Genomic DNA, 62,907 nt, shown 5'->3' with positions numbered 1-62,907 from the left:
TTTATCAAAGGCAATATGCCCTAGCCTAGCATGTAACAACATAGCACTAGCATTACTACAAGAATGAGATTCAACATTATTCAAAGATCTAGCTATATTATTTCTACTGATCAAACTATTCCTTACAGCAAGTAGGGTTCTGACTTATGATGTTGTTGTGAAATGATGAAGATGAACTGCGGAAACTCTTTTTTTTTTTACTGTTTTCTTGATTCTATGATCAAGAAAATTAACAATTTACCAGGATTCGAAAACCCCTGATACCATATGAACTTATGAATGTGTAATGAATAAGAGGAATGAATTAGAAATATTATTTCATCAAAAAGTGATTTACAATGGTATGATCATAGAGTATATATGGGCTTTCTATAACCGACTTAGTTAGGTATTAGGTGTACAACTACCTCAACTATATTGTAACAAACTTTATAACTAACTCTACCAAGGTTAGTTATTTAACTGACTTTGTACTATAGCCTACTGTCCATACTTCCCATTTTCCGAAGATAGACATAAGTACATAACTCACCTCCACTTTTCCCAATAATACATTGTTTTGTATTCTATTTACATTTAGTTCACCACAACGTCCACAAGCATTATCATGGTTATTTATTTTTTCTTGCTTAGGGTGATCAGTTGATAATGCAAGTATCCGTTTTATAATTAAAACGAGTTAAAATAGATAAGGTCCGTAAGGATGAAGTCTAGTGGTTAAAACTTGGTGAAATTTCTAGGAGACCTAGGTTCAAGCCTTCTCAAGAGCAAATTCTTGTGGAACATTCTTGGCCCGAGTTCATGCTTAATAGACTTCGAGCATGTCACCCTCGGGTGGCTTACCTGATATACATGGTTTGCAGGCTATCAGGTACACCAGAGACTGCGGGTTCCATCGTCACAAAAAATACGCTAATACTAAACCCGCTTTAACAATAAAATGACACAATTGTCTTAAACAAGAATTTGTATAGGATAATTCTAGTATAGAAGCATTGATGCCTCTTGTTAGGACTCAGCTGCGCTGGTGGCCACGATCCATAATAAGATTAGTATGATATTGTCCGCTTCAGCCAAGCTCTCACGAATTTACTTTTGTAATTTTTCACCAAAAGGTCTCATACTATTAGAGTTGGCGGACTCTTCCATCTTTACTCCATTAATGGGAACATGAGTTTGTACCTTAACAATCGCCCCCTCAACCAAGGATCATATCCTAACTCGGACCTTAACTTTTATGGAGAACTTCGAACTCCCCACATCATGCAACCCTAACCAATTCCTAGGCACCCCAGCATCATCAAGTCTTGATAACCTCTCCTTAAGCAACACATCATGTTACCGAATTATGTCACCTTCTCGTTAAGTGAGTGCTCAAACATTCGCCAACTCCTGCATCTCCATGTGTCCCACTTGGGACTGTGATACACATACATATCAAACTCTTATGTCTCCTATGCGCCACTTAATTAGAAGTCCTAAAACACAATGGTCGGTCCATGGCATCCAAATTAGAAATGACAGGCCAGATCTCTGGTATCCAACTTGATAAACCTATTTTATTCTTGGTAATATATGGTTTTGTTTGAGTTAACAATCGAAGTTTTTGTCATAACTTTGAGCCCACGAGTAGGTCGCCTATTTTATTAGATGGGTAAAGACAATCAAACTAGACCTACTATAATAAACACGAGTTATACCTCTAAGCGCGCCGAACAATTTTTTCAAGTGTAAACAGTAGGCTTGTTCATTTCGGCCCAAGCTTGCTAACAACTATTATTTGCGGCTATCTTATGATACGAAGGGCAAAAAGTGACCATTTTATGTAAAAAGAGTGACCGCGCCCTTTATTACAACATTTTAAAAGTACTTACTTGTCAACATAGAGTGGTCACTTTTTACCATTTTTTGTAATCACTTTTTATGTAGTCACTTCATAGGATCATCTACCTAATGCTATACTATAATTTGCGATGTGACAAAATGTAAAGGATCCTCTCACGTTATAAAAGCAGTAAGTGGATTATACATCTGATGTATTACCACCAATTCATAGTTTCTGAGCATTATAATAATTTATTTGAGCTTTGTTTTAAAAATTTTGAGTTTTAATATAATTTTTTTGAGTTTATTTAATTAAACATTAAACTCTAAAAAATTGCAATAATACTCAAAAACATTACATATAAGTTTAGTAAAATTTGAGTTTTGACGGAACATGTCGGTAGGATACTCCTGGTAAAACAAAAAAATAAATAAAAAAGAGGAGTGTACTAGTACTTGCGTTTTGCGGACTCTTTTGGGATTCTATTTTAAAACCAAGGAAAATTGCAAGAAAATTGTAGCGAGGAGAAATGGGAAGAAGACCTTGTTGTGATGAAGAAAGTGTGAAAAAAGGGTTATGGAGTCCTGAAGAAGATGAACTACTTATTAATTATATTAATCAACATGGTCATGCTAATTGGCGTTCTCTTCCCAAAAGTGCTGGTACATAATTCTCTTTTTTACCCTTGATTTCCCATTTTCCCATTGTTTCTCTTGTGTGTTTTCGGGGTGTAAACGAGTCGGTCTGAGAGCTCGACTTTGAAATGGGTTCGAGATTGCTTTTGAAATTTGATTTCAGCTCGACTCGAAACTTGTCAAGCCTTAAAAATTGAAACTTGGGTTTTTTATTACAAAAATAAAAAGCCCACCTTGAATTTTTCACTGAATATAGGATTGTCACAGAAACTGGTTTGAGACGGTATTACATATGAGACAGCGTAAATTATAAGGGCTATATAGCGGAGTATATGTGTGACCGACTCATTCAAGACTCATAATCCGGGTATTGTAAATCAATTACAGTATCTTTAGACATTTAGTTGCCAGATTTGTGTGTAAAATAGTGAATTATCTTGTGTTTTGCTAACATTTTGCATAAGTGCCATTTTTAGGCAGTTTCGGCAACAACCACTTTGTGTTGCTAGCATACAATAAGGCTGCTTACATCCAACCCCTTCGTATCCCACAATTTTTAGGAGCCCTTGAAGCAATGGAGTAACGTTGTTGTTGTTGTTGCCGCTTTAGGCGGCCGTATCTTAGTGGCTGGTGTCTTGGGTGTTAATTTTGTTACTTTGAGAATATCCTGAAATTGAGTCAGTTAACAAATCAAGGAAAACTATATTCTGTGTATGAACTCGTCCGAAGGTATGTGCCGAGGTATGTTGAAATTTTCATGATGCAGGCTAAATTAAACGGGTATGTTACGTTGGATGGACTATTGTGTCGAAATGGCACGGTCAATGCACTGATACTGAGTGGTGACTGGTGTGTGTGGTAAAAAATCAGTTACTCCTAACATATTGATCAAAACGAGTAAACAAAGTTATTTCTTACGCGAATTTGTTAGATGAGTAAACATTTTGATGAGCGCGTGTGAGAGTTTGGAGTTGTGTTTCCCCTCCTTTTCACTCCGAAATTCTCCATCCAAACAAAGAGCTAATCATTTTGGTGTTATTTTGTTATGACTTTGTGACTACAACTTTAGCCTACTGACATCTACTTCTTGCAGGTCTTCAGCGGTGTGGAAAGAGTTGTAGGCTTCGATGGAAAAACTATCTGAGTCCAGACATCAAACGCGGCCCTTTCACTCCTGAAGAAGAAAATCTTGTGATTCAGTTGCATACAACTCTAGGTAACAGGTTTGTATTCCTTGTTGATTCTTTTACGATTATTGACGAACCTCCCCCCTCCGATCCTCAGTTGCATACACTTCGTTACGAGTAATTCTGTCTTGGATAACGAATTTAAAATAATCTGTTTAGAAGTTTTATAAAAGGGGACTGGACTATATTATACAACTGTGAACAAAATTTTGTGTTAGATTGTCTTACCGGAAGACACGGGAGTGTTTGTCAAGCCTTTTGGGTGAGCTTTCAATGTGAAATGCTTGAAGCTCACCATGAGTAGTGAATCTACAACAAATAAGGTTCTCAGTTATGGCGAGATTGGAGTACGCAGTCTTACCTGTGTCGAACACAGAGAGGCTCAGGCTCTTTATGGGTGACAGATACTGAATACTAGGGTCATATTGTATCGAGTGACAATGCCAGAAACACACGATAAAGCTCTAAGTGTGAATACGGAAGCATAATGATTCTAAGCAATGCTAAAATGAAAACCAATTTGATATTGAAATCTCTAGGTCTGTATTGTTGTTAAGTTAGTTTCATTTTTTTTTTTGGACCATTTATAAATTATCATGTTACATGAGCTAATGTGTATTCAATGATTCAGGTGGTCAGCGATTGCTATTCAACTTCCCGGAAGAACAGACAACGAAATCAAGAATTTATGGCACGCCCGCTTGAAGAGACGGCTAGTAACCAAGGGTCTCGATACTCAAACCCATGAAGCAGCTTCCAAAGCACATGGACCGCCTTCTACGCAACATATGGCTCAGTGGGAGAGTGCCAGGCTCGAAGCAGAAGCTCGACTATCAAGGGAGTCCCTAATATATAACCCACGTGGTTCATCATCTTCTTATTCAGATGTGTTCCTCCCGCTTTGGAAATCTGAAAAGAGTAGATGCCAAAGCCCGGTTTCTGAAACATCATCTTCTACAAAATGTGCTTCTAGTTCTGTTCTAACTCAAAGAGATGAAGACATTGAGGTCAAAGCCGACTCAAAATCCCACATTCAGCTTCTAAATGCAAGATCAAACTCCTTTTCAGATCTGGTAGCCGATTCTTCAGTTTCCGAATTGCAGCTACTCTTGGATTTCTCCGAAAACAATGACATGAGCTTCTTGGAAAATGACATCTGTGATTTCTTCAACTAGCCTTCTGTTTTGAGCAATGACTAAACAACAACAACTGCTTTTTGCTACATCGCTTTTGGCTCAGCTTTTGTTTGGCGTCTTTGTCCGTGAATTAACCTTAGCTTTTCAGGTAACTAATATCCTTATTTTTGACCTCCTAATCGTCCAATGCAGTCATGTGTATAAATATTGGTCGATTCGCATTAATACTCTAATAGGATGCCTCATACCTCTGATGATCAAGCCAATCTGTGGTGGTTTTGTAGACTCAGTGATCTAGATTGAAAATTTGGAATATCTGTATATCTGGTTGAATCTTTACGTTCTACGGAACTCCTTAATTACGAAGTAGTAGTGAAAAACATGAATGTTTCTACCAAATTATTGCAGGAAAATTGGAAATCTTTGTTTCTGTACATGTCAGAAAACTGCCCTCTTGGAAATCTTTGTGTCGCTGTGTCGGCCTGTTGGGTCAGTTCGAGCTCAGTCTAGTAGTCTACAGCGTTGGGCTATTATTTGGTCATTTTGGGTATCGGTTATTCTGGAACAGTGGTTGTAGGTCGGATGATTAGCTTTTTAAGTCGGGTCATTTTTATTAAGAGCATTTCTGTTGACAAACTTGGTTGTAGAATTAGTCTTTTCGGATCAATGCTGAGTCCTTTAGGATTAGATCATTTTCGGGTTGGGGAATTTTGGATTAGATCAATATTGGTTCCTTAAAAGTCTCGGATCAGGCTATCCAGGCGGAATAAGTCGTGTCAATTCTACCGTCCTCTAAAACCGGAAATAAGTGATCTCTGTCTGAATAAATCAGAAAACAGGAACAGAAAAGGTGATCTCATTGACAAACTACAGACCTGCAGCTAATTCACTGATACCTGCTTAGATAACTGATCGACTCGATTAACCAACCTAAGTATAACTAATGTTACACTTACAAACTGCAGTATTAAATCCTGTTTTTCTGTGAATCTATATCTTCCCTGGATGAATTAGAACGACATGCAACCACAAAACTTCTTAGGAGTGTAACCCCTAGCGCGGTATTTTGTAGTCTTCTCTTCAATGATGAGCGGTTTTTTTTTGTGAAACACAACCTTTAAAAGAAACTCTTTGCGAAACACTACATTTAAAAAAAAAAAGTTCGTAAAACACAACCTTTAAAAACAAAAAAGTTGCAAAACACTACTTTTAGGCCGGAGTTGACCAAATTAATAAAAATTCGGTGATGATTCGCCATTAATTACGCTATCAATACACCAAAAAAAACAATTACTCTGTCACACATTGAAGAATCGGTGTTGACGATGACACATTCACACGTGATAAACCTTCTTCCTTGATTTTTGGCAGGGATGCCACAACGACATTTGAGAATCGGTGTTGACAATGATTCTAAACTGTCACTAAACATTGAGAAAAAAAAAGAGGGGGCTATTTAGAAAAAATGAGGTAGGGAAGTGGTGAAGTGTATGACAGGCGAGATAAAGAGGGAAAAGGCTTTTGCCGGGTGGGAATTAAGAAAGAGGGGGAAACCAAAAAGACATAAAAAGTCAAACAAACATGGTATGTGCGAGCTATTATGACACCGGAAATGAATTAAACTGACGGAATCCGGTCAAAAAGTAGTGTTTCGCAACTTTTTGGTTTTTAAAGGTCGTGTTTTACAAAAAATCTATGATGAGCATGTTCTCACCTAGACCTGTCAAACGGGTCGGGCGGGTCGACTCCCGGGTCGGGTCAGATACGTGTTGGGTTATACGGGTCACGAGTCGGGTTATGGTCAGAATACGAGTTAAAAAATAATTTGCAACGTCTTTTTTAAAGGATTTTTTTAATTAAAAAAATATTTTTTTAATTAAAAAAATATTTTTTTAAAACGTAAAACATATTTAAAATTCAAATTTTAATCATATTCAACGTTTACATTAATTATATTGACATCATTATTAAAATAATTTTTTAAATAATGATTTTATTATTAAATATTATAAAAGTTATATAAAATTGATTTTTTAGTTATGTTTGTAATTTTATGGTAATAAAAAAATAACTTTTTAACTATTTTTTCAAATATAATACTCCCTCCTATTCATTTTAACTCTCACCCTTTCCTTTTTCATCTATTCATATAACTCTCCCCTTTCCTTATTTAGTAAAGTTTTATACTTATTTTAATCACCTTACCCCACAACAATACCTCACAATACTTATACTTTATCTTATTTTAATAACTTTACCCCACAATAATACTTATTTTAATCATCTTACCCCACAATAATACCTTCCCTCTCTCCAATTACCTTACACCACCACAATACTTTACAATAAAATAATTCTCCCCTTAATTTGCGTGCCCTTTTGAAAGGGGAGAGTTAAAATGAATAGGAGGGAGTATATTAATATTAATATTTTAATAAAAAATTTTATTTACCTTTGATCCAACGGGTCGACCCGTTCGGGCCGGGTCTCGACCCTAATATAATTGGTCATTTTGGATTCGGGTCAAACGGATCGCGGGTCGAAAAAACCTGGTTTGTAACCCTAAAAAACGGGGCGGGGGAGGGGGGGGGGGGTCGGGTTTTTGGATCGGGTCGAGTTTTGACAGGTCTAGTCCATGGGTTGTAAAAATTTCAGATTTACGCAAAAAATCCGCAATATTTACTACAATTAAGTAAATACGTGACGTAAATCAAATACCGAATAGATTTAACGCTGTACAAAAAAATGAAAATTAACCAAAATAATGAAGCGATTAAGTTGTTTACGTACCGGTGATTCGTTTTCCGTCATGTTAATTAATCTTGTTGATTGTTGTTGATTTTTTTTTTTTTTTAGTTTAGTTGGTTTTTACTAGAATTTGAGAGAAAACTTGTTAGAGAGCGAAATGAGTGTAAATGTGCAAAGGACATTATCGTCTTTTGGAATGAAAACGTCGTCGATAGTTACTAAAACGTCGTCGATGAATATCAGCCCTCATATAAAATTGGGCCGGATTGTACTAGATCGAGTCAATTTAAGTTTAGGTCTTAAGTTAGGGTGTTGGGTTTGGATCGGGGTCACTTGGGTCGGGTCGGGTCAATTTTATCCGGTGTATTTATAAATGTAATGTTGTACTCCGTCTTTCTATAGAAGTCACTGGATGAAACTCTTTTATCTCTTTTACCAAGGAAAATTTTAAGAAAATTACAGTGAGGAGAAATGGGAAGAAAACCTTGTTGTGGTAAACAAGGTTTGAAGAGAGGGACATGGAGTTCTGAAGAAGATCAACTTCTTATCAATTATATTAATCAACATGGTCATGCTAATTGGCCCTCTCTTCCCAAAAAAGCTGGTATTTAATTTTTCTTTACACTTAATTTCCCCTGTTTTCTTCTTGCTTCACTTGTGTGTTTAAAATGGGTTTGAGATTGTTTTGGGAATTTGTTAAAAAATTCAGCTCGACTCGAAACTTGTCAAGCCTTAAAAATTAAAACTTTGGGTAGTTGGGTTCACTAAATAAATAAAAAAGTGCAACTTGAATTTGGCTTTATGCAATACGTCACATCGACTATGGAGTATGGGTATAGCACTATAGCTATATGGGATTGTCACAAAAACTGGGTTTGAGACGGTTTTACATATGAGACCACATAAATTTAATAATCAACACTATTGTTAAATAAGGGATTTGTAGATTTGTGTTGTTCTCATATGTGAGACCGACTCATACAAGACTCATACTGCGGGTTTTGTAAATCAATTGTCTTTGGATGGCTGTGTTGCATGTGTGACCTGCAAACTCTTTTAAGTTTAACTGATTTGTTTGTAAATCAATGTGTATTATTTTAGGTCACAATTTGAGTATTATTTATAGAAGTATGTGTCTATTATACTTCTATGTACATATTCCTAACCACAATTGACCCAATGTCAATGTGTTGCAAATAGAGTGAGATTACAAGGCCAATCAAGCAACATTTTGCATAAGTGCGTTTTTAGGCACTTATGCAAAATGTAAGGATGCTTACATCCAACCCCTCATTTTCTCGCAATTTGTGGGAGCCCTTGAAGCGTTGGAATAATGTTGTTGTTGTTGTTGTTGTTGCCATTTTTAGGCAGTATGCTAGTGGCTGGTGACTTGGGTGTTAGTTTTTGTTACTTGGAGTAATGTTATTATGTCGATATATGGCACAGTCAATGTAACCTACATGTCGTTTGTTCTTGTCAAATTAATATAGGTCATATGTGATGCTGATTAGTGAGTGTCGTAAAAAAAACCAGTTACTCCTAACATATTGATCAAAACGAGTAAACAAAGTTATTTCTTAATTCGATGAGTTAACATTTTGATGAAATTTTAACCATTTAATGAATATGGTAATTCATTTCGATGAATGCATGTGAAAGTTTGGAGTAGTTGTGTTATTTGTTATGACTTAGTGACTACAATTTAGCTTAGTGACATCTACTTCTTGCAGGTCTTCAACGGGATGGATGGAGTTGTAGGCTTCGATGGACAAACCATCTTGCTGGAGGAATGGAAAGAACACCTTGTTGTGATAAACAAGGTTTGAAGAAAGGGACATGGAGTTCTGAAGAAGATGAACTTCTTATAAATTATATTAATGAGCATGGTCATGGCAATTGGGATTCTCTTGCCAAAAATGCTGGTACTTAATTCTCTTTTCGCACTTAATTTTCTCTGTTTTCCTCTTGCGTCACTTGTGTGTTTTCGGGGTGTAAACGAGTCCATCTGAAAGCTCAAGTATGAAATGGGTTCAGAAACTTGAGCTCAGCTCGACTCGAAACTTGTCAAGCCTGAAAAATTGGAACTTGGGTTTGCTACAGAAATACAAAGCCCAACTTGAAATAGGTTTTATGCAATAAGGTCACATAGACTATGCAGTAGTCACAACTCACAAAAACTTGTTTGAGACGGTGTCACATTTCAGACCAGTTTAATTAAATATTCATTACTACTATAGTTAAATACTCGTAAGAAATTATAGATTTGTGTTCTCATATATGAAACCGACTCATACAAGATTCATTGTACGATATATAAGCATTTCGGTTTTGTAAATCTTAATATCCTTGCTTGATGTATAAATCATGTGATAAGCAAACATTTTAAGTAACAAAACATATTCAGTGATATGTTAAATCATGTGATAGAGGGAAAGGAATGGGAGAGAAGGGCGGGGGAGGGATGATGGAGTTGGTGTGTTGGATACAGTTTCCGTCCATATATTTCCTAAGTTGCAGATCATTTGATTTGCCTTGGAGGAATGAAATTGACTCCATTTCCCTCCTACCGAGTTACTAACCAACCACTAAGCTTAGAATCGTATATCCCTCCTTCTCCTTCTCCTTCTCCCTCTCCCCTCCCTCCAATGAGTCCAATCCAAACAAGACCTTCATCTTGGCCTCTTGGGATAGCTTATTGCGTTGTGGTGTTACCTTTTCTTATAATTAACAAGTGAATTTCATTTTATGATGGGGATTATATGAATTTAGGATGTGCCCACATAGTTTGGCATTTGTTCTAATTCTGTTGTGCTGAGATTAATGATTTCCCTTTGAATTGATTATTCTTTTCATTGTCAAAGCTGTATAGCTAAATTAAGGTTAAGATAATAAAGGTTGAATCTTTGATGTGCTTCTACTAAGAACATTATGTTAAATTCTGAAAGTTCGGAGCTTTTTTTGCAATTTGCATTAATCATTCTCGGATGGAGTCGCCCTTTTTGTTGTCAACATGTTATTTAGAGTTTTTGATTGCGAAAAGTTTGATTCTTCGATACACCCGCATATTTAAGCGAGCTCTGAATTCAGAAACTGATGAGCCATTAGCTTTTATGTCCGGATCATTCATCTTCTTATATTATCACTCTTTTCATACTGTTTTTGAGCTGTGAATATAATGATTGTAGACATTATTCAGTGATATGTTAATTAGACTTGGTTGTAAGTGTACTCATCCGAAGGCATGTGCCGGGGTACGTTGAAATTTCCATTATGTGGGCTAAAATAAGCGGATATGTTACGTTGAACAGAGTATTGTGTCGATATATGGAACAGTCAATGTAACATACATGTCGTTCGTTCTTGTCAAATTAACATAGGTCATATGTGAATTCTGATGAGGAGTGGTGACTGGTGAGTGTGGTAAAAACCATTTTTTGTGTTATTTTGTTATGACTTTGTGACTACAACTTAGCTTACTGACATCTACTTCTTGCAGGTCTTCAACGGTGTGGAGAGAGTTGTAGAAATCGATGGACAAACTATCTTGCAGGAGAAATAGGAAGAACACCTTGTGGTAAACAAGGTTTAAAGAAAGGGGCATGGAGTTCTGAAGAAGATGAACTTCTTATAAATTATATTAATGAACATGGTCATCGTAATTGGCGTTCTCTTCCCAAAAATGCTGGTACTTAATTCTCTTTTTTACACTTAATTTCTCCTGTTCTCCCTTGCTTCACTTGTGTGTTTTCGGGGTGTAAACGAGTCCATAGGAGAGGTCGAGTTTGAAGTGGATTCGAGATTGCTTTGGAAATTTAAGCTTAGCTCGGCTCAAGCCTGAAAAATTAAAACTTGGGTTCCAACTACAAAAATAAAAAGCGCAATGCTTTAAGCAATATGTCACGTCGACTATGGAGTATGAGTATAGCACTATAGCTATATGGGATTGTCACAAAAACTGGTTTGAGACGGTATTATATATGAGACCATGTAAATTTAATAATTCATTAAATACTATTGTTAAATAAGGGATTTATAGATTTGTGTTGTTCTCATATGGGAGACTGACTCATACAAGACTCATAGTACGATTATTGGCACTCCTGGTTTGGTTAATCAAATTTCTTTATTGTTTAGGTGTTGAAAAGCTTGGGATAAAGCCCGTTGAACAATCTCTTTATATTTTACCAAGTATTCTTGCTAGATGTGTAAATCATGTGAGACCGATTCATACAAGGCTCGTAGTATCCAAACTAATTTAAGTAACACAACATATAAACATATAGTTAACAGATTTGTGTGTAAAATAGTGAAATGTCTGGTGTTTTGCTAATTTTAGGTCACAATTTGTTATTTCTTTAACTTTTATTTCTAGAAGTATATGATGATTATACCTGTGTTGCAAATAGAGTGAGAGTACAAGGCTCCTTATCCCGCAATTTGTGGGAGCCCTTGAATCATTGAAGTAATGTTGTTGTTGTGATTGACTTGTTGTTGTTGTTGGTGTTGCCATTTTTAGGCAGTATCCTAGTGGTGGTGTTTTGGGTGTTTATTTTTGTTACTTGGTCGGGACTTGGGTGAATATCATGAATTTGAGTCAATTAGCAATTCCTGGAAAACTATATTCAGTGTATGACCTCATCGGAAGATATGTGCCACGGTATGTTTGAAATTAAATGGATATGTTACATTAGGTGGAGTATTGTGTCGATATATGGCGCAGTCAATGTAACATACATGTCTTTCGTTCTTGTCAAATTAACATAGGTCATATGTGATGAGGGGTGGTGAGTGTGGTAAAAAAAAAAACCAGTTACTCCGAACATATTGATCAAAAGCGAGTAAACAAAGTTATTTCCTACATGAATTTGTTGAATTTTTTGGTTATTTGGTGTTTATTAGCAAAGTAATTAGGGAATTAGCGTCCGTTTGAAACTATTCGGGTTTATGGTGTCCACGTCATCACTTGTATTTTTTTTCGTGTTTTTCGGTAAAGTCGCTAAGAAACTTAGCGGCTTCCCCTCTTCCCTATTTTATAAGCCATGAGAAGCCATGAAAGGGCAAAGCCGCTGAGGACCTCAGCGGTTTTGGTCTTTATTTTTTGCACTTTTAGAAAATAGGAAAGTGGACAAGCCATGAGAAGCCATGAAAGCCGCTGAGAATCTCAGCGGTTTTGGTCTTTGTTTTTTGCATTTTTAGAAAATAGGGAAGAGGAGAAGCCGCTAAGTTTCTTAGCGGCTTTACCTAAAAACACGAAAAAAATATACAAGTGATGACGTGGACACCATAAACCCAAATAGTTTCAAACGGACGCTAAATCCCCAATTATTTTGCTAATTAACACCAATTAACCAAAAAATTCGAATTTGTTCGCTGAGTTAACATTTTTCATAAATATTTTAATCATTTAATAAATTTGGTAACTCATTTTGATGAATGCTTGTGAGAGTTTGCATTAGTTGTGTTTCCCCTCCGTTTCACTCCAAAATTCTCCATCCAAACAAAGACCAAGCCGTTTTATGTTTTATGCTCTCTCTATTAGAAACAACCTCTTTGGATTAGTTGGTGTTATTTTGTTACGACTTTGTGACTACAACTTAGCTTACTGACATCTACGTCTTGCAGGTCTTCAACGGTGTGGATGGAGTTGTAGACGTCGATGGAAAAACAATCTTGCAGGAGAAATGGGAAGAAGACCTTGTTATGATAAACAAGGTTTGAAGAAAGGGGCATGGAGTTCTGAGGAAGATGAACTTCTTATAAATTATACGGAGTATTAATCAACATGGTCATGATAATTGGCGTTCTCTTCCCAAAAATGCCGGTACTTTTTCTCTTTTTACACTTTTTCCCTGTCTTTCTCTTCCTTCACTTCCCTGATATTCCTAACTACGATTGACTGTGTCTTGGGTATTCTACATTGTTCACTGATATGTTAATTAGACTTGGTCGTAACTTCGTAAGTGTACTCATCCGAAGGCATGTGGCGGGGACGTTGAAATTTCGTGATGTGGGCTAAAATAAGAGGATATGTTACGTTGGATGGAGTATTGTGTCAATATGTGGAACAGTCAATGTAGCGTACGACAGTTCTTGTCAAATTAACATAGGTTATGCTTGATAGATGAACCATCTCAACCAAAACCTTAAGGTGATGGTTGAGGCCCAACTATTATAAATATTCCTATTACGCTCCCTCACTCAAATGCCCGTTGGGCTTGAAGAGTGGTTAGTAGTGCACCGGCTCCCCCGTACCGTGTGCTGTGTTTCCACTTCGAGTTTTTGAGGAGTTTTTGAAGTTGCCAGGATTTGAACCCGTGACCTTCGGTCACACTGGCTCTGATACCATGATAGATGACTCTGATACCATGATAGATGAATCATCTCAACCAAAACCTTAAGGTGATAGTTGATGCCCAACTATTATAAATATTCCTATTAATGCTGAGTGGTAAATGCGGTAAAAAATCAATTACTCCTAATACATTCATCAAATGACTAACAAAGTTATTTCTTACATGAATTTGTTGGATGAGTAAACATTTTGATGAATATTTTGATCATTTAATGAATATGGCAACTCATTTTGATGAATGTGAATGCGCGTGAGAGTTTGGAGTTGTGTTTCCCCTCGGTTTCACTCCGAAATTCTCCATCCAAATGGAGACCTAACCATTTTCGTGTTATAAACTTTCTCTATTAGAAACAAGCTCTGTGGGGTTTGGAGTTGGTGATGATTTGTTATGACTTGAGACCACAATTCAGCTTAATGACGTCTACTTCTTGCAGGCCTTCAACGCAATGGAAACAATTGTAGGCTTCGATGGACAAATTATCTGAGGCCAGGCATCAAACGCGTCCCTTTCACTCCTGAAGAAGAAAATCTTGTGATTCAGTCTCATAAAATTCTAGGCAACAGGTTTTGTATTCCTTGTTGATTCTTTCAGAAATATTGTGATTCCTTGATTATAAAGCCAGGTGTGAATGCGGAAGGAAAATGATTCTAAGCAATGCTAAAACGAAAACTAATTTGATATAAAAATGAAGTTAGTTTTCAATTTTTTTTATTTTTTTTTTGTGATTCAGTTGGGCAGCGATTGCTATTCAACTACTCGGAAGAACAGACAACGACATCAAGAATTTATGGAACAACCACTTGAGGAAACGGCTAATAACCATGGGTCTTGATCCTCAAACCCATGAACCAACTTCCAAGCCTCATGGACCAAAACCCCCAACATCCTCTTCTACGGAGAAGCAGAAGCAGAAGCAGAAAGCAGAAGCAAAACCCCTAAGATCCTCTTCTACGAACCCAAACCCCCAAGAATTTATGGAGAGTGCCAGGCTCGAACCAGAAGCTCGGCTCTCAAGAGAGTCCCTTATATATAACCCATATGGTTCATCATACTACCCGCTTTGGGAATCTGAAAAGAGTAGATGCCAAAGCCCGGTTTCTGAAACATCATCTTCTACTAAATGTGCTTCTAGTTCTGTTCTAACTCGAAGAAATGAAGACGTTGAGGTCAAAGAGGAGTCAGAATCCCACACTCAGCTTCTAAACACAAGATCAAACTCCTCTGGTTCCGATGTGGTAGGTGATTCTTCAGTGTCTGCATTACAACTACCTTTGAATTTCCCTGAAAACAATGACACGAGCTTCCTGGAAAATGACATCTATGATTACTTGGTCTTCTGATAAAAAAAAAAACCTGTTTTTTGCGACATGACTTTTGGCTCAGCTTTTCGAGATCTGTCTACTGCAGTGGGCTATTATTCCGTCATTTTGGCTATCAGTTATTCCGATCACTGGTTTTAGGTCGCGTGATTAGGTACCGAGTCCTGTCATGTTTATTAAGAGCATTGTCGTGTTTATGTTGACAAATTTAGATGCAGAATTAGTCATTGACTCATTTCGGATCAATGCGAGTCAAGTAGGATTAGATCATTTTCGGGTTGTGGAGTTTCGGATTGGATCAATATTGGTTCCATAAAAGTCTCCAATCAGGCTTTTCCAGCCGGGTAACTCCCGTCAATGCTACCACCCCCAAATCTTAATACTTAATAGCATCCCCTTAACCGATACATCGTGCTACCGAGCCATGTCTGCACCACATGTCATCGTCTGGTCAAGTGAGCGTTCTTGTACGGTGTAAAATCTGAGTTTTGTGATAAAGTATCCGAGATTTATGTTAAAAAAAATATGAGTTTTATTAGAAAATATTGCTCTCATCCATTTACACATTAAAAACATGAACTTTGAATAAGCTCGGAGAAAATTCATATAAGTTCCGATTCTTATACTTTAATTGTACAATGCTTATGATACAATTGGATGTATAATCCTATTTATGATTCATCATACGTGGACAAAAAAATAATCACTTTACGATAAACATTGACCACCTTTTAAAATAAAGTGGCCACCTAATACCTTAGACTATGTTTATCCGAGTATCCAATTTGAGTCTTAACAACCGTAAAAAATATTACTATTTTATTTATAAGACTCGGTTCAAACTCAACTAATTTTCTAATTTATCTTTTAAGACTCAAAGACTTATTTTATCTACATGTGGGATCCACATTTTCTACTCACAATTACTATTCACGGGTTTTAAGTTGAGTTTTGAAAATCTAAGACTCAACTCAAGATAAGTCTCAAGCTCATACCACTTTATCCCAAAATTTGGCTTGAGACCATGGATAATCTTAGCCTTGTATCATAAAATGTAATTAGGAAAAATGTTTTCATCTCACGGCGATCTAAGGGTCAATGTTTTCAGTGGATAAATAAAGGAAAATGTAATAGAAAGAGATGTGTAATATAATATTGTAATAATGTGAGAGAAAATAGACAAAAAATGGAAAGAGGGAAATGGAGAGGATCTTTGCTCCATAAAATGATTACACTCATTTTTTATGTGATTGCGATGTGACAATGTATAAAAGACCGTGTCACATTGTAAAACGGTCACACACAATAATTACTCCAAAGTGAGATTTTCCTAGTAGAATTACTTCGTACTTCGTAGTAATTATTTTCCTAGTTCTGGTGAATCTATATCTTTCCCCGGTGAACTGGAATGACATACAACCACAAAACTTGGTTGGAGCGTAACCTGTAGCGCAGTATTTTGCATCCTTTTCCTCAATGATGAGCATGTTGTTGGAATTATTTGCCTCGCATCTATGTACAAGTCGATCGTTTCAAGTCATTGTAATGAGACGAGACAACTCGCAAGCAACTCAAAATCGGCTCGGTCAAAGTTCGGTCAAAGCTCGGCTCGTGTGAGCTTGGCTTGGGCTCGGTCTCGGCTTGAGAGTTTAACGAATCAAGCCGAGCGAAGTCTGGCTCGACTCGAAAAGCTCGCGAGCGACTCAAACTTGTGTGATTACATAAGATTTTGCTCATATTTTATAAAAATATTTTATCATGATTATATATTTGTATTATACATGTCAAAAGTCTCGCTGATTTGCCAAATATTTTTACATATAAACTTCGAGCCTTGTTATTGAAAATATCGAAAGCAAAAAATAAAATAATAAACAATTTTATATAGGCTCGAGCTCGCGTTAAAGCTCGCAAGCTTTATAGCGAGCACATTTTTTTCAAGCTCGAGATTGGCTCGAGTTCAATATTCTAAGTGTGCAATGTTAATTACTTTACCAAGTAATTAATATTCTAAGTGGGCTTTGTGTAGAGCCTTTTACAAAATCTCATTGAAAACGGGCACTATCCATCACAAGCTTGTAACGGATACCGTTTCCTCTTACAAAATGCTCATTGAGAGGTGAGTGGAAGTACATGGAGGGTGCCCCACCTTGTCCCCTCTCTCTTTTTGTAAGAGGTCACAAGCTTGTATCGGGAGTCCGTGACAAGCAAGACTAGCTGACAGTCTTTTTCCTAGCACGTTTCTTATTGGAGCTTTCACTTAATTTGCTTATTGCGCAAGATACACAAGTACAGGACTCCTACTCCTATTACCTTCTGCCGTTCAACATAGCAAACACTGCACAAAACTTACGGCTTGATGACTTCCTGGATAACGAATAAAGTCATTGTATAGACTAATGTATAAAGTTTAAATGTACTTCGTATATCATAAAATTTAAAAAATTTAAGGGTAACGAAAAATTTGGGGGATACACAGTAGAATATATTAAGGAAACTAATATTTAGTAATATTCTTTCCTATTGTTTTTAGTAAATACTTGTTCTCCAAGTTTATAATCTTGTAATAGTTGTACTTTCCTATTTCTCGTTAACCTAGCTAGACTCGTGTACTATAAATACATTGTATGATATTGTTAATAATATTAAGCTTTCGCACAATATTGAACGTCTCTCTTACATGGTATCGAGCCTCCGATCAAACAAATCTCTCTAAATTTTTTTTTCTTCTCTAATGGCTGGCCAAAGTTCCACGATTCCAAACTCTCACGAACCAAAAGTTCCGTTCCTCGTTCTCAATCTCTCTCAATGTGTCAAATTAACATCTCAAAACTATCGTTCTTGGTCCACCCAAATTGATGATTTTCTCATTGGGTTTGATCTCTTCAAATACGTCAATGGAACGTATCCTTGTCCTCCGGCAACCGTCACTACTGCCGAGGCAAAGGAAGCCTCGAATCCCGTACACTACACTTGGATTCGTCAAGACCGTCTTATCAAATGTGCTCTCCTTGGCACGATTGATCCTTCGATCACTCCTCTCCTTCTTCAAGCAAAGACGACATCCAATGATGTCTGGCAGACTCTCGCACAAACGTATGGCAACCCGTCTCGTGGTCATATTCTTCAAGTTAAAGATCGTCTCAAGACAATCTCAAAGGGTGACAAATCCGTCACTGATTATATGCAAGCTCTCAAGACTTGCACTGATGAACTTGCTCATCTAGGTAAGCCCATGGATGCAGAGGATATCATCGCTCAGGTAATTGAAGGTCTTCATTATGAGACTTATAAACCGGTAATTGACGCGGTACGTGCTCGTGACACTCTTATTTCTTTTGATGCTTTACATGAGAAACTGTTAAACCATGACTTAACCTATAAGCCTAGCCCACCCCCACCCGACTTACCCACCTCTGTCCATTATGCCCAAGCTTCGTACCCTCGCAAATACAATAAACCCAACACCTCAAATGGCTCCCCTGGTATCCTACCACGACCCCCCACTCCTGCATATCCCTCGTCCCCTACCTACCCTGCCCAGTCCCACAACGAATCCTCAACCCCTACCACTCCCTTCAAAGGTCGATGCCAATGGTGCAAAAACATTGGTCACTATGTCGATGTTTGCAGGGATTTCAAAAGACTCTTTCCCAATGTCCAAATTCCCCCATTCCCTCGCCGCTCTAACTCTCACCCACAAGCTCACACCGTCACTACTAATAACCCACCCAACCCGCACTCGTATCTGCTTGACAGTGGTGCCACCCACCATATTACCAGTGATCTCAACACCCTTGCTCTTCACAATCCGTATGATGGGGTCGATGATCTAATAATTGGAGACGGCTCATCTCTCGCTATTCAGAATATAGGTTCTTTCTCCTACTCTAACTCTTCTATTTCCTTACACTTTAATGATGTACTTCATGTTCCAAATATTTCTCGCAATATCATCTCCATTCCCAAGCTATGTCACGATAATAATGCCGTAGCTATCTTCTTACCATCTTCTTGTCTTGTGAAGGATCTCAAGACCGAAACCATCCTCCTACAGGGCACTAAACGAGATGGTCTCTTTGAGTGGTGTCCGCTTCCTCCTTCTCCTCAAGCCTGTCCAAGTCTTCTCCTGCCGAATTCCGTCTGGCATCACCGATTAGGCCATCCCAACTCCAAAGTTCTTAGTCTTATTAGTTCTATTGCAAATTTTTCCTTTAAGCCCTCTATGTCACATTGTCAAGCTTGCGATATCAATAAAAGTCATAAACTCCCTTTTTTTACTTCGTCTTTTACTACTACTGCACCATTACAATTAATTTTCTCGGATGTATGGACATCTCCCGTTCTCTCATATGATAAATTCAAATATTATGTTATCTTTGTGGATCATTTTACAAAATATATTTGGTTGTACCCCTTGCAAAAGAAGTCTCACACACATGCTACCTTTGTTCGTTTTCGTGCCTTAGTCGAAAAATACTTCAATACTCCAATTATTCAAGTTTTTTCTGATAATGGTGGCGAATATCTCAAACTTACTCCAACTCTAAGTTCGGATGGTATTTCACATCTCACCTCGCCTCCTCATACTCCGGAGCACAATGGCTATGCCGAACGACGACATCGCCACATCGTCGAAACTAGCCTTGCTCTTCTTACTCACGGTAATCTCCCTACTACCTTCTGGCCTCATGCTTTCACCACCGCTACCTATCTCATAAATCGTATGCCTACTCCTACTCTCAATAATGACTCTCCCTACTTCAAACTCTTTAAAATCCAACCCAATTACTCAAAACTTCGGAGCTTTGGGTGCTTATGCTACCCATGGCTTCGACCATACACCCCACATAAACTTGCCCCACGGTCCATCCCTTGCGTTTTTGTAGGCTACTCTCCGTCTCAAAGTGCTTATCATTGCTATGACCCCGTCTCTAAACGTCTCTATACATCTCGTCATGTCAAGTTTATTGAAACTACCTTCCCTTACACCTCTTTAGTCTCATCCGTTTCTCCTGACTTCTCCACACCTGATACTTGGTGTGATGTTTCCCTTCCCCTGCTGCTTTCCTCTGCTCCCTCTTCTATTGTCGAGCCTGCCATCCCTACCTCCCCTTCCTCTCCTCAGTCTCCTAACCAGCCCATCCCCTCCCCCGTCACTGATCAAACTCCCTCTGCCACACCTCAGTCTTCCCCCTCTCCTTCTCCTCCTCCTCCTCCTCCTCCTCCTCCACCCCCCCCCCCCCTCCCCCTCCCCCGCGCAATGTTGTTACCCGTCTATCTAACAACATAGTCAAACCAAATCCGAAGTATGCTAAAACCGCCTCTCTTAGTGCCTCAAATTCTCTTCCCACAACTGTTAAACAAGCTCTTCTTGATCCTCGATGACATGCTGCCATGGAAGCCGAGTTTCAAGCTCTTAAAAATAACCATACTTGGTCTCTTGTTCCCTCTCAACCACACTTCAATACAATTGGTTGCAAGTGGGTTTTTCGTGTCAAATACAAGTCGGATAATTCCATTGATAAGTTCAAAGCTCGTCTTGTGGCTAAAGGATTTCATCAACGACCGGGTCTTGATTTTACTGATACATATAGCCCTGTCGTTAAACCCGCCACTATTCGCCTCATTCTATCTCTCGCTACTGTGAATCGTTGGCCTTTACGTCATCTCGACGTGAACAACGCCTTCTTACAAGGTTCTCTTTCTGACACTGTATACATGTCCCAACCTCCCGGGTTTCAGGACCCTTCTTCTCCGTCTCACGTCTGCAAGCTTCAAAAGGCCATTTATGGCTTAAAACAGGCCCCTCGGGCTTGGTTTACTGAGCTTCGTTCCTATCTTCTCTCATATGGCTTCACAAATTCAATTTCTGATCCGTCTCTGTTCTATCTTACTCGCTCTTCTCACTCTCTTTATTTACTTGTCTATGTTGATGACATTATTGTACCAGTTCATCCCCTCCTCATCTATCTCACTTTCTAACTCACATACATTCCCGTTTTGCGTTAAAGGATCTTGGTCCCCCATCGTACTTTCTTGGTGTTGAGGTCACTCCTAATACCCATGGTCTCCTTCTTACCCAAACTAAATATATACATGACATCCTCACCCGTTATAACCTCCAGGACTGTAAACCCGCACCTACTCCCCTTACTCCATACCCGCCACTTACCGTCTCTGATGGTCCAACAATTGCCCAACACTCTGACTACCGTGCTATCCTTGGTTCCCTACAATATCTATCATTAACTCGACCTGACATTGCCTTTCCCGTTAACAAACTTTCTCAGTTTCTTCATGCTCCGAAAGAGTGTCACTGGTCTGCACTTAAGCATCTATTACGCTATCTCAAAGGTTCTCCTGATCTTGGTCTTCAATTATATGCGCACTCACCGTCTCCTCTACATGCGTTTTGTGATGCCGATTGGGGTGGGACAAGGACAATTCTGTTTTTACTATCGGTTACATTGTTTATTTGGGTCGTAATCCCATTGCTTGGGTGTCTCGCAAAGCCAGCGTACTATTGCACTATCTTCCACCTATTTGAATTCCGAGCCGTTGCCAATGTTACTGCCGAGCTTCTTTGGGTTCGGTCTTTGCTCGATGAACTTAGCGTGCCATGTCCTTCTACTCCTGTTATTTATTGTGATAACCTTGGTGCCACTCATTACTCGGAAAACCCGATTTTTCACTCTCGTATGAAGCACGTTGCACTGTCCTTTCATTTTGTCCGAGAGCATGTTCGTAATAAGACTATTCGGGTTCAACATATTCACACCAATGAGCAGCTAGCAGATGCTTTGACTAAACCATTACCGCGTCCTCGTTTCGTGTCTTTGTTATCCAAGATTGGTCTATCCTCCGAATTGTCCAACTCGACGGGGCGTATTAAGGAAACTAATATTTAGTAATATTCTTTCCTATTGTTTTTAGTAAATACTTGTTCTCCAAGTTTATAATCTTGTAATAGTTGTACTTTCCTATTTCTCGTTAACCTAGCTAGACTCGTGTACTATAAATACATTGTATGATATTGTTAATAATATTAAGCTTTCGCACAATATTGAACGTCTCTCTTACAGAATATTCCTAAATGTTGTATATATACTCCGTAAAATTATGTGATAATAGTAATTATGGTGTGCAAACCATCAATCCCGCATACGTGGACAAAAAAATAATCACCTTAAACTATGTTTATCCGAAGAACCAATTTGAGTCTTAACAACAATAAAAATATTACTATTTTATTTATAAGACTCAGTTCAAATTTAACTACTCCGTATTTTTCTAATTTATCCCCTTTAGACTCAAAGTGTTATCTTATCTAAATGTGGGATCCACATTTTCTACTCATAATTATTATTCACGGGTTTCAAGTTGAGTTTTGAAAATACAAGAGTCAACTTAAGACAAGTTTCGATCTCATACCACTTTATCCCAAATTTCCCAAAATTTGGCTTGGGACTTGTGAAAATCTGAGTTTAGACCCAATTTGAGACTATGGATAATCTTAGCCTTATTATAAAATGGTTACTATTTTTTATGTGATTGCGATGTGACAAAGTATAACAGACGGTGTTAATAAAACAGTCACACCCAATAATTATTTTCTTACTACAATTATTTGTACTTCGTAGTAATTATTTAACACAAATTCTCATTGAAGACATGACATATCCGTCACAAGCTGAAGACGGATAACATTTTACCTCACAAAGTACCCACTTTTTCTCTCTCTGCAACACTATTCATGTGGTCCCCTTTCTCCACTAACCCATTTTGTTACCATTTTATCTCACAAAATATCCGTCACAAATGATAACCCGTCACAAGAGAGACCAATTGATTATTTAAAGCTCCAAGATCGAATTTTTCCAAGGGTTTCATTCCTATTTCCTTCATTTCCCCAAGGAAAATTGCAAGAAAATTATAGTGAGGAGAAATGGGAAGAACACCTTGTGCTAAACAAGGTTTGAAGAAAGGGGGGCCATGGAGTTCTGAAGAAGATCAACTTCTTATCAATTATATTAATGAGCATGGTCACGGTAATTGGCTTTCTCTTCCCAAAAAAGCTGGTACTGAATTCTCCTTTTACACTTAATTTCACCTGTTTTCCTCTTGCTTTACTTGTGTGTTTTCTGAGACCTCGAGTTTGAAATGGGTTCGAGATTGCTTGGGAAATTTGTGTTGAGCTCCACTCGAAACTTGTCAAGCCTGAAAAATTAAAACTTGGGTAGTTGGAATTGTCACAAAAACTGGGTTTGAACCACGTGAATTTAATAATTCTCAACACTATTGTTAAATAAGGGATTTATAGATTTGTGTTGTTCTCATATGTGAGACCGACTCGTACAAGACTCGTCATACTCCGGGTTTTGTAAATCAATTATCTTTTAAGTTAACAGATTTGTGTGTAAAATAGTGAAATGTCTTGTGTATTGCTAATTTTAGGTCAAAATTTGATAAACGGTATTACGGAATAATATCGTGAACTTTGGGATATTATTACGTCTCATGTGTATCATATGTATCTTAACCATTTATGGTTATATTGTATTTAGTTCCTTTTATATAAGCTAAGCTTTAGGGAAGTAAATATTGTATTCATGCTATATAATCGTATCCTCTGTACCAGTTTGATCATCAATAAAATTCTATTCAATTTTTCCTTAATTCTATCCCTTCTTCCTTTAGTCATTCGTTTAACAAAATTTGAGTATTATTTATACAATTGACCCAATATGTTGCAAATAGAGTGATAATACAAGGCCAATCAAGCAACATCTTGCACAAGTGGCATTTTTAGGCAGGTTCGACAACCACCACTTTGTGTTGCTAGCATACCATAAGGCTGCTTTCATCCCGCAATTTGTGGGAGCCCTTGAAGCATTGAAGTAATGTTGTTGTTGCCATTTTTAGGCAGTATCCTAGTGGCTGGTGACTTGGGTGTTAATTTGTGTTACTTGGTCTGGAGAATATCATTAATTTGAGTCAATTAGCAATTCCAGGAAAACTATATTCAGTGTATGAACTCATCCCAAGACATGTGTGAGGGTATGTTTGAAATTAAACGGATATGTTACGTTGGAAGGAGTATTGTGTCGATATAGAGCACAGTCAATGTAACATACACGCTGTTCATTCTTGTCAAATTAACATAGGTCATATCTGATGCTGAGTGGTGAGTGTGGTACAAAAACCAGTTACTCCTAACATATTGATCAAAACGAGTAAACAAAGTTATTTCTCCATCCAAACAAAGAGCTAACCATTTTTTGATGAATGTGTGGGAGAGTTTGGAGTAGTTGCGTTATTTTGTTCTGACTTTGTGAGTTTGTGACTACAACTTAGCTTACTGCCATCTACTTCTTGCAGGTCTTCAACGGCGTGGAAAGAGTTGTAGAGTTCGATGGACAAACTATCTTGCAGGAGAAATGAGAAGAAGACCTTGTTGTGATAAACAATGTTTGAAGAAAGTGGCATGGAGTCCTGAGGAAGATCAACTTATTATAAATTATATTAATGAGCATGGTCATGGTAATTGGCCTTCTCTTGCCAAAAATGCCGGTACATAATTCTCCTTTTACGCTTAATTTCCCCTGTTTTCTCCTTGCTTCTCTTGTGTGTGTGTTAGGGGTGTAAACGAGTTCATTTGAGAGCTCGAGTTTAAAATGGTTTCGAGATTGATTTAGAAATTTGAACTTAGCTCGACTTGAAACTTGTCAAGCCTGCAAAATTACAAATTGGGTTCGCTACAAAAATAAAAGGCCCAAAAATGTCCCGTCGACTATGGAGTATGGAATATGGGTATAGCTACCTATATAGGATTGTCACAAAAACTGGTTTGAGACGGTATTACATATGAGACCCCGTAAATTTGATAATTCATCAACATTATAGATTTGTGTTGTTCTCGTATATGAGACCGACTCATACAAGACTCATAGTGCGATATATTGGCACTCTAATTTTCTTTATTATTTAGGTGTTGAAAGGATTGGGATAAAGCTTGAACAATCTCTTTATTAGTTTACGGAGTACCAAGTATTCTTGCTAGATGTATAAGATCATGTGATCTGCAAATTAAATTTAAGTAACACAAATATATTTGGTTAACAGATTTGTGTGTAAAATAGTGAAATGGCTTGTGTTTTTGTTTGCTAATTTTAGGTCAAACTTGGTTGTTCTTTAAGTTTTTTTTATAGAAGTACTCCCTCTGTCCGGTCATTTGTTTATCTGTTCCATTCATGGGTGTCTCATTCATTTGTTTACCTTTGTATGTTAGGAATATGTTTGACCGTTTAATTTGATCATTCACACAACCTATTGTCCACTTGTTACTCAATAACAACACCCACAAATCTTCCCCTCTCCTCCCCTTGGTTTTTGTGACAAAACCAAAGGTAAACAAATGACCGGACAGAGGAAGTATGTCTGTTATACTTCTATGTACATTATGTACATATTCCTGACCACAATTGAGCCAATGTGTTGCAACTAGATTGAGTATACAAGGCCAATCAAGCAACATTTTCCATAAGGGCCATTTTTAGGCAGAATCGGAGTATCGTAGTGGCTGGATTGTAACTTGTAAGTATATGAACTCATCCAAAGGCGTGTGCCGGGGTATGTTCAAATTTTTATGATGTGGGCTAAGGTAAGCGGATATGTTACGAGGGAAGGAGTATTGTGTCGATATATGGCACAGTCAAAGTAACACACATGTCGTTCTTGTCAAATTAACATTTTTATGAATATGGTAACTCATTTTTATGAACGCATGTGAGAGTTTGGAATTGTGTTTCCTGTCCGTTTCACTCCGAAATACTCCATCCAAACAAAGAGCTAACCATTTTTGTGTTTTATTCTCTCTCTATAAGAATCAAGTACAAACAACCTCTTTGGATTAGCTGGTACTCCTTCCGTCCTTGCCAGTAGTTCACACTTTCTTTTTTGGTTGTTTCAGTCAATAGTTTACGTTTCTGTTTTGGATATTTTTTACTCTCTACTTTATCTTTTAATAATAGTAAAAGCAATCCCCCTCTCTTTGTAACTTGGTCTTTGTGTATAAAGTAAATGTAAATATATCATTGAGACGGAGGGAGTTTTATTTTGTTATGACTTTGTGACTACAACATCTACTTCTTGCAGGTCTTCAACGGTGTGGAAATAGTTGTAAACATCGATGGATACACCATCTTGCAGGAGAAATGGGAAGAGCACATTTTTATGATAAACACGGTTTGAAGAAAGGGGCATGGAGTTCTGAAGAAGATCAACTTCTTATAAATTATATTAATCAACATGGTCATGGTAATTGGAGTTCTCTTCCCAAAAATGCTGGTACTTAATTCTCTTTTTTACACTTAATTTCCCATGTTTTCCCTTGTTTCTCGTGTGTTTTCGGGGTGTAAACGAGTCCATCTGAGACCTCAAGTTTCAAACGGGTTTGATATTGCTTTGGAAATTTGAACTCAGCTTGACTCGCAACTGTCAAGCCTGAAAAATTAAAACTTGGGTTCGCTACAAAAATCAAAAGCGCAACTTGAATTTGGCTTTATGCAGTTAGTCATGGAGACTATGAAATAGTCACAAAAACCTGTTTGTGACAGTATCATACCAGTTTAATTAAATATTCATTAATACTATAGTTAAATACTAAGAAATTATAGATTTGTGTTCTTGTATATGAGACCGACCCATACAAGACTCATTGTACGATATTATGAAATGTCTTGTGTTATGCTAATTTTAGGTCACAATGGGTTACTTTTTTAATCTTATTTATAGAAGTATGTCTAATTGTCTATTATATAGTGAAATGTCCATGTACATATTCCTAACGACGATTGACCCAATGTGTTGTAACTTGTAAGTGACACTTTTAGACTTGGTCGTACGTGTACTCATCCGAAGGCATGTGGCAGGGACGTTAAAAGTTCGTGATGTGGGTTAAAATAAGCGGATAGGTTACGTTGAACGGAGTATTGTGTCGATATGTGGAACAGTTAATGTAGCATACATGTTGTACGTTCTTGTCAAATTAACATAGGTCATGCTGAGTGGTAAATGTGGTAAAAAAATCAAATGTCTAACACAGTTATTTCTTACATGAATTTGTTGGATGAGTAAACATTTTTGATGAATATTTTGATCATTAATGAATATGGTAACTCATTTTGATGAATGCGCGTGAGAGTTTAGAGTTGTGTTTTCCCTCGGTTTCACTCCGAAATTCTCCATCCAAATGCAGAGCTAACCATTTTTGTGTTATATACTTTCTCTATTAGAAATAACCTCTGTGGGCTTTGTTATGAGTTGAGACCACAATTCAGCTTAATGATGTCTACTTCTTGCAGGCCTTCAACGGAATGGAATAAATTGTAGGCTTCGATGGAAAAACTATCTGACGCCAGGCATCAAACGCGGCCCTTTCACTCCTGAAGAAGAAAATCTTGTGTTTCAGTCGCATAAAATTCTAGGCAACAGGTTTCGTATTCCTTGTTGATTGTTTCAGAAATATTGTGATTCCTTGTTTATTATCTAAGTGTGAATGCGGAAGGAAAATGATTCTAAGCAATGCTAAAACGATAACTAATTTGATCTAAAAATAAAGTTAGTTTCATTTTTGACCATTCATCTATTACCATCATCTTACATGAACTAATGCCTATTAGTGCACTTTCCCTGAATATCGTGATTCAGGTGGGCAGCGATTGCTATTCAACTACCCGGAAGAACAGACAACGACATCAAGAATTTATGGAACATCCACTTGAAGAAACGGCTAGTAACCATGGGCCTCGATCCTCAAACCCATGAACCAATTTCCAACCCACGTGGACCAAAACCCCCAAGATCCTCTTCTACGGACCCAAACCCCCAAGAATTTATGGAGAGTGCCAGGCTCGAAGCAGAAGCTCGGCTCTCAAGGGAGTCTCTTATATATAACCCATATGGTTCATCATCCTATTATTCTGATGTGCTCCTCCCGCTTTGGGAGTCTGAAGTAGGGGAATCATTTCAGAAGGAAAATACTGAAAAGAGTAGATGCCAAAGCCCGGTTTCTGAAACATCATCTTCTACTAAATGTGCTTCTAGTTCTGTTCTAACTCAAAGAGATGAAGACGTTGAGGACTCAGAATCCCACATTCAGCTTCTAAACGCAAGATCAAACTCCTCTGGTTCCGATGTGGTAGATGATTCTTCAGTGTTCGCATTACAGCTACTCTTGGATTTCCCTGAAGACAATGACACGAGCTTCCTGGAAATTGACGTCGATGATTACTTGGTCTATCCTTCTGATTCGAGCAATGATTAAACAACAGCTATTTTTCGCGACATGACTTTTGGCTCAGCTTTTGTTTGGCGTCTTTGTCCGTGAATTAACCTTCTAAGGTAACTATTATCCTTATTTTTGACCTCCTAATCTTCCAATACAGTCATGTGTATAAATATTGGTCGATTCGCATTAATACTCTAATAGTACCTCTGATGATCTAGCCAATTTGTGGTGGTTTTGTTGGACTCGGTTATCTAGATTAGAAATTTGGAACATCTTTATACTGGTTGAATCTGTAAGTTCTAAAAGGAACTCCTTAATTGCAGAGTAGTTGTGAAAAACATGAATGTTTCTACCAAATTGTTGCAGAAAACTTGGAAATCTTTGTTTCTGTACATGTCAGAACACTACCCTCCTTGCCAAATGTTTCCTTGAACTTAGATGAAGTCTGGTCATTCCAGTAAGTCACATTGTGTTGGCTCATGTCAATATCGGTCCACTGCGGTGGTCTATTATTTGGTCATTTTGGTATCGGTTATCCCGGATCAGTCAGGTGATTAGGTTTTGAGTCATGTCATGTTTAATAAGAACATTGTCATGTTTATGCTGACAAACTTAGATGCAGAATTAGTCATTTCGGATCAATGCGAGTAATTTAGGATTAGATCATTTTCGGGTTGGGGATTTTCTGATTGGATCAATATTGGTCCCATTAAAGTGTCTCGGATTAGGCTATTCAGGCCGGGTAAGTTAGTGTCAATTCTTACAGCCCTCTAAAACCGGAAATAAGTGATCTCTGTCTGAATAAATGAGAAAACAGGAACAGAAAAGGTAATCTCATTGACAAACTACAGACTTGCAGCTAATACACTGATACCTGCTTAGATAACTGATCGACTCGATTAACCAACCTAAGTATAACTAATGTTACACTTACAAACTGCAGTATTAAATCCTGTCTTCCTGTGAAACTATATCTTCCCTGGGTGGTGAACTAGAATGACATGCAACCACAAAACTTCTTAGGAGCGTAACCTGTAGCGCGGTATTTTGCAGCCTTCTCCTCAATGATGAGCATGTTCTCACCCTTTTTCGCTTGAACCATTGCCCTTTTCTCCTCGGCTTCCTTGTGATATTGTGCTACCGAGTTTTTCAACTTTTCCGCTTGTTCTGCCCTCTTCTTTTCCAGCTCTTCCTGCTCAAAGTCATCAATGGTGAGACCGATAATTACACATGCACAAAGTTGAGACTGGTTAATTTACGCACCTCGGTTTTCTTCAATTTAGCATCTATTGAAGCTTTCTTACTGTTTTCCCATGCATCAAGAGCTGACAGTTTTTTCTGTGCTCTGTTACAATATACGAGTAACGCAAATGTCAACTAGTTCATCTGGTAATCATGTAGAATGATAAATTTACGACGGAAAAACGACAACAAACTCACTTGTTAAGTGCTTTAGTTTTTTCACTTTCTTCCCATGCCTTGATAAAAGATAGCCTCTTTTCTGTCTCAACATGTTGTAGAGCAATATCTATAGCATAACATTACATAAACTCTATTATTGTACAACAACAACAATCATAATAGACCTGGCAAACCTTTGCCAGGTCTGGTCTGGTTAATTCAGGTCGAGTCTAATTCGGGTTTGCAAGAATTCAAGCAGGTCGGGTCAGTTTCGAGTCAATTATTATCAAGTTATTTAGGGATAATGATCAGTGTGTAACAATAAGCGTTCAGGTCCGGTGTCGGGTCGGGTTAACTTTACGAGGTCTAAACAATATCATAAAAATTCATTGTTTGTGTTATACTCACCTCTATCTCTATTCCTGTGAGCACATTCATCTTCCACCTCTGTTGACAAAACAACATTAAAGCTAAATCAATCAAAATATATATTCATGCAAAGCATAGTGTTACACACACATACGACAAGTTTTGAATAAGACGGTTTTACAGAGCCGAGTTCTATATGATTTTGAGGTGAATTTTCTAAGTAAAACTTAAAAAACTCACCCTAAAACCTTAAATTCTCACGTACTCACGTTATAAAATAACTGATTGAATAGGAGAGAGTATTATTTAACGAGCCATTTAAAGTTAACTAAAAAAACTACGAATACTCGTATAAAATAATGGAAAAAAAAAAGTAATACTTTCAACAGCCGTGGGAAGAGTTGTAGGCTGAGGAGCAACTTGAGGAGTAGACGGAGTCGGAGGCGGCGGAGTCGACGGGGCAGCAGCTGCCATTGGGGGTGGCACGTCAGAGGTGACGGTTGATGAACTTACAGAACTTGTTTTACTACTTGAGGATTTCTTTGTCTCTTTTTCTCCCATTTTCTCTTTTTTATTACTAAGTTTTAATTTAATTGTTTGTAATTATTGGTTGTAAAAACGTTAATTTCAACCTGAAAGTATAAACATCAGAAATTTTGGAAGACTTGGTGTAATTTATATAGAGTTTATTGGTAGTCGAAGTGGGTAGCATTATCTCATTTTGCAATAATTAATTTATTATTATATATAACCATATAATCATTAAGTGACAGTTAGGACAAGAATTATAAATTTAAGCATATAGTTTTTATTTTATAACTAGTTTTGTGGCCCGTGAATTTCACGGGATATTTTGTTTTTAGGGTAATGTTTTTAATGTTTCTAGTAATTGAGACTTTATAAAAAATCAAATCACATAGTAAGATTACCTCATGAATAATTCATGATAGATCGTGTACTAAAAATACGAGCATTGACATGTTAACATAAAGATCAAAGTCGATAAATTAAAGAGTGCTATTTTTTCAAAGGTAAAATGATGAAAAAAATCAACAAATACCAAAATAAAAAATACAGTTGAAAAAAAAACTAAAAAACTATTACTCGTTCACGTTGATGTCGTCAATCTTACACTTAGTTTTTAATATATAGTTCTTTAAGCAATCCTAATATTTTACTTCTCCATATAGTCTTCTTTCTCCAATGAATCGTCCCTATAAAAAAAGTAACTCAGTAATTAGTGCGAATTAACCAACAAAACAGTGAAATTTGTTTTATACAATATTATCGTTATTAACTTAAACTTCCTCTTAAATAGAGAAAGAAAGGGGGAATAGAAATGAAGTATTAGAGATGTAAGTATGTTAACCTTTGAATAGGTCAACACCACAAATCTTGGTAGACCCTAAATGAGAACAAAACAAATACATACGATGAAGTTGAAAAATGTGATTAAAACCTAATACCAATGGAACTTGCACTAAAAAAGAAATAAATTAGTTAATAATCTAAAACCTTAATACATTTACCTTAATTGGAATAGAATCATAGGAAGATTAGTGACACATTTAGTTCTACTAACAATAGGGATGAGAAAAATTTTGGTTTATAAATTTTGCCTTCCAACAAAAATATATAAACAATTGAGGATGCGTTCATGACTTTTGAGCATCATTTTTTCATTATTATCAAATTTAATATAAGTATAAATATGAATCAACGTTCATGACTTTTGAGTTTTGAGCATCATTTTTTTCATTATTATGAAATTTAATATAAACATAAATAAGGAGTAAGGAGAAATGAAATGTATAAGGTTTGCTTGATTACTAATAATTATAATTTTTTTTTTTACAAAATCTACTTTATACAAGAGTGGTTTAAGATATTATCGTATGTAATTAAATATGACATATAGATTATGGTAGATAGTTTGCCTTGCCTTTTAATCAGATTTATAGATTATAGATTTTCTATTTAGATTATAGAGTTATAGATTTTTCTCAGTATTATGAAGTCTAACATAGACATAAATATGGTGTAAGGAGAAATGGAATGTGAAAGGTTTGCTTTATTATTATTATTTTTTTACACAATCTACTTTGCATGAGAATGGTTTAGAAGTTACCTTCCGAAATTAAAATGTGACATGCAGAATAATAATGGTAGATAGTATCGCTTGCTTTTTAATTATCTTATGGAATTAAAGTTAAATAAATAGGTAGATTAATAACCAAATTTATGAGAGGAAAATAAAGAGTTTATATTAGTTTTTTTAGTGATTGCAACTATTATTTTTTTTAATTTTTTTGGTACTTATAAGCATGTGACAATTTTGGAGATGATTAACTTTTTAATACATAGTTTTGCCTTTTTATAATATTGTATAAAAATAAATAATTAAGTAATTAATATAGATGAATTAGTATTAACCTCTATAAAAAAGGTTATTTCATAACAATAATCCATCTTATTGGTGGTCTGCAATAATTACTCCATCCTATTAATAATCGCAATTAAAGCCAACCTGCACCTGACTTTCTAATAACGAACCAGATGATATTTTGTGAAGTTTATGTTGGAATATTTGATAGTTTTTGGACAACCTAGCTGGTATATGTGATGTTTATATGTAATATTTTCAAGTGATGAATCAAGTACCTAGTTTATTTGATACACATAAACATCACAAAATATCAGCTGGTTCGTTATTAGAAGGTATGGTGGTTAGGTTGGATTTAATTGGGATTATTGATAGGATGTAGTGATTATTGCAGACCAGCAATAAGATGGATTATTGTTATGAAATAACCCCTATAAAAATGCCATGTGAATTAAAATTAAATATTTTAAGTAGCCTTTTAATTATATTGTATAGATAGATAGATTTTACCTCAGTTTCGTGCCTTTTATATTTCTTCCCTCTTCATATTACTCACGTGATGCTTTGTCTTATCTGCATTCACATACATTTCACGATGCTTTAAAATTCATATAAAAAATATATTGACCAAAAGGTAAAACATCAACATGGCAAAAATTTCACAAACGAATCAACATTGTCACATGTAAATCATTGAAATTAAATCAAATGGAAAACATGAATTTAAATATAAATCAAAGGATTTATAATACTAATAACATAACAAATTAAAATATACTTTATTGGACATAACAACAACAATACTCAATAATAATACTCAATATACTCTCTATAATCAAATAAATAAATTAAACCATAAAATATAATCCACAACTTAGGAACTCATGGGCGAATGAGCAATAGATTTTAAATAAATATTGTGAATAGAAACTATCATAGGTATTATAGGTCTTATAGCCATCACACAACCATAGACTCCCATATTTTAATTTTAATTTTAATTTATTTTGTGGTATTATTAAATTAGATAATTGATTGCTGAGAAACTCAAGAGGTGAATTAAATAGGAAAAAATGTTAATGAAAATTATGGGTATTAATAGTATACAGAAATCTAATCAATTTATTAACATATTATATTACAAAAATTAATTAGATAGGAAGAAATTTTAATTAATTTGGTGGGTGTTAAGTATTATGAAGAGTTTTAATCAATTTATTATAATATTTAATTAAAAAAATGAATTAAATAGGAAAAAATGTTAATAAAAATGGTGGGTGCATGTTATGAAATGTTTTAATTTATTAACATGTTTTATTACCAAAATTTCAATTAAAATGTCAATTTTAATTATAAATTATGACATTTATTAACATGATTTTAACACAAAAGTTCAATTAAAATGTCAATATTGATTATAAATTATGAAATTTTGATGTAAATTTGTAAGGGTTACATAAATTAAATTAGTTTATAGAAAAATGAATTAAATATATAAAATAAGACAATTACGTGACAATGGGTTTTGATGCTCACATTTACGTGGCATTTTTTAATCCTACGTGGCTTTGTCTACGTGGCGTTTATTAGTCATTTTAGGGTAGCCTTTTAATTATATTTATAGATTTTAAACTGCTAATTTATGTCAGACATGATGAACTATTGACTGTTATGATATACTCCCTCCTATTCTCTAACATCTTCCACATTTCCTAAAACGGCAAATTCACTAAGATCTTCCACTTTCCTTATTTGTCTATCTTTTGTGGTTACAATATCTTATGACCCCACATTCTCTCTCTTACTTTCATTTACATCCACATATCATACTCCCACTAAATTCTACCTAAAAACATTTGTGGAAGAACATAGAGAATAAGAGGGAGTATCAACTAGCTGAGTTGGTAAAAAGGTCATAAGCAGTAATACTCATGGTTTCGATTCAAATCCTTCAACATTAAAATCGCAGTTGTGGCTCACTTTACCCCTGTTCAACCATATAGATCGGGTGTCCAAGCTTAACTTCCATTAACTTTCTTGCATATGTGTTAGATGAAAACATAAAACTTAGGAGTCAACTAATACAAGAAAGAAAACCTCAAAGTAGAGGAATGTTTCAAATAAAAATGAAAAAGCCGGCTAAATAAAAAGGTAATAAAGAAAGAGCAAGACGTGTTACGTGTACAAAGAGTTGAGGGACACCTCATACAGTCATACTTAGTGACTCTCCATAATCATCCTGAATCTCACCTAAGATTCCTCAATCCAAATCTGAGGGTATCTTCACAACTTCACTATCTTGTCTTACAAAACCAAAGTTGGCTGGTGGTGTGAGTGGTAAGGGCTCTCATCTCTTAAACAAGTGGTCAGGGGTTCGATTCCTGACTCTTGTGAATGAAAAAACCAAACTTGGGAGGGGTCAACCCATTAAATTGCCTTCAATACCCCAAAAAAGATTGCCCCAGCTGTCGGTATGGGCTACTCCTGGTCAACACAAAAAAAAACTATCTTATCTTACAAAGAGATAAGGATCATAAATATATCGGGTCGGGTTTGGGGTAAACGAAAGAAGTGAAGGTGGTCATTTTTCGGTAAAAATATTCCCTCCGTCCCGGTCGTTTGTTATCCTTTTTTTATTTTGAGGTGGTTGTCCTTTCTATTTTAAGATTGAATTTGATGAGTAATTTGATCATTCACACTCAATTTATTTCACTTGTCATTTAGTCATTGGCCCCCTCCCATTTCCAATAGTATTTAAAAGACCTAGAGTTCAAATGACACACTAGAATATGAGATCAGGTCCAAAACCAATGTGACTGCCGGGCCGGCTCACATTCTCGTCTACTTACACCACTGGTTATATACTTTGGACCAGCCCACATTCTCCTACTATCATTCATCCAAAAAAAACCACTGACAGGTCCGTTTGGTGCGGGTTTGCAAGAATTCGGGTCAGTTGAGTCAAATTCGGTTGGGTTGTTAATAAGTTATTTGGGGGTAACAGTGAATATGAGATGAAAAACATTCGGGTTGGATTGAATAGGGTTGGCTAATTTATGTCTTGAATCGTACTCAGGTTCCTCAATGGGTAATTTAACTATTTAAAAAAATTTAACAAGTTTATCATCAGTATGCCTAATTTTGATGACTCACAAAAACTCATCAATGAAACTCATAAATGGATGAATTTTGTTTCGGGACCTTGGAATCTCGAAAAATGGATGAATACTTGTATTATACAATTCAATTTCTGTAAAAAAGATTATTCGAGTTTCGACGAATGCTGAATTATTGCATACATGCACCCCCAACCTCAAGTGTCCTCCGTTGCTCCTCAAATTTTGTGTGGCCTTTTTACCTGATCTGAGTAACTTTTTTTGTGATTTCCGGAGAATTTGGTGCCGGGACCCTGGAATCTCGAAAACTGTGTATTATACACTTTAAGTCATCAATTTGAGCCATTCGAGAGGTTGCACCGGACCACATTTTTTTTCTCCTTGTTTTTTCTACCACTTGTCCGAGGTCATTTGAGCAGTTAACCTATTCGATTTAAGCCCAAATAACGAGTATTAATCCATTTTTCCTGATTATCCGAGGTTCGACAAATGTTGAATTATCACATAATTGCACACCCAAATGTCATCCGTTACTCCTCAAAACTTGTGTGGCCTCTTTACCTGATTTGAGGAACCTTCTGTGTGATTATCGGAAAATTTTGTTCCGGGACCCTAAAATACCGAAATTCGTGTATTATTAACTCTTCAATTTGAGCCGTTCGGGAGATCGTACCGCACCACGTTTCTATTCCTCTCAGTTTTTCTGCCACGTGTTCGAGATCGTTTCAGAAGTTACCCTATTCGATTTTAACCCAAATAACAAGTATTAATACATATTTTTCGCGATGCTTCGATGTTTAACTACGGCTAGTTTATTGCCTACCGGCACCCCTAAATGTCCTTCTTTGCTCCTCAAATTTTGTGTGGCCGCTTTATTATGCTTAGGAACCTTCTGTGTGATTTCCGTAGAAATTTTGTTCCAAGACACTGAAATCTCGAAAAATATGTATTATACATTTCAATTTGATTTGTTCGGTAGGACGTACCTGACCACGTTTCTTTTTCTCCCGGTTTTTCTATCACGTGTCCGAGGTCATTTCAGGAGTTAACATATTCGATTTTAGCCCCAAATAACGAGTATTAATCCATTTTTCACGATTATCCGAGGTTCGGCGATTGCTGAATTATCGCATACCGGCACCCTCATGTGTCCTCCATTGTTCCTCAAATTTTGTGTTGCCTTTTTACCTGATCAGAGGAATCTTTTGTGTGATTTCCGAAGAATTTTGTGTCGGGACCCTGTAATCTCGAAAATCGTGTATTATAAACTTCAATTTGAGTCGTTCGGGAGGTCGTACCGGACAACGTTTCTTTTTCTCCCAATTTTTTTACTATGTGTCTGAGGTCATTTCAGGAGTTAACCTTTTCGATTTCAGCACCAAATAACGAGTATTTATCCATTTTTCACGATTATCCGAGGTTCGATGAAATACTGGTTTATCCCTTAATTGAACCCCCAGAATGTCCTCCATTGTTCCTCAAATTTTGCCTGGCAGCTTTATCTGAGCCGAGGAACCTTATGTGTGATTTCCGGAGAATTTTCTTCCAGGTCCCTGAAATCTCAAAACTCGTGTATTAAACACTTCGATTTGAACCGTTCGGGAGGTCGTATCTGACCACGTTTTTTTTTTCTCCCGGTTTTTCTACCACGTGTCCGAGGTCATTTCGGGAGTTAACCTATTCGATTTCAGCCCCAAATAACGAGTATTAATCCATTTTTCACGATGAGGTTCGACGAATGCTGGTTTATGCATACTAGCACCCACAAATGTCCGTCGTTGCTCCTCAAATTTTGTGTGACCACTTTATTATGCTCGAGGAACCTTCTGTATGATTTACGGGGAATTTTATTCCAAGACCCTGGAATCTCAAAAAAATGTGTATAAATTTCAATTTGGTCCGTTCGGTAGGTCGTACCGGACTACGTTTCCTTTTTTCTCGGTTTTTCTACCACGTGTCCGAAGTCATTTCAGGAGTTAACCAATTCGATTTAAGCCCCAAATAACGAGTATTAATCCATTTTTCACGATTATCCGAAGTTCGACGAATGCTGAATTATCGCATTTCAACACCCCATGTGTCCTCCGTTGTCTCTCAAATTTTGTGTGGCCTTTTTAACTGATCAGAGGAACCTTTTTTTGATTTCCGAAGAATTTTGTGCTGGGACCCTGGAATCTCGAAAACTGTGTATTATACACTTCAATTTGAGCCGTTCGGGAGGTCGTACCGGACATTTTTTTCTACCGGTTTTTCTACCACGTGTCCGAGGTCATTTCAGGAGTTAACCTATTCGATTTCAGCACTAAATAACGAGTATTAATCCATTTTTCACGATTATCCGAGGTTCGATGAATGCTGGTTTATCCCATACTTTCACCCTTGAATGTCCTCTGTTGCTCCTCAAATTTTGTGGGCAGCTTTATCTGACACGACTTTTGTGTGATTGCCGAAGAATTTCCTTCCGGGACCCTGAAATCTTGAAACTCATGTATTAAACACTTGTGTCTTGAACCGTTCGGGAGGTTGTATGGGACTACGTTTCTTTTTCTCTCGGTTTTTCTAAAACGTGTCCAAGGTCATTTTAGGAGTTAACCTATTCGATTTTGTGGTCCAAATAACGAGTATTAATCCATTTTTCACGATGAGGTTCGTGCATATCGGCACCTCCCAAATGTTCTTCGTTGCTCCTCAAATTTTGTGTGACCGCTTTATTATGCTTGAGGAACCTTCTGTGTGATTTTCGGAGAATTTTATTCCGAGATCCTGAAATCTCGAAAGATAGATTAATTACTCAAAAAAATTCGTCAATAAAACATGATAAAACTATCTACCAAGGACAATAACACAAGCATGCAATTGGTGAAAGTTTTTAATTAGGGTTATTTAACTAAAGACACTTGCTTTACAATAACACATGCTCGCATACTTGTCTAAAACCGTCTCAAACAAAAATTTGTGTCTATGTTAGTTTTTTTCCCTTTTAGCTAGTTTGTTGCATTGTTGCAAAAGTTTGAAGGTTTACAAGGAAAGTATGTGGGTGATCCCTAGTAGTCTCCTTAAAAAATGGAGTAAAATAGAAAATGTCTAAATTACCAGAAACTAATCTGATTAAACTCGTTCAAGGAGTTCAAAAACGATAGAAGTTTCCCATGAACAAAAAATCTTGATTTAATTTTTATTAGTCAGATTAGTCGGATCGCTTAAGCTGGCGAGATGATGCATGGATTAGTCGGATCGCTTAAGCGAGCAAGATTGACACGATAATTTTGATTATGTTTGCATATTTATACTTAATTGTACAATATTTTAGACCAACAGAATGGTCGATGAAGAAATGGGCAATTTCTTTCTTGACTTCCTTCCTCCTTCTTGCCATACTTCTACCTTCTTATTGGGTTGCCATTGTAAGTCTTTAAAATCTTTGCACGCTTTTTTATGAATTTTGTCGTTTCCTCGGCCATCAGCTTAGTCTTTTGGTTGAAATGACTCTTTCAGAGTGTTGGGATATTAAAATTTTTTGAATAATGAGTGTTTATTAGCAAATTAATTAGGTAATTAGCGTTTATTTGAAACTATTTTGGTTCATAGTGTCCACGTCATCATTTATATATTATTTTTTATGTTTTTATATGAAACCGCTAAGATTGAAACTCATTATATGTTATAATGTCTTGTTAAACAAAGACAGACAATTCATCGTTGCAAAAAGGTCTCTCAAATTCGGACAAACGATTGAAAAGAAGGATTGACGATGCAGTTCAATCAATCATCTGTTCGAAAACAATGTCCTTTACATGTCCAAAATCGAGCAATAACTCCTCAAAGTTCGAGGACAGAAACCCCGACTCAGAATTATGTCCGGATTACTTCAGATGGATCCATGAAGATTTGAAGCCATGGAAAAGCAGAGGAATCACTCGGAAAACGCTTGAAAAGGCGAAGGATATAGCACATTTTCGACTAGTCATCGTAAATGGTAAGGCATATGTAGAAAAATATAAGCAGCCTTACCAAACAAGAGATGTTCTTACACTGTGGGGGATATTGCAGCTGATGAAGATGTACCCGGGAAAATTACCCGATTTGGATATAATGTTCCAATGCGGTGATAAAACCGTGATTGAGAAAAAAGATTACCAAGTAATTAACGGTAGCATTAGTCCGATTCCACCACCTGTTTTTCATTATTGTGGGGATGATTCGTCGTTTGATATTGTCTTTCCTGACTGGACCTTCTGGGGTTGGTAATTTCTTCTCCTGAATTTCGATACAAGTTATATAGGCATAGAAGAATACTCCCTCTGTCCTGGTCATTTGTTGTACTTTTCCATTTTTGGGTGTTTCAGTCAATTGTTGTTGTTGGAGTATAAATCCACTTGTGAGTCCCACATCGGTGAAAAAGAGAGAGATTGTCTATCTTATAAGGCCTAGGGGTGTTTCTCCCATTGCCAATTGGTTTTGGGAGATAAGAGCATTCTTGGGCTTGTGAGTTAGACTTCTCTCCTCCACCGCGGGTAAGGCCAGACCCATCTCGTGTTTAACAGTTGTTCCACTTGTCATTTAGTAATTGACTCCCTCCTCTTTCTTTAGTCTTTGTGCCAAAACCAAAGGACAACAATTGACTGGGACAAAGGGAGTAGTTTCCAGAAGGAAAATGTGATGTTTAAGGCGGTATGAATTTGTTTTTGCAAGGACTGAGACGTATATAAGGCCTTGGAATTCTGTAATAGACGAGCTCAAGGATGCGAATAACAAGATCAAATGGGTCGAGAGGGAGCCGTATGCGTTTTGGAAAGGGAACCTATTTAATGGTCACAGAAACGACCTAGCGAAATGCAATTCATCCGAGGATTGGAATGCTCAAATTTATAACATGGTAAGAATGTCGAAATAACAATTATGTCGAAAACTATTAACCTTATGTCGTCAGTTAATGTATTATACAACTGGTTGTATATACAACTTATTTAATGTAATTGAGCGTTGTTACAAAGATGTCGAGCTCTATTAACAAAATTATCGAACTATGGTACAAAGTTATTGAGTTTAACAGAATAATTATTACACTCACTAACTTTGTAAAATAACTCAAGAACTTGTAAAATAGCTCAGCAACATTGTGCAAGAGCTCAACAATTTTAATGCGGTTGTACAATTCTATTATATAACTCGTTGTAGAATAGTATTTGTGTTGTGTCTAGAGGCTTTTATATGGAGTGACAGTTACTTCACAATATTAGAAGGGAAACACTTCAGTGATCCATTGTAGCAATTTTCTCCTCGTTTTACATAGAATGTACTGAGGAGAATTTGCGCGCGCTTGTAGGATTGGGATCTCGAAGCAAAGGAAGGATTCAGAGATGCAAAAATGGCTAAGCAATGCATGCACAAGTATGTGAGAACTATGCAATATTGAAATTCTGTTTCATTCCCTGAATCTATTATTACTCCCACTTTTTGTTAATGAAGGGAACATCAGAATATGTTTGGGAAATTTTGTGATGATCTCATTAGATAATTAGGAGCAAATATATAGTACAATCAAGCAACTAATTGATATCTAAAATATAGGAGCATATATCTCGACTAATTGACTTAGCAGCTAAATAATAGGCTCGAGACTCTCGCCTAACACCCCCCCTCAAACTGGAGCATGGAGGTCGATAATGCCCAGTTTGCGGAGTAAGTACTGAAATTGTCGTGCTCCCAACGGCTTAGTGAACATATCGGCCACTTGATCATTTGTCGACACATGAAATGGTGTAACAAGGCCTTCCGTAATAGCATCTCGCACGAAGTGACAATCAATTTCAATGTGTTTAGACCGCTCATGAAAAACCGGATTTTGAGCAAGGTGAATTGCCGATTTGCTGTCACAGAATAATCGCATAGGGGAAGCAAGCTCAATATCCAAGCTTGTTAATAAACCCTTGAGCCATTTGAGCTCACATACAACCGCTGCCATCGATCTATATTCGGCCTCAGCCGAGGATAATGAAACGGTATGTTGTTTTTTCGTTTTCCAAGACACCGGTGAATCCCCTAGAAACACGAACCAACCTGATACGGAACGACGAGTTAGGGGACATTTTCCCCAATCAGAATCACACCAACCCGACACGGTAAGCTGGCTGTCGGAGCGTAAGAAAATGCCCTGTCCCGGACTGCCTTTCAAATAGCGAACAACTCGCATAGCTGCCTCCATGTGAGCTTCACGTGGAGCTTTAAGGAATTGAGAAAGCACATGGACGGAATAAGACACATCTGGCCGTGTGACGGCCAAATAAACAAGACGACCAACCGATCGTCTATACCGCTCAGGATCGATCACAAAGGAACCGGCGGTGGTAGCAAGTTGATGATCAATGTCCATGGGTGTGGAACTCGGTTTAGCACCCAATAGACCAACTTCACTAATAATATCGAGAGTGTATTTCCGTTGACTAAGACAAATGCCGTCACTATTTCGCGCAACTTCAATTCCAAGAAAATACTTTAAAATACCCAAATCTTTCATTTTGAAACATCGGTTCAAGTAGCTTTTAAAATCACAAATGGCCGAATTGTCGTTACCCGCAATAACAAGATCATCTACATAGATTAAAACATGTAAGCGTACCTTGTTATTAGAGTAAGTAAATAACGAATAATCGGAATAAGAATGTCGAAACCCATATTTCCGGAGTTACTGACTAACTTTGCAAACCAACATCGGGGTGCTTGACGGAGACCATATAAGGATTTCTTAAGACGACAAACTTTACCATCGCGGCCATGGCTAAAGCCGGGAGGAAGTTTCATGTAAACTTCTTCATTCAAATCCCCGTGCAAAAATGCATTGTGGACATCCATTTGGTGTAATTCCCATCGCTTTAGAGAGGCAACAGCAAGAAGGGTACGGATAGTGACCATCTTAACCACAGGAGCAAAGGTTTCGCCGTAGTCAATACCTTCAATTTGATGATTTCCAAAAACAACGAGACGAGCCTTTAAACGTTCAACGGTCCCGTCAGATTTGTGCTTAATCTTGTAAACCCAACGACAACCAAGAGCCTTTTTACCTGGGGGCAAATCAGCTAATTCCCAAGTGTCATTAGCCTCAAGAGCATCAATCTCAGCTTGCATAGCTCGACACCACCCCTCGTCACGAACCGCAACTTTAAAGGAGGGAGGTTCAACTCCTGCTGTTATAGCTGCTAAAAACAGACGATGTCGACTAGAAAATTTATCACAATTTACAAAATTAGCTAAGGAATATGGTGTACCTTCAGTCGAGGATGGAGAGACTGGTGAACTTGGGGATGATGGACTGTTCGTCGTATCAAGAATATAGCCGCTTAATCGTGAACCGGTGACCCCGACCAAGATCAGCCGGGGGATCATTAACTGGCGGAGACGACGACCCCACAGTGGCGGTGGCAGCATCGTTAATAATAGAAGCGGGCTCGGGAACATTAGGAGTCGAAGCAGTGGCAGAGGACTCGCCATTAACAGAGGACGAATCATGGACAGCGTCGGAATCAGAGTCAGCAGGAGTTTGAAATAAGCAAGAGCCATCAGGGAGTAAAACGGAATTGTCGGAATTGTCCAAATCAGCCTGTGTTTTTGTGTCCGCAAACGGGAAGGAGTCCTCATAAAAAACAACGTCTCGCGAGATAAATATTTGTTTAGTCTCAAGATCATATACCCGCCAACCCTTTGTATTATGAGGATAACCCAAAAATAAACATTTGCGACTCCGTGGTTCCATTTTATCCCCTTTAGTTTTCTGATTATGAACGAAACAGAGGCATCCAAATACCCGTAAATTTGCATAAGACGGAGGAGCGCCAAACAAAATTTCATATGGTGTTTTGTGATGCAAAATAGCCGAAGGTATTCGGTTAATTAAATGTGCAGCTGTAAGGACACACTCACCCCAAAACTGTTTAGGAAGACGACCCTGAAAAAGCAATGCGCGTGCCACATTAAGTATGTGACGATGTTTACGCTCTACACGCCCATTTTGTTGAGGCGTGCCTACACATGAGGTCTGAAATTGGATGCCATGCTGCAAAAAATAGTCCGCCAAATGATTGAACTCACTTCCATTATCACTTCGTACAACCTTCACCTGTTTAGAAAATTGGGTCTGTACCATTGCTAAAAAATGCGTAAAGAGACTTGTAACTTCCGATTTTTAGCAAGCATTAAATATACCCAAACGGAGCGTGAGCAATCATCAACAATAGTTAAAAAATATTTCGCGCCACAAGTAGACGGAGTACGATAGGGGCCCCAAAGATCGCAATGTATCAATTGAAAAATTTCAGATGCAATATTATCACTAGTATGAAAACTAGATCGAGATTGTTTGGCAAGGTGACATACATCACACACCGCACTTTTATTAAAGGAAAGTGTTCGGGCTAAAGGAGTAAATTTAACCGCATTATCCCCTGGATGACCAAGTCGACGGTGCCACAAATTATAATCCCTGGTCGTGCCAACTGTGTTCACCAAAGAGAGCGGAGTAGACGAAAGCAGAAACAGTCCATCATTTAGTTCACCAGCTCCAATCATCATCCTCGTAGACCGGTCCTGAATAAGGCAACAATCCTTAGTAAATTGTAAAATATAATCAAAGTCAGCTGTTAATTGTGAAACTGAAATTAAATTGCAGGTTAAATGAGGGACAAATAAAACCCGACGAAGAGTTATTTTGTTGTCAATTCGTACGGTACCCATTTTAGAAGCTAAAATTTGCTTCCCATTCGGTAATCCTACAGCTCGTGGAGGAATTACCATGGTGTCGGAAAATAACGTAAGATCACCTGTAACATGATTAGAAGCGCCAGTGTCTATTATCCAAGAAGTACACATACCAGACAACCGATCCGAAGAGACGGAAGAAGAAGCCGTGTAGGCCACATTAGCGTGAACAACAGGATCACCTCGAGATGCGGACCCGGACGCAGGAGTATTCTCGATCCCAGCCCCCCCTGTCTGCGACGGAATTCCTCTAAAGTACGGGGTCGACTACCCCACCAGTCAGGGAATTTATTTGTTTTGAAAAAACAATTGTTGACTTCATGACCATGCACTTGACAATGAGAACAAAAGAACTTGCGTCTTTCCAATTTTTCCTTCTCACGTATGGCTTTCCAATCAGTTGGGGTGCGTGAGACCCCAGGAACAGCAAAAGCCATGACATTAGTAACATCCGAAGGGGCAGCGTCACCATGAAGTAGGCGTTCAGATTGCAAGGCCGCGTGATACCCGCGGTTGAGGGTGGGCAAAGGGTCCAATTGAAACTGTTGGTTTCGAAGGGTGCTATATAGACTACGGTCGAGACCCATAAAGAATTGATGGAGTCTCTCGTTATCGAGTCTTTTAGTTGCCTGAGACGATATGTCGCAAGTACAACGCCCACACGTACAAGCGAAAGGAGGCTCGTGAATTGCCAGGGCATCCCAAAGAGTCTTTAATTTACCATAGTATTCGGTTACAGACATACCTTTGAGTTGTTTACAATTAGCGAGATCGGTCTTAAGTGAATGAATGGAAGTTCCATCAACAACAGCGAAACGTTCCTCCAAATCGCGCCAAAGAACAGCAGCATCTTCAACAAATGGTACACTGGAGATGACCGATGGATCGATCATGTTTCGAATCCAGCGAACAATCGTGCAATGTACCACTTCCCATTGTGCAAGCAAGTTTTCCTCAGTAGGTTTTTTGATAGTACCGTCGCAGAATCCGAATTTGCGACGAGACTTAAGCGACATACGGATGTCACGGCTCCAATCCTCATAATTAGAATGAGTTAGAGAAATGCTAGAAATTTTTATGCTTGGAATGTCATGAGATCCGAGATAAAAAGGTGATAAAGGATCGATTTTGAAGGTAGTATCGACGGCTTGATCACCAGCCATGTCGACAGTGAGTTCTGCGTTTTTTTTTTTTTTTTTTTTTTTTTGGTTGTAAAAAAATTAGGGTTTGATGAAAATATTTAATTGGCTCGATACCATGTTAATGAAGGGAACATCAGAATATGTTTGGGAAATTTTGTGATGATCTCATTAGATAATTAGGAGCAAATATATAGTACAATCAAGCAACTAATTGATATCTAAAATATAGGAGCATATATCTCGACTAATTGACTTAGCAGCTAAATAATAGGCTCGAGACTCTCGCCTAACACTTTTCCTTTCTTTTTTATATGTTTGATTAAAATACTTCTCATACAGTCATACTTATCGCAGGTACAAAATCTATATGGAAGGAAATGCATGGTCAGTTAGTAGGAAATACATAATGGCATGCAATTCCATGACTTTGGTTGTAAATCCTGTTTACTACGACTTCTTTTCTCGGAGTTTGATACCGTTGAAACACTTTTGGCCGATTAATGCTGATCAAATTTGTAAATCTATCAAATTTGCTGTTGATTGGGGTAACAAGCATCCAAAAGAGGTAAAATACAACTACAAAAAAAAACACGGAAAACTAACGTAAATAATCCGTCAATAACGCCCTTTTCCCGTCAGAAACACGGGTTCCTGACGGAAAAACCGTCAGGAATCGACCGTCAGTAGTCAGTACGATTTGTCACGAAAAACGGGTCTTGGCGGTTTTTCCGTCAGGATTTCACAAATCTGACTACTTACCGACGTTAATTCCGTCAAAGCCCTCATCTAGGATGGGCCAGAAAGTCAACATTTTGTTGATCTTTCTGACGGAAAAACCGTCAGGCATTAGGATTTCCTGACGGAAAAACCGTCAGGAATAGTGAATGTCTGACGGAAATTCCGTCAGGATGTATTGGCGCCGTCGCTTTTTTTAACGCGCCGCGCCAGTAACCTGTGACGAATTCTGACGGGATTTCCGTCAGTATTGCATTACTGACGAAAATCCATTCACTAATCCGTCAGTTTCTCTAATTATCTGACGGTTTATAAATTCCGTCGGAATTTCAGTCAGTTTCCCGCATTATTTTTGTAGTGTACGTATATACCCTTGATCGAGCAAGATGCACTTGACAAGACGGTTTTACAATATGATCGATTTTGCAGGCAGAGGAAATAGGGAAAGCAGGAAGCAAATTCATCCAAGAAGAAGTGAAAATGAAACATGTATATGACTACATGTACCATTTATTAAACGAGTATGCGAAACTCCTGAATTATAAACCAAGTATACCTAGAGACGCGATTGAGTTGTGCTCCGAGACATTGGCTTGTGCTAGGAATGACACCGTTGAGATCGAGGAGGCGTACAAGTTAATGACCTTGGTTGATGGTGAAGCACTGGACGCTCCTTGCTCGATTCCGCCACCTTATGATCCTCAAGTACTTGCACAAAGATATAGTAACATTTCCAAGCAAGTTTTGCAATGGGAACTGAGTTAGCCATGTAGTAACTACTAAAGGACATTATTTTGCATTAAGTTCTATTTTTTGGACTTAATTTCAATTCGTTTTAGGTCAGGTTATTTTAGTTTAGTGTAGGTCCTATAAGTAACGTTAAGTTTATTTTTTACATTTCAAGTCATCAGGTCAATTCATATCCTACGGAGTATTAGTTTAGTTTAGTTTAGTCCGTTTAAATAGTTCATGTACAAATGAAATGATCCTACAAAGGAGACAAAAAACCAACTTAGACATGTCTGGTTTATATCAAATGGTCTTGCTTTTAACGGTCTCTTCAAAGAAACCTCTCACAGAATCACATTCCCTCTCCACTTACCCCCTTTGTCTCACGTTTCTTCAAAGTGACGGATTTTGTCCGTCACAAATGAGAATTTGTGAGTTTATATATTTTTCATACTTTATCCGATACTATACATCCCAGTTTCGGATTCCATACAAATAACCAAAAATATGAAACGAACAATGAACTAACTGCAAATTTATCACCAATTTATATCAAGCCCGATCCATATTCAAAACTCTAAATTCTATACCCGATTTGAAACTTGATTTTACTAAATAGGGAGGAGGAGATTCGAATCGGTGGTTGATTGCCATAATATTTCAGTCTTAACGATTTGGTTAAAACCCCTTCAATTGTGTTTTGAAGACATTGACAAGTTTCGATCAAGATTTGCTGTCTTACAATGTAAGACAAATAAATCGATCTCAAGTAATGAATTTGAGTCGATGGCGTTACCTATCTATCGCACATTAACAAGTAGTGCATGGAAAAGTCTAAACGTCTTTGGACGACTCCACACCACTTATTAACTAATCGATCAATAACTTGGACTTTTCAATTAGTCCCATCTTATTCAAGCTTCAAGAACACCAATATTTTGCGTATTAGGTGAGATGTCATGATTGAATATTTAATTAAGTGCTTAGGAATGACATGTTGGAATAAGTTGAGCTTCTTACTTCCTCCGCTCTGATCATTTATTTACCTAAAGAATAACAAGTTGATTAAATTGAGATGTGGAGGATCAAATTGTTCATCAGAAATATTTTAAAAATAAAAATATAAATAATTGACTGGAACACTCTAAAATGAAATAAGTAAACAAATAATCGGGACGGAGAAAATATCCATGCTTTTACAGGTTTTCTTGAGAGTGATTTAAAAAGAGTACCACACTGTTGGATCTCAGTTAATATATTAATATATTATACAACTGGTTGTATATACAACCTATTTAACGTAGATGAGCTTTGTTATAAATTTATCGAGCTATACTAACAAAATTATCGAGCTATGATACAAAGTTGTTGAGCTTAACACAATAATTATTAAGCTCGATAACTTTTTAAAATAGCTCAATAAATTGTAAAATAGCTCCACATCTTTGTGTAAGAGCTCAATAACTTTAAGACGGTTGTATAATATTACTATACAACTGGTTGTATGATAGTATTTGTGGTTAGATCTGTGCCTTGAATCTGTACCGTATCAACCACTTTACGTAGTAGTCGAATACAAAGAAATATGGCAAAAACTACTACTAGGTTTGACTCTTCAAATGACGTGCATCAATGAAACAAATAGCATATGCTATGGATTATGGTCATTGGTCAGACAATTATAAGTAGAAAAATAGTTCATAATCAAACATTTAACATCATGTGGTAGTTAGTTGTACATATATTATATGCTTCAAAAGTATTGTATATATTATATAATTCCAAGTATATATGGTTTTTTGCCCAAGTTTGAAAAAACAAAGAAGAGTTACGTCCGTCCTTAGATATGGAAGACTCTACTCCTCTACCTTCTTCTCCTCCAAATGGCAAAAAAAGTAATAATTCTTCTTCATCTTCGTCTACGTCTTCGTCGAAATTAAGCAGATATTTTTCTGCAACAAGTGCTTCAATCTTGCTCCTTGTTTTATTCATCACAACTGTTGTGTGGACTCATTGGTCTGATATTGTAAGTCATCCTTTATCCTCTCTTCTTATTTCTTCATAAGCTTGTGACGTCTAACAACCAGCTGAAATAATGTTAAAAAAGACAGGTGGCTGTGAGATATCACACGTCACTTTTTATCACAAGCAAGATTAGCTGCTTGTTAACTTGGTAGTGTGTGTTTTAATGACGAAACAAATAAAAGAGTTGGTAGTGTATAATTTCGTTGTTGAGTTGTGATTTGTTATTCACACTTTTTTTTTACTAGACTAAAGTGCAAAAGGAATTAATCCGTATTATTTGGGTCGAAAAATATATACTCCGTATGTGATTAGGATAAAATCCGCATTCAAATAAAGGGTAAACGTATAACATGCTCTAGGAGTAAGTAATACGGAGTGGAGTAATATTTACGGAGTATTTTATTATTTGAGTTTTTCTAACGTGTGCTCTAAGGGCACACATTAATAACCTAAATGTGGTAAGATTTGCAAGAGATTCTGAAATCTTACCGCATTTAGGTTATTAATGTGTGTCATTAGGACACACGTTAGAATAACCCTTATTATTAATGAATTATTCAACTTTAGAAAACTAAAATCAAACTTTCGTTCATCCTAAAATTTAAGACGTTTTTCTCTAACTATCATAACCTTGGCAAAACCTAAATAAATATGAAGTGAGCAGTAGTTGTTACACTTGTTGTTAGCCTTACACTCTCACAAAGTAAGGTCATCGACGTTATTAGTGGGGGAGTCAGGATTGTTGTTAGGGTGCAAAAAAAATTCAACGAATTCAAACTCATAATGCCTAAAAATTTTAGCCAAAATTTTGAGTTTTTTATTTTTCAACGGAAGTGAGTGTCTCTGCTAACTCCTTCCCTCATTCCATCACGAAATGTTATGAGTCTTATGACAAGTCGGTAAGGGGTAATTGTGAAATTTTCAATTTCAAATGATGTAAATTGAACTGCTCCATTTCAGATTCAAACCCCTTTGATCCGCAGGTTTCAAAGCATGGACAATTATCTTGGGGTGCAAAGGGAATTCTATGGGGTTTCGAACTCCTTCAAGAGGGACTTGCGTGGCAAGTCGGCTTACCGTCTCTTTTAGATGCCTGGCACGATAGGTGGATTGATGGTTGCTCCCTTGGTCAAATCTTGAATCTTGAGGTTGCTGATTTGGCTTCTAAACCTCCGTTAACTGTTTGTCAACTTCAATCTTTTGATGGGTGCTGGAATGTGGAGCGTATTATTGATTTATGTGGTACGGGTGTTCTACCCTCTATTCTTTCTATCCCTATCTCGTTGGCTACTGAAGTTGATAGCTTTTATTGGAATTTTACTAAATCTGGCGACTACTCCATTAAGAGTGGTTATGCTCTTGCTTTTGATAAGCTTTGGAATAAAAAGGCTTCGGATAAGGATCGTCGTCGTATTTCCTTTTCTACTGCCTCCTTTTGCAAGAATCGTCTATGGAATTTGCCTATTCATGGAAAATGGAAAATTTTCCTCTGGAAGATTTTATCTCAATCTCTCCCTTGTGGAGCAGAATTTAAGGCAAGGGGATTTGACCAATGCTCCCAATGTCAGCTTTGTGAAGAAAATAATAGAACATTGAATCTCTCGAGCATTTATTTAGGGATTTGTCGGTTTGCCAAGAGATTGGTTTGGCTCCCCCTTAGCATTAACGTCCGAGTGGCGATAACATACCAATCCAACGGTGGATCATAAATTGGATTAATTTCCTTATTTCCAAGGGAAGCTCACTTGAATCTATTCCTCTTTTTGTTAGTACATTATGGAGATTGTGGTGTATCAGAAATGAAAAAGTCTTTAGAGGCATGATGCCGGATTTATCTACGTCTTTAGGCTATTGACCGATGATGCTAGTTGTACCATCTCCGCTCGGAGTGGTGGCGTCTTGGGTATAAAGAAGGTACCCGTCCTTAGCCCTGAGGAAATGGAGGTTGACATGCTTATTAGAAATTACTTTCCTATTCTCTTGGTGGGTTCGAGAATCGCCCGAACACATAAGAATTAAGTGTGATCTTTGCGTGGAACTCGAATCTTAAGGCGCTGCAGGATGGGTTATGATGGATCCTAAAGGTTTTATTATTCATTCCGGGCACTTGGCTTTCTGGAGTAAATCCGTCTTACAGGCTGAGGCTAAAGCCCTCTTTTTGGCTTTGGATCATGCGCTTAAGCTTGGGTTCCGACACATTGATGCAAGCTCTGATTGTCTTTCTTTGGTTCTTGAAGTCAACGAGGCGGGCAATGCATCACAGGACACACAAGTTATCATCAAGGATTTAAAGCGTCTTATTTATCTTTGTCACTGTTTTTCTCTTAGTCATTGTCCTAGGAGACTCAACCGGAGAGCTCACATGATAGCAAAATCTGCTATGATGTAAGTTTTCTCTTTTTTCACTCTGTCAAAAAAAAAAAAAAAAATATAAAGATAAGATAAAATATACACATAAAAACAACTCATACGAGTAAAAAGAAGGCTTAAAATATTATGTATGATTAAAATTGGTAAAATTAAATCATTAAACAAAAGGTTTTTTATTGAAGTCTGACTGAGGAAGACCATGTACGAAATACGATGGTAGTTAACGATTTGTTTACAAAGATTGAGAATCATTAGCCATGTGATTTGATCTAAATTACTACTTAAAATATTTCCCAATTTTTTTATCAAAATTTCTCATAGGTCATGATGCTTACTTAAATATTACTACCAATATTTCGGTCATTTGTTATTTGTTTATTTTGGGTGTCTCGGTCAATTATTATCGTTTTTATTTTAAGAACGAACTTAATGAGTAATTTGATCTTTCACACTCAATTTGGTTGACTTGTCATTTAGTAATTGGTCTCTTGGTCTTTGTGTCAAAACCAAAGAACAACATGCAATTAACCGGGACGAAAGGAGTAGACTTTTACTTATATAATTAGACCTTTGTATAAGGTGAGTAAAATGTCAAAACTATAATAGCGTTTGCTGGTATAATCCTACTTGTGACTTTGTGAGTGTCACATATTGTTGGACAAAGAGAGATTATATCACTTTATAATTAAAGAGGTTATCCTTGCTATTACCAATTGGTGTTATAATAACCAAATGGGTTTGGTGTAGTGGTTGCTCACTTTATTCCTTAACCATGAGGTCAGGGGTTCGATCCCTGCCTATGGGAATGAAGCACACTCTTTGGCCAGCCGTTTACCTCTTCGTGAAAGCACCCGCGGCGAGGGGATTATACACTGTTGTCGACGGTGGACACCCCGGTTTACACCAAAAAAAAAAAAAAAAAAAAAAAAAAAAAAACAATTGGTGTTATAATGGAACGTCCCTTGTATATCTCAAGTGGTTTGTCTCGCTGTTTGGATGTGGCCAAATCCATTAACATGTTCTAATGGGTCCTGCTATACGTCGTCGACATTTTACTAAATATCGTCGACAATTAACGTAAAATTCCAAGTTTGCCCTCCATATCATGACTCCATATTGGTCTCACCAAAATGAAATTTCCGTCTCAAAACAGAAATGAAATTACCGTCTCACTAAAACACAAGTCACCGTCTCACTAAAATATTTCAAAAAAAAAAAAAACAAAAGTCGGGTTTTGTAATTAACAACATGAACGGGAACGATTTTAACAACGATTTCAACAATGAAGATAGTAACGAGGTTAGTTTACGATTTAGTTTTGTTAAAAATTTATGTTTTATTATCGTTTGAAACCTGAATTAGGATAGATGCCATGAATGTAGACGGAATTATGATTGAATTTGTGACGGATTTATATGAAAAAGCAATTGAAAAAAAAAAAAAAAAAAAAGGAAGAACACGAACTGGGCTGAGACGAGGGGGATCTTCGTCCCAGGCCCAGTCCAGACGAACCATCTTCTCGTCTGCCTATGGGTTTGGACGAAGGATTCCTTCGTCTGGGCTTGGTTTTGGACGAAGGATTCCTTCGTCTGGCCCAATGTTTGTTTTTTTTTTTTTTTTTTTTTTTTTTCTTTTTGTTTTAGAGTATCTCGTTACTTTTTTTTTTTTTTTTGTTTCCGACTCGTTTTGTATAAAATAATTAATTTCCGTCTTTGTATTAAATTTTTTTATTTTTTATAGTTTCTGACAATTCAAATAATTATAATTAATTTCCGTTATTTCCGACTCGTTACCGTCTTTATATGGAATTTTTATCTTTAACATTTCCGACTCGTTTTGTAAAAAATAACTTATTACCGTGTTTGTATTAATTTTATATTATTTTATATTTACTTCGACTAGTCCCGTAGCAAATAATTGAATTAATAACTAACTTGTTGAAATGCGTGCGCAGGTGATTAACGATGGAGACGGTGTTGATTACTCAGATCATTTTACGACAACCAGATTTTTGCATCTAGTATCTTTGAAGCGTTTAATTGGGCATATGAGATCGGGCTCCGACTCGGGTTTGGTATAAAAAAGCAAGCAACAAGAAAGTTGGTCGTAACACGAATTTGAGACAACGTTATTTTGTTTGTCGGATGGGTGGAAAAGGTCCCGTAAATAAGGATGCCGATTCTTTAATGAGGGGTAACACCGCTACCGGGTGGTGCAATTGCAAATTTTCAATGAAAGTTGTTGAATTAGAAGAGAATAAGTGGCGGCTTGTGATGAGATCCGGGTTTCATAATCATGGTTTAACGTTGTATTGTGACGGCGATAGATACTTTGCAAAGCTTGATGACGAGGAGTTGGCTTATATCGATGCCCAAGTTAGAGCTCACGTTAGGCCGGCAATTATTAGTGCGGGTTTGCATCAGCGGAATCCGGAAAAGTCAAGACCTAATCGGCGACAAATCTACAACCGTTCTCAGAAAGTAAGGGCCGAGGAAAGAGAAGGGAGAAACCCAAGACAATGAGATGTTAGCACTTGCGGTTCAAAGATAAGTACGTTCATTATTGGGTCAGCGATCGGAGACCGACGAGCTAACCCACGTGTTCATGTCTCATCCCGAAGCCGTTAAGATGTTTCGATCATACTATTATGTGGTACAGATCGATTCCACGTACAAGACAAATGAATACTGTCTTCCGCTTGTTGAGATGGTTGGAGTCACACCCGTCGGGAAGAGCTTTGTCATCGCTTATGCTCTTGTGACGCATGAGTCGGAGGAGAAATATTTGTGGGTCCTACGGAAACTGAAGGGGCTGCTAAATGATGCCGTTCAACCTAATGTTATTATTCTGCGATTGCGAGGGAGGGTTGTTGAACGGGATTCCCATTGTTTTTCCCGATTCGTCTCACTTGCTATGTCTTTGGCATATATATTCTAACGTGGAGACGAAAGCACTTGATATCACGAGTCAGGATGGTTGGGCTAAGCACGTAACCTTTACTTTGTTTACTGCGGTTGTCGAGGCGGAAACCGAAGAAAAGTTTAATGTTGCGTGGGGCACATTGGCAAGGGAATGGGCGGGAGTGGCGGCTTATATTGAGAGGCAATGGTTCCCGCACTTGGAAAAATGGGCCAAGTATAGAACGAACAACATAACTCATTTTGGCAATACTTCTACATCCCGGGTTGAGTCGGCTCATGCGAATTTGAAGAGATGGTGAATAGCGCGAATCGGCGATTGATAGCATCTGGAGTCGGTTTCATTCTTTGATGGAAACGCAACATGTTGAGATCCGACACTCGTTGGAGTTATCTAGATCGAGGCGGTTGACGGGGATTCAGCGATTATTTTCCAGACTTTCTTGCAAAATATCAAAGAATGCCATCAGTGAATTGCGTAAAGAATTCGAAAGAGGTGCCAAGATGACGGAAGATGCCTTGACGATCGATTGCGGTTGTGTAAAGGCTACTACACTTGGTTTGTTATGTGCTTGTTCACTTCACCGCATTTCTAGAAACGGATCTCGGGTCCCTGTTGATGTGTTACATGCATTTTGGAGGAAGTTGGAGTACGATGGTTCGGAGGCAATGCCGACTTGTGATGATGATCGATTGGAGGAGTTATTTGATGAAATTCGGAATGCAGATCCGAGTATGAGATCATCCATGTTCGATGCCCTTTACTCTCAGATACATCCGCAAGAGGAGGATGTAAACGAGCCTCGGGTGAACGAGAACCCTAGAGGACGTCCGAGTAGGGGAACTCGTAGAGATCCGTCCGCCGTTGAGCATGCACGGGTTCGTGTTCGAGTACGTACTCCGTCTTCCCAACGTACTCCGTCTAGTACCCCCCGTTCTACTCCGACGGTTCCTGTTACTCCGTCGTCTACTCCCCGTTCTACTCCGTCGGTTCGTTTTACTCCGTATAGAACCCCCCGGTCCACTCAAACGGGCCCCGGTACACCGTCATTACTCTCGCCGTTTCACAAACTGCATCTACCAATATACCCCCACTCTTGTAAATAGGGACCTTCTTAGTAGAGTTTAACGGCAACCTCAACTTCTCTGATGAAATCGCAAAGAAGCCACATACATACATAAGGGGATCCGCCAACGTCCCGTCATTACTCTCCACCTTACAACAGTTACCATCAACCCGAACGCCTAAGATCTGCGCAACATCGTGAAGGAGTATGGACATCTCCCCAAAAGGCATGTGAAAACTGTTGGTGTCGGGTTGCCATCTCTCAACAAAAGCAGAAATAAGGGGCATGTTATAATTCTCGGCCATGGAATCTAATAGGTGAGAAAGACCAGTACCGTCATAAATAGTCTTAACGGCCGGAGGGAGTGGCCAACAACTCAACAACCTCGTCTTACCAAACCGGTGGTAACCCGTCAAAACTGGTCGACCAACCTCATTAGGAGTCGCCCATATGGTGTTGGCAATGTGGCCCCCGAAGCTAGGAATCACGTGGGGAAAGTCAGGACCACCAGGAACACGATGATCGATCAACCAAGAGACATCCTTACCCGACTTCTTTTTCGGAGCCACCACACTACTAGAACTACCATCCGACCTCCGCTCGAAACGCCCCTCCTCATTCCGTCTACGTGGCACCCTACGCACTCGCTCAATACCCGCCTCCATCTCACCTATCACATCACCAGACCGAACCAGCTCCTCCTCCACCCGCTCATCAGTCCACGAATCAAGACTCACATCTCCAACCTCCGGACTCAAACCGGAGCCCCTTTCGAGCTCGAACGTGACGGTCATTTCCTCCACCGGCCATCTATTCCAAAAAATAAAACAATGAATTTATAAATATAAGTTTAAGTAAATTAAAAATTAAAAAAAAAAACAAAATAACCCGGAACGGGGTTTATTAATAATAATTAATTAATATTTTACGTAAACTAAACGAGACGCAACAAAAATTATTTTACAACAACTTCATTACTTAAATTAATAAAACAAAAGGGGTTTATTATTAATAATTAATTAATATTTTACGACAAAACGAGACGGAAATAATATATATTTACAACGCCTTCGGCACGGACGAGAATTATTATTAATAATTTATTACTTTATAACGATAAGAAAACAAGACGGAAAAAAATTTATTTTCAAAAAAAAAAAAAAAAAGTCAAGAGAAATTCTAAAACAAAAAAGAAAAAAAAAAAAAAAAAAAAAAAACCGTGAACATTGGGCCTGGACGAAGGATTTCTTCGTCCAAGACCAGGCCCAGACGAAGGATTCCTTCGTCCAAAGCCCAATTCAGACGAGAGAATCCTTCGTCTGGGCTTGGCCTTGGACGAAGAACCCCCTCGTCCAGGCCCAGATTCAGGTAAATTCTTTTTTTTTTTTTTTTTTTTTTTCGATTAATTCATGCGATATTTGCGTTTGATTCTCCCTAAACACGACTAAATCCGATTGAAATCATAGCACCTATCCTAATTCCGTCACTAATTTGGCATCTATCCTAATTCCGTCACAAATTTACAAAAAAAAAATTAATAGCAATCACATACCTTGTTGAATGCTTGAATTCGGGTTGAATGCTTTGAATTCGGGACGGAGATACGTTTTTTTGTTGAAATTTGAGTCGTTTTTTTTTTTTCAAAATTTCTAATTTTAAAGGTTGTTATTGAATAAAAAGGAAAACATAAGGGGGAGTGTGAGGGAGGGGCAAATTAGGAAGTTCATTAAAATTGTCGACGATATTTAGTAATTTGTCGACGACCTTTAGCAGGCAGGGTTCTAATATGGTATTAAAGCCCAAGATTTCGTTCCGCATTTCGAATTTAAATTGGGCCCAAATAGGAGGACCTCAAATGGAGCTTCTTTGAAGAATGTTACTTCTTCACTCCGGTGAGCTCCCATTGTTTCAAAAGGATCTCACATATGAGGGGGCGTGTTGGAAAATAATCTCACATGTGAGACTTATTGTCAATTAGGTTTAGGACTTTAGGCTGAAAGCCTGAAACCTTTTCTGTATGTGTTTGTCAAGTTCTCTATTAACAAAACATAAATTTTCAAGTAATTTTGATATTGCATAATGATTTTAAAACAACTTCTGGACTTCTGGTATATCCGAGTAGTCCAACAATAGTTTTATAAAAAATCAGTTGCGTTGCAAACAAATTAATATTCCATGATTTTTTATATACAGTATATGAATATTTCAATTAACGAAACATTCACTTTTCTCTTTACTCACAACATTTTTCACTATGATTGTGAAAATGTAAGTTTCATATTTGTGTTTTATGAAAAGTTCTATAAAATTAAAAATTCACATCAAAAAAATAAAAATAGCAATACTATATTGATATTTATGCTCCTATGTCATCATTCTTCGGAATTTCGAAATTTTTAGTTAAAATTTTCGATTTTTTTCAATGTTTATTTTATGACATTACCAGATCGCTCCTGCTGAGATTTTTCGCCCTCCCTCATGGGGAATCTTGGCTCCGCCCGTGTATCTATGTAAACTAGTAACGGTAAAGGTATTTGTAACACGGAAGGAGTCGGTTTTTCAAGAGGTTCTCCAAAATTACAAACAAATGACCCTCAAATCATCAAATTATCCAATTTTCAAACTACTAAAACAATATTTTCCTGAATTTATGCAGTCTACACTGACAGCAGGCAGCTCAGTATCATACACCTTCCCAATGTTCACCAAGAACTACACTGACTACACAAAAAGAGATGAGTACCCCCTCAAGTGCACAGCAAGCAAAATGTCAATGACATGCCCTTCCAATTACCCTCCAACTCGGAACCTCGACTCCTCCAAGTCGAACGAAGAAACCTGTCCAGAATACTTCAGATGGATACATGAAGACTTAAAGACATGGAAAGAAAAAGGAATTACAGAGGAAATGGTTGACAGTTTGAAAGATAATATTCATTTTCGATTAATTATAATTAATGGAACCGCGTATGTAAAACAATATCAGAAGGCTTTCCAAACACGGGATACGTATACGCTTTGGGGGATACTGCAGCTGTTGAAGCTGTACCCTGGAAGACTTCCTGACCTTGATATGATGTTCCAATGTCATGATCAGTCGTCGATTAAGAGAGACAAGTATAAGGGAAGCGAAGCTGCTTCCGCACCTCCACAGTTTCATTACTGCGCGGATGAGTCTACTTTCGACATTGTTTTCCCTGACTGGTCATTCTGGGGCTGGTAATCTTCATTTACCAACTAAGTTAGCTGACATTTGTTATGTTCTCGCTCTTATATCGTCTGTGAAAATGGTATGATTATGAAATGTTGGTCTTTAGGCCGGAGATCAATATAAAGCCATGGGTGCCGTTGGTGAAAGATTTGAAAAAAGGCAATGCAATGAAAAAATGGACAGCTCGGGAACCATTCGCTTACTGGAAAGGAAACTTACATACTGGTGCAAGGATGAAGCTTGAAAAATGTGATTCGGTTGAGAAATGGGGTACTCAGATAATTCAGCAGGTAATCCATCTTTCTTTCGACATAACTGGAATCTGGATAATACGCGGAAAATTGAACCGGCCCTCATTTCAAAAATTCAATGAAGGGCCTGATGCTACCTGAGACTCTGCACAAGACCTTAACCGGCCTTCAGTTAAAAACCTTTGCCTTGCAGTGAATAAACGTCGACAATAAACTGTCTGCCTGCCATGAAATTAGTGAAAATGAACAGAAATTAAAAACTGAACTTTGATATGCTACTCTTAACGGAAAAGCTCGAATTGCAGGATTGGGGAAAGGAAGTAGCTGGGGGATTCAAGAACTCCGATTTGTCAAAGCAATGTGTTCACAAGTGAGTTTGTTTTCAACAGTTAAAACATTCGGGGTCTGTTTGGATAGGAGGATTTGGAGGGAAAGAGAGGGGAGGGAAAGGAAGGGATGATAAATTCTTTGTTTGGTTAACAAAATGGAGGTGAAGGGATTTTGAGGGGAGGGAAAATGAATCCCTCCACTTTCCCCTCCAAACCAAATTATTTCCTCTCCAACAAAGGCAAGATTTGTAGGGAAAATGACCTCCTCCATTCTCCCTCCCCTTCCCTTCCATCCCTTTCTCTTCCCTCCCCTCCATTTCCCTCCACTTTTGTTATCCAAATACACCCTCAGGTGGTGTATTTGGATAGTAAGGGTGTGTTTGGATAGCAAAAATGGAGGGAAAGGAAGGGGAGGGGGAATGGAGTGTGGGTGTTTGGATACAATTTCCCTCCAAATCTTGCCTATTGTGGAGAGATTTTGATTAGTCTTGGAAGAGGGAAATTGGATCCCTCCAAATCTCTCCTCCTCCATTTCCCTCCACCCTCATTTGCTATCCAAATGAGGGATTTTAAATCCCCTACTCCCCCTCCCTTTCTTTTCCCTCCAAATCACTCAATCCAAACACACCCTAAAAGTGGAGGGAGAGGGAGGGGAGGGGGAAGGAGGGAAGAGAAAGGGAGGTAAGGGAAGGGGAGGGCACATGGGATGTGGGTGTTTGGATACCATTTCCTGCCAAATCTTGCCTATTGTGGAGAGATTTTGATTTGCCCTGGAGGAGGGAAAATGAATTCCTCCAAATCTCTCCCCCTCCATTTCCCTCCACACTCATTTGCTATCCAAACAAGGGATTTGCAATCCCCTACTCTTCATCCTTTTCTTTTCCCTCCCAATTCCTTCAATCCAAACACACCCTATGCGGTCCCAACATTCTCATCCGTAGATTTGTTATGCTATAAGCAGCTTATGTTGAGCATTTACTTGTGCAGATACAAGATATATATCGAAGGAAATGCATGGTCGGTAAGTGAAAAGTACATTCTAGCTTGTGACGCGATGACACTCCTTATAAACCCAATCTACTACGACTTCTTCTCAAGAAGTTTAATCCCAATGAAGCATTACTGGCCTGTGAACCCGAACAACTTATGCAAATCTATCAAATTTGCTGTTGATTGGGGAAACAATAACACCGATAAGGTAAGCACAATAAATCTTCAATAAATCTTAACAGGCACGACACAGCATGGAATTATTTGATCAGAAAGAGAACTTCTGACAATAAATCTTAACAGGCGCGAGAGATTGGAAAAGCTGGTAGCGAGTACATAATCAACCAGATCAAGATCAAACATGTTTACGACTATATGTTCCATGTACTGAATGAATATTCAAAGCTTTTAAGATATACGCCGAAAATACCTGAGGGAGCAGAGGAACTATGCTCAGAAAGATTTGCCTGCAGTCCACCGGGTTTGGAGACGCAGTACAAGGTTGATACCGTGGTAAGCGGTCCAGCAAAGCAAGGCCCGTGTACCTTGCCTCCACCTTATGGTTCTGATACTCTTGAAGCTCTTCGGGATCAAAATGCTAAGATTAAGGAAGTCGTGGATATGTGGGAACGCGGAAGTGGTTGAAACTTGAGAATCCTGAATTTTATAGTCGGCCTAACAAACAACTAACTACGCGAAGCGACTAACAAATCTTTTGCCATGCTTGTACAGCTTCAGCTTTCGCTGTCGCCGACAATTTTGATTTCAATTTCTTCTTCCAATCAACATTCACTTAAAAAATTAACTTATTTTTCTCAATGCAATCAAATATCATATGACACAGAATTACTGAATTACACACCAATAGTATTACCAAAAAGAATTGTACTTATTTCGTCATTTACATTTATATTGTCACTATTTGACTTTGATTGTCGAACAATGTCACCTATTCCAATATTCCGTCACGATATATGATTTGATGAATTTGACCATACTGATTTTAAATTGTATTTCAACAGTGTGATTAAACAAATTTAAATTGCTAAAATGAAATGTTTATCGTCATTTTGTTTTTAAATTAATGACTGACTATCTAGTTGAACCAATTTTTATTTTTTATAAGATAATTAAAGCTAAATTTTTACGAAGAACCCTAATCCCCAATTGATTGATTGATTGATTGATTGATTTTTCTGGGCTAAGTCTTCGTTGTAGTCTTAGTGATTTAAAGAGCATGGTCCAATTAATCTTCAATATCATAAATAGGCCCAAATCAATTATACGGCCCAGGTCTGATAATGTTTATTCATGCTTCCTAGCAAGTAGCAACTCTTTTATGAGATCGTTTCAGTGGATATGACGAGCGATAAAAAATGAAATTACGGTAATTTGATTAGCAAAGATTAAACTGTAAAATCATGGGTGAGTAGTTTTCATCAATAAAGCTTCGATCATTTTTTCTAAGATGTAAATTAAAATAGTTAGCGTTCTTTTGAAACTAATTATGGACAATAGATTCATCCAATAATAGTTGCTCTTGAGATAATAGGTCTCATGTAAGATCATTTTACGGGAAAAATGTCAAACAAATCCAATTATCTTGTTAATTACCTTTGGAAATAGGATCCATTTTGCAATAATAATGACTCATAAACTAGATTAAATGATAATTTTCCTTGAGAGGGGTTGTTTGTTTAAGAATCGTAACATTGTATTTTGGTTGACTATGTTTTTATATGGTTAAAGCTTTATCATTGGTTAGGGTGTACGATAATCTTGTACACCCGGTATATCCAAGAATCTTTCTTTAAAAAATAACATGAACCAGCAAGGCAGCAATACTCTTTAAATAATTACTTGTTTACCTACTCTATTAGTAACTTGGAATAGTCATGCAAATGAGTTTTTAAGTTAAACAGATTCTCATGAATTAGATGATTGAGTTTATTTCCTATGAACGATTATATGATGTAAATCTTCACTTCTAGAGGTAACATCAACCAAACAACCCGAAACATTATATGCACAACACAACTATATAAACACATTCATAAAGACTAAACAAAGAACAATCTTCAAAAACAATTAACCAAAAGCTATTGAAAAATGAAAATACCTTTGTTATACAAGAACAACCAAAGTAACTAAAGTTATAACTTTCCAAATCAAAATTCAATGAAAAGTTAGATCTTGGTTATCAATATTTTTACAAGAGATTGCAATTGTTATGAAAATTGGTCTCTTTTATAATGGGTCCCAAATTATTATATAATTGTGATCATTTTATAGTAAAAGGTAATCATCGACCAATCCCCCTACTACTAAGAGAATAAAAATTCTCTTAGTTTTCCCTCCAAAAGGCATCTAGCTAAATAAGGTAACAAATAAAAAAATATCATTACATTATTATCTTTTCAATTAATATATTCTTATAATTAAACTCTAATCTTTTAATTAAAATTCATATTTATGACTTTTTCATTAAAATTCATAATTTATTGCAATTATTTCTATTTCCATAGATATTATTGTTCATTAGTTACCTCTAAAATTACGCAAACCTACTTCTTATGCAGTTTTTAACATAATTATTGTCATCACTTACACCCTAAAATTGCGTAAA

General features: G+C 37.4%; 7 protein-coding genes across 9 annotated transcripts; 5 read left to right on the top strand and 2 right to left on the bottom strand.

The window, feature by feature from the left end:
* Positions 1 to 2,271: 2,271 nt before the first annotated feature.
* On the top strand, positions 2,272 to 5,207 carry LOC141607134 (transcription factor MYB17-like). Its single transcript, XM_074426494.1, has 3 exons — positions 2,272 to 2,487; positions 3,554 to 3,683; positions 4,279 to 5,207. The coding sequence occupies exons 1-3, from the start codon at positions 2,355 to 2,357 to the stop codon at positions 4,820 to 4,822; spliced, it is 807 nt and encodes a 268-aa protein (XP_074282595.1). The 5' UTR covers positions 2,272 to 2,354; the 3' UTR covers positions 4,823 to 5,207.
* Positions 5,208 to 7,981: 2,774 nt separating this feature from the next.
* Positions 7,982 to 28,898, top strand: LOC141605126 (uncharacterized). 2 transcript variants are annotated; one of them, XM_074423783.1, is made up of 9 exons: positions 7,982 to 8,135; positions 9,262 to 9,453; positions 11,028 to 11,216; positions 13,154 to 13,243; positions 23,180 to 23,254; positions 24,585 to 24,776; positions 26,361 to 26,552; positions 27,569 to 27,698; positions 27,915 to 28,898. In XM_074423783.1, exons 1-9 carry the CDS (start codon positions 8,003 to 8,005, stop codon positions 28,528 to 28,530), a joined length of 1,809 nt encoding a protein of 602 aa, XP_074279884.1. In that variant the 5' UTR covers positions 7,982 to 8,002; the 3' UTR covers positions 28,531 to 28,898. The 2 variants fall into 2 exon arrangements, with proteins under 2 accessions (XP_074279884.1, XP_074279883.1); XM_074423782.1 differs by having other exon boundaries at positions 7,985 to 8,135; positions 23,180 to 23,284.
* LOC141606930 (transcription factor MYB17-like) lies at positions 14,102 to 15,499 on the top strand. The gene is made up of 3 exons (XM_074426316.1): positions 14,102 to 14,123; positions 14,318 to 14,447; positions 14,615 to 15,499. The coding sequence occupies exons 1-3, from the start codon at positions 14,102 to 14,104 to the stop codon at positions 15,222 to 15,224; spliced, it is 762 nt and encodes a 253-aa protein (XP_074282417.1). The 3' UTR covers positions 15,225 to 15,499.
* A 369-nt stretch (positions 28,899 to 29,267) lies between the features above and the next one.
* Positions 29,268 to 30,890, bottom strand: LOC141607129 (remorin 1.4-like). The gene is made up of 5 exons (XM_074426490.1): positions 30,645 to 30,890; positions 30,304 to 30,342; positions 29,935 to 30,022; positions 29,758 to 29,839; positions 29,268 to 29,686 (listed from the first exon to the last, which is right to left on the bottom strand). Exons 1-5 carry the CDS (start codon positions 30,823 to 30,825, stop codon positions 29,486 to 29,488), a joined length of 591 nt encoding a protein of 196 aa, XP_074282591.1. The 5' UTR covers positions 30,826 to 30,890; the 3' UTR covers positions 29,268 to 29,485.
* Positions 30,891 to 38,882: 7,992 nt separating this feature from the next.
* On the top strand, positions 38,883 to 41,251 carry LOC141607126 (uncharacterized). Of its 2 annotated transcripts, none has more exons than XM_074426485.1 (3): positions 38,883 to 39,167; positions 39,448 to 40,007; positions 40,456 to 40,753. In XM_074426485.1, the coding sequence occupies exons 1-3, from the start codon at positions 39,036 to 39,038 to the stop codon at positions 40,655 to 40,657; spliced, it is 894 nt and encodes a 297-aa protein (XP_074282586.1). In that variant the 5' UTR covers positions 38,883 to 39,035; the 3' UTR covers positions 40,658 to 40,753. The 2 variants fall into 2 exon arrangements, with proteins under 2 accessions (XP_074282586.1, XP_074282587.1); XM_074426486.1 differs by lacking the exon at positions 38,883 to 39,167 and adding an exon at positions 41,090 to 41,251 and having other exon boundaries at positions 39,489 to 40,007; positions 40,456 to 40,639.
* Positions 41,252 to 45,135: 3,884 nt separating this feature from the next.
* On the bottom strand, positions 45,136 to 45,677 carry LOC141607107 (uncharacterized). Its single transcript, XM_074426464.1, has 2 exons — positions 45,260 to 45,677; positions 45,136 to 45,143 (listed from the first exon to the last, which is right to left on the bottom strand). Exons 1-2 carry the CDS (start codon positions 45,675 to 45,677, stop codon positions 45,136 to 45,138), a joined length of 426 nt encoding a protein of 141 aa, XP_074282565.1.
* Positions 45,678 to 48,729: 3,052 nt separating this feature from the next.
* Positions 48,730 to 61,067, top strand: LOC141605123 (uncharacterized). Its single transcript, XM_074423779.1, has 6 exons — positions 48,730 to 49,146; positions 58,157 to 58,719; positions 58,818 to 59,001; positions 59,268 to 59,332; positions 60,279 to 60,489; positions 60,585 to 61,067. The coding sequence occupies exons 1-6, from the start codon at positions 48,967 to 48,969 to the stop codon at positions 60,924 to 60,926; spliced, it is 1,545 nt and encodes a 514-aa protein (XP_074279880.1). The 5' UTR covers positions 48,730 to 48,966; the 3' UTR covers positions 60,927 to 61,067.
* Positions 61,068 to 62,907: the final 1,840 nt, after the last annotated feature.

This window comes from Silene latifolia, chromosome 10 (assembly GCF_048544455.1).
Source record: "Silene latifolia isolate original U9 population chromosome 10, ASM4854445v1, whole genome shotgun sequence".
NCBI classification, from domain to species: Eukaryota; Viridiplantae; Streptophyta; class Magnoliopsida; order Caryophyllales; family Caryophyllaceae; genus Silene; species Silene latifolia.
This window is presented reverse-complemented; position numbering and strand designations above follow the sequence as displayed.

Coding starts and splice junctions, on each gene's coding strand:
- LOC141607129 (XM_074426490.1), bottom strand. CDS start 30,825: ATGGGAGAAAAAGAGACAAAGAAATCCTCAAGTAGTAAAACAAGTTCT. Junction 30,343..30,644: donor TCTTCCCACGGCTGTTGAAA/GTATTACTTTTT, acceptor TTTTGTCAACAG/AGGTGGAAGATGAATGTGCT. Junction 29,687..29,757: donor CTAAATTGAAGAAAACCGAG/GTGCGTAAATTA, acceptor GACTTTGAGCAG/GAAGAGCTGGAAAAGAAGAG.
- LOC141607126 (XM_074426485.1), top strand. CDS start 39,036: ATGTTTGCATATTTATACTTAATTGTACAATATTTTAGACCAACAGAA. Junction 39,168..39,447: donor CTTCTTATTGGGTTGCCATT/GTAAGTCTTTAA, acceptor TGTTAAACAAAG/ACAGACAATTCATCGTTGCA. Junction 40,008..40,455: donor GACTGGACCTTCTGGGGTTG/GTAATTTCTTCT, acceptor TGTTTTTGCAAG/GACTGAGACGTATATAAGGC.
- LOC141605123 (XM_074423779.1), top strand. CDS start 48,967: ATGGAAGACTCTACTCCTCTACCTTCTTCTCCTCCAAATGGCAAAAAA. Junction 58,720..58,817: donor GACTGGTCATTCTGGGGCTG/GTAATCTTCATT, acceptor GTTGGTCTTTAG/GCCGGAGATCAATATAAAGC. Junction 59,002..59,267: donor GTACTCAGATAATTCAGCAG/GTAATCCATCTT, acceptor CTCGAATTGCAG/GATTGGGGAAAGGAAGTAGC.
- LOC141606930 (XM_074426316.1), top strand. CDS start 14,102: ATGGCAACTCATTTTGATGAAT. Junction 14,124..14,317: donor GGCAACTCATTTTGATGAAT/GTGAATGCGCGT, acceptor TACTTCTTGCAG/GCCTTCAACGCAATGGAAAC. Junction 14,448..14,614: donor CATAAAATTCTAGGCAACAG/GTTTTGTATTCC, acceptor TTTGTGATTCAG/TTGGGCAGCGATTGCTATTC.
- LOC141607107 (XM_074426464.1), bottom strand. CDS start 45,677: ATGGCTGGTGATCAAGCCGTCGATACTACCTTCAAAATCGATCCTTTA.
- LOC141607134 (XM_074426494.1), top strand. CDS start 2,355: ATGGGAAGAAGACCTTGTTGTGATGAAGAAAGTGTGAAAAAAGGGTTA. Junction 2,488..3,553: donor TTCTCTTCCCAAAAGTGCTG/GTACATAATTCT, acceptor TACTTCTTGCAG/GTCTTCAGCGGTGTGGAAAG. Junction 3,684..4,278: donor CATACAACTCTAGGTAACAG/GTTTGTATTCCT, acceptor TCAATGATTCAG/GTGGTCAGCGATTGCTATTC.
- LOC141605126 (XM_074423782.1), top strand. CDS start 8,003: ATGGGAAGAAAACCTTGTTGTGGTAAACAAGGTTTGAAGAGAGGGACA. Junction 11,217..13,153: donor TTCTCTTCCCAAAAATGCTG/GTACTTAATTCT, acceptor TACGTCTTGCAG/GTCTTCAACGGTGTGGATGG. Junction 13,244..23,179: donor ACCTTGTTATGATAAACAAG/GTTTGAAGAAAG, acceptor GTGCTAAACAAG/GTTTGAAGAAAGGGGGGCCA.